The sequence below is a fragment of the Ursus maritimus genome, unplaced genomic scaffold (assembly GCF_017311325.1).
Source record: "Ursus maritimus isolate PB19 unplaced genomic scaffold, ASM1731132v1 scaffold_4, whole genome shotgun sequence".
Classification (NCBI taxonomy): domain Eukaryota; kingdom Metazoa; phylum Chordata; class Mammalia; order Carnivora; family Ursidae; genus Ursus; species Ursus maritimus.
In genome coordinates this window covers 3,631,474-3,701,411 of record NW_024426552.1, presented here as the reverse complement: position 1 = coordinate 3,701,411, position 69,938 = coordinate 3,631,474, and the positions used below count along the sequence as shown (strand labels likewise).

Genomic DNA, 69,938 nt, shown 5'->3' with positions numbered 1-69,938 from the left:
AGCCCAATTTTGTGTGTCACCTCTGAACATGCCAACTTGGATCGTTCCTCCAACAGACATTTCTGTGGCTTTTGCGCACACTTGAGGCCAACGAGGAGGCCTGCTTTGCATTTACATAAAGCTGCTCAGTGTCCATGGTGCATGTGAGCCTAGGTCTGGCTCAGAGCCCCTGATGCCTCCCTGGTCTCCAAAAGAGTCTCCCAGCATCAAAGGAGAAAACAATGGTGCATACTAGGTATGCCAGGGCCAGGGTTTGCCATGGGGGGGGGCACAGCGTAGGGGCTTTTCGTGGCATAAAGACCATTATGAAGCCCAAGAGGAGGGAGCAGGGGCATAAAAGTGTCCTTGTTTCATCACAAGCCCCGGGGGAGCCTGCTGGCTGTGTCTGTCCTCTGCTTTCTGAGGCTGCGGGGAGGGAGAGGCAGAGCCTGCCTGGGGGTCCTTCCACCGCCAGAGGGCTGGGCTTGCCCGGATCTGCCTCTCCTTCCCAGGAGACACCCCATGACCCCACGACCACCTGGCTTGCCGCCCAAGCCGAGCACACGGCCACGGCACACGTGCGTTTCTCACTGGCCTTCTGGTTTCAGAGCTGGGCTTTCAGGCCCTAAGCAGGAACACCAAATTTGGGGAACAGCACGTACCCCAAGCCACATAAATAAGAAGTAGCAAAACTCAAAATTCTTACATTCGGCTGAAGTTTTCCCAGCAGAGCAGCTCTTCTCTCTGTTCGGGAACATCTGTGTAAACGGAAGAGAGAATCCCGCTGATCACCTTGGGGTGCCCTTGGCCTACACTTTGCACGTGAATTTAAACGGGGCCCTGGTTTTGTGCACAGTTAAATGGTTTCTCCTTCTGTTCACCTTAAGGCACCTGCTGTGACCTCTGCACTCGGGAGCCACTCCCAACGCGCAGCAGGGCCGGGCGAGCTGGGTGGGATGCTGAGGCCCTGCTGGTGGGTGTCGGAGCTCTGGGCCTGGTTCTTGAGACCCCCAGACCGGTCTCCCGGGAAGGAGGCTGCAGAAGGCCCTTGCTGGCCCCTATGCAGGTGCACGGTTTTCCTCCTGCCTTCCCTGCCTGGGGCCCTGGCCCAGCAGCAGATCCTAGCCCAGCCGTGGGGCAGAGTGGGAGTTTCTAGAAATAGTGCTTGCCCATTTCTGCAGGACAGGTTACCAATACAACCTCCCCTCCTGGGGGGCCTTTAAGGTGCCCTCTCCTGGTGGACGAATCCATTAGGCCTGAGGGAGAGGTGAGTCAGGGGAATGTGGGGTTAAGGTTGAGAGACCTATATTCACAGGTTCTTGGAGACCCCAGACTGCAGCCCGATCGTTAACAGTGCCGTGGGTCTCGGTTTTTCTGGAAGTATTTCGATGGTCATGGTAGCTCTTCTGTTCTTATAGTTTTACATTATTTTTGAACAATTCTGTCATCGTGTACCGCAGGGATCTCTTTTCTGTGACGTTTGGGATACAGGCTGCCTGAGTTTAATCATATATATCTCATTTTTAAGTTCTCGGCCAATTAAAAATGATGGAAAGGATCCTATCATCCAAACTGCTAATACAATGGACCACCAAAGCCACACGGTGGGCTTTCCATTTTTGGAGTCTCACGATCCTTGTAGAAGGGGGTGAGAGGTAAGTTTCTCGACAGAACATGTATGTTTAAAAAGTTACTCTCTGTAACCAACCCTTTTCCCCTCGTTTGTATCTTCCTTTGCGGACAGGCTGGTGAGAGAGCGGAGTCTGGCGCAAACTGTTCCTTTTATTAGCCGAAGAGCTACTTAGCGTCAGCCCTTGGTCATTCCAAAGCAAGAGTCAATGCAAGTAACGTTTTTAATCAGCACGCAAACGTGTGCACACATCTGTGTATCTAATCCGTGATTGTATAATCCCTGGTTTTTATAACACTGTATGGATGACTTTACAGTGATCTTGCCTTGTTACTTAGGGAATAATGTCGCTTATATTCTGCGAGAGGTTTGCACTCTTGTAGGGAAACACAACATACATATATATATATATATATATATATATATATATATATATTTAAAAATAACATCAGCTCTCCCAGGCACCTGTGCCATCGGCTGTCCGCTCCGTTGGAGCAGAGACCCAAGCAGACCCTAGAATGTGAGCTTTCTAACTGTACCCTACAGGCCGTGGTCCTGTTGTGCATATTTCTGTAAAGTTCTCTCCTTAGAAGATTTGTACGTGCATTTTTTGCAGACTTGACCTTTGTTTTCTGAAATTAGATGCCACTTATGAAAATGTGACATATATCAAATAAAGCATTGTTATTTTCAAATTTCTACTTCTCTCTCCTTGCTTTCCATGACACCAGCTCTCACACCAGCCAGAAGAACTTGGCCTGGGGTGTGGGGGAGACTCACTTTTGTTTTTTTGTTTTTCTTTAAGATTTTATTTATTTATTTATTTGAGAGAGAGAGAGATGAGAGGGGTGGAAGGGGAGGGAGAGAGAGAGTCTCAGGCAGGCTTTGAGTTGAGCGCAGAGCCCGATGCAGGACTCGATCCAACGACCCTGAGATCACGACCTGAGTTGAAACCAGGAGCTGGATGCTTAACCGACTGAGCCACCCAGGCCCCCTTGGGCCTCCGTCTTAATGGAGCAGTTCCTGGGTCAGCGTTATAACAGATTTGTATTAAGCTGGGAAGAAGAGAGTGACAGGGGTGTCATGCCAGTCCCCCACTTGCTCTGTGGGAGCACAGGGTCCAGGGCACTTTCATGCACCATCGCATTTAAACGTCCTCCTGGGGCGGGGCCAGAGAGCCCAGTCAGCCCCATTTCACAGGTGAGGAAGGAAGGCTCTGAGGCATTAGACCACTTGCCCGAGGCAGTGGCTAAGGCTTAATTCAGAGGGTGATGGTCTAGCAGGGGAGCAGGGCTCTTGGCCCCTTTGTCACCCTCCTGCTGTGGGAAGAAGACTCTCTGGGACCCAGAGTGAAGGAGGAGGGTCTGTCTGGTCATAGGAAGTGCCTGGGGGATTCCATGCCCCATGACCCGAGGAAGCTTCTCCCAGGTACTTTGCCGAGGGGCAGGATGATGGGCGAGCATCCCCAGGAGTCAGCTCTGGGGTCCCCGTATAGTTCAGCACTGGGGTTCAGGGGGGTCTGGGTGCAGGTGTCACTCTGGGACATCACCTGGGCAAGACTGTGGCGGGGAGGACCAGGTTACTTTCGTAAGTGTGGAGGAAGGTGTGCATGCAGGACACACAGAGAGAAAAGCCAGGCCCCGTCGACCCAGCACTTCCTGTCCCTTCTTCCTGCCCAAGCTTCTCTGTCCCCAGACGCTGTGCTGTGCTCCCAAACCACTCACCTTCCCCCATCAAAATCCCCATGCCTTCCACACTTTTTCCAAAATTATTTTCATTAGAATCTTGAAGTCACAAAAATTCTCCATGTTCGTTTTAACAACCAATACACAAGTGAACAATCTTGCCCGCAGCCCATCCCAAGCGCACCCTGTGAGGTTCCCAGAGTTGACACCAGATAGCAGTTTATCCACTCTCCCCTTGTCACACCCAGAGAGATGGACACGGCACCCCCAGCCCTCCACCCCTCGCTTTCCTTCCCTCACACGGCGTCACGGATAGCGCTCCACACCAGGGGGTACGGCGCTCCCTAGTCTTGCTTCAACAGCTGTGTGCACACCATCGTGGGAATGTTCCAGAATCCCTGCAGCCGTTTGCCTTCTGATGGACACTGTGGTGGTTTCTACAATAACCACCAGGCTTTAACAAATCTGAAAATTTGTAGGTATCCTGACGACCTACAATTTGAATCACAGAAGCTCTTCTGAAACGCAAGTGGAAGGAAATCCAGCAGGTACAACAGGTGTGTAGAGAAGGAGGTGGGGACCTGCAGCCCCGGCGCATGCCCCCGCACTTCCACGGTGCCCTGAGGGTCCCACGTGGCCAACGCTCTCTCTCTAGCCCTCTGGCCTGCTACACCTGGACATGGTGACTCAGGGGCTGCAGGTGTGTGGGGGGATGGGAATGGGGGGGCCTCAGTGATGTGGTCAGGAAAGATTAGCCCAAGAAGGTCCTACCCCACCCAAGGGTGCTAATCTTTGCTGAGAACGTGGCCATGGCCTTGGCAGTGAAAGTAAGTGCTCTTGTTGGCAACCTCATTCTATAGAGTGACAAGGACGTAAGTCATAGGGGGTCAAACCCTGTGGCAGGGAACCTTCTTGGTGGATCAGCTGACGTCACCCCAGCTGCTTCCTTCCATCCGCTCTTCCTGCTGTGCGAGCCGCTAGCTGCGTGGTCTGTGCTCAGTGTTGCCTTCTTGGGAGATGCTGATCTGGCCACAAGCAGCAGTGCCGGCAGCCTGGCCTGTGGGCACCGTGACCTCGGCACTTGACTCGTTTCTCCTGATTCTCTCATCCGGTTGTCATCTTTGAGAACAGGTGGCCGAAGGAAAAGGGATCTCTGCACATCCCCAGAGAATACCCCTGGGTAGAGAACTAAGACGGAAGCCAGGGGTCATGTGGGTGTCCGACGGCTCCCTCTAGCGGGCACTGGGGCCGTGCAGTGCCAGCCACGGAGCCCCCCACCCCTCCTGGGGGACAACGCACCGGGGAGGAAGGTTTGTAGGATGGAGGAGAAGGGGGGCACCGGGACCCCCAAACCAAGGAGAGAAAGGCTGCAGCGTTCAGGCCAATAGGGGCAAAGGCAGCTGCCCCGTGAGAAGTGGCTAATGATCCTTGCGGCCCGAGCTGTGGAAGCTGGAGGTGGGTCCACCTGGAAGGGGACAAGGCCCCCCCAGGGGCCATCTGGCAGGACCAATGGCATTGAGGACAAGACGAGCCGGCCCAGACTGTGGTCCTTGGTAAAGTCTTGGGAGTAAATTCAATTCTTGGAGCAGAAAGTCAGACATTGTCTAAGTCAGTAAATCAACAAAGAGAGAGACAATCACATTTGGGTTTGTATTTACACATATGGAGAGAGAGAGCGCTTATCCAACATGAAATGTGCTTTGCTAAAGTGTACGACTCGCTGCTTTCCGATGTCCTCACAGAATTCCGCACCTGCTACCACTCTCCGGTTCCAGAAGATTTTCGTCGCCCCCAAAAGAAGCCCGTAACCGCTACCCTACTTCCTGTCCCCAGGGATGTGCCTGTTCTGGCCGTGTCGTGTGCGTACAACCATGCACATGGCCTTCACTTAGAAACCACGGTAGCTTTCAAAAGCAACACACAGCATACGAGAAGGATCGCCCCAGCTCAGAAAGGTTGAGACACCCCCCCTCCAAAACGTTACGGGCCACCAAGGTGTGCTGGCTCTGAGCTCCCAGGTTTTCCTGAGACTGTGTCTTGCTGTCACAGCCACTTAACACCCTCTGATGTAGCCACGGTCGTTGGCCACGGTTTGCCGACGAGGTTTGGAGGATGTCTAACTCTTTCCAGAACATGACAGCTCCTCTTTAACCCTGAAGACTAGAGGTCTGAGAGGGAGAAAGAATGTCCAGCCTCTGCCGCCCAGGACCCTGAAGGGCCTCAGAGCAAACACGCAGTGAGGGAGAAGTTTCCGGGACAAGTGCTGCGCTGCGGGCCAACCCAGAGTCCATCCAAGAGAATCTGGTGGAACCAGAGAGAACTCCGCTGCCCCCCAAACCCAGTTGCTGCCCCTTGGACCCAGCACGGCGCCCAGGCCAGGCTGGTCTTGCCCCGAAGGGATTCCTCCAAGGGGCACTTTGGTTGGCTGGAGACCTCACCGGGACTGGGCCGTGGTCTGAGGCTGCGCCCACCCCCTTCGTTCCTTCAGTTTCTCCGCTCCGAAGTGCCAACCCTGCAGCCATCCTGAGACTCCCCACTATACCTGATATCTCCCCCCGCCCCCGACTGTCCCCACCGGGTCTGTTGCCAGCTCGACCCTGTGGCTGAGTTTGAAGCAAAACCTTCCTCTTTATGCCACTGAGAGTTTAAGGACTCTTAGAACAGAGTGAGGAATCCCAGTGACCGGCCAGCGTCTTCTGGGACAAGACAGAGCCACGCAGCCGACGCAGAAGGAGTCACTGCCAAACAAGAAATGCTGAAGCCACACTCTTAACGCCCAGCAGTACCGAGGGTCGGGGAAAGGCACGCACACGTGACAGGAAGTAATAATCAGGTTGATGGCCACAGCGCGAGTGTAAGGGGTGGAAAGCCTAGCATTTCTCTCCCCTTTACGCCAGCAGCAAGGGGGTTCGGCTTCTCCCAGGCAAGTCAAAGTTTTCGTTCTGTGGGTTCTGGAAGGTTCTACATACGTACACCATGTCCAAGTCGGTGAGGAAGGTATTCGATTTCAAAATGACCCCTGGGTCCTATGGAACCCAATTCATTACGTGAATTCACCGTGAGCCACTGATGGGTGCATACTTCAGAGGTGCTCTGACCAGCAGGTGGAGGCATAATGGGTGCCCTTTGGGGCCCCCCGGGGTCAGCTGAGTGGCCAGGGTGCCCGATGGTGCCATGAGGGGCATCATGCGGCCCGTGGCCCCACAAAAGCAGCCCGCATATCCCAGCATTGAACCTCAGCAAGGCTGTGGCCTTGGGTAAATTTCTCTCAACGTCATCGTTTGCAAAGTAAGAATAAATATGTGATTTCTCACTGCACTTTGGGTAAAAGGGAAAAAGAGTCTCCAGCCCACATCCTAGCACTTCCCAGCCCCCAATTTTAACATTGGTAAACGCTCTTTGGGTGCTCTATGAACATTGGCTGTCCCCAGCCAAGAACATTGTTGAAACATCCCCGTCCCCCTGGGAGACACCCCCACTCTGGCCGGTCCCGCAGAACTCAGGGTAAGAACTGGGCTCTGGGGGACTTTGGGCCCCTGGCAAGCAAGTCATTAGAAGTAATCGCTCAAACTTAGTTCGTGCATTTCAGCGTCACGTTTTTAAAGCTGGCAGATCACCGTGGGACTTTACATGAGGCTGAGACCCAGGACCAAGGTAATGTCCTCCCCCGTGTCTGATGCGGCTGGGAACATGACGCAGAGCAGAATGGCCCACATGTGGCAGGGGCCGTCACCCGACCTCGCTCTTCCAGGAGGGCTCCGAGCCCTGGGAGGCCTCCTTCTGGTGCGTCCTCACAAGCCAGCCTCACTGGCTGCAAATTCCCTACCAAAGTACTGCCTGGCTCTTGTCTGTTTCCTCCTCTGAAAAACATAACTCCGTGGGCTCGTGTGGGAGCACTCGGAGAGCTAGCAAATCTCAAGTGCTCACTCGGCGTCTCACCGGCCAGGTGCTCCATCAGTCCTGGCTTCCAGCTCTACCAACCTCTCTGGGCATCAGCCGCCGTGACGCGTGGCTGGAGGCACCACCATGAGACGGTCACACCTGCGGCAAAACCAAAAGGCCCCCCAACACCTCACCCCTGCTGGCAGAACCCACCCCGCCCCGCCCCTGCCGCAGACGCAGCACACTCTGGGGAACTGCATCCCTCTCCAGGTCCCTACTCCTGCCCCGGCGTCCTTCACACAGATCCCGGGGAATGAGAGGCAGCTGCAGACTTTGGGCAGACGCACAAAATGTGTAACGGACACATAATTCACCCTCACTTAAAAATTCCTTGTACAAAACAGCCACTTGATTTTTCTCTATTGCTGAACTTAAACCCCCCACCCAGGCACCTGCAGGTAAATTCAGTCCAGGGTCTGCTGCCCAGGGAGCTGGGGGCTCACGGGGGTCCTGGCTTCCACCAGGGGGCAGGTCCTGCTTGGCCCACCCTGGGGGGAATTCTCAGTGAGTCCCAGGGGGCTGGGGTGGGTGGGGGGGACTTCTGCAAGCCTCCGCCAGACAGCTGTTCATCTTGTCCCTCAGCTTCCCCTGGGCTAGTGCACACCCAGGTGGGGTCCTAGGACATTTGGGGTGCCCTCTCAGACCGTTCTGTCTCCTGCAGGTTCAGTGGAGCTCCTCTAACTCTCTCCGGTGGGACGCAAAGCAGCCAAGCAGCCGTTGCTCCTTACTGACCTGAGGGCCCTGGAGCCGCCTGCCTCTCTCCCCCCTTCCCCCACAGGCTACCCCACCCGGTGCCCTGGCCATGAACCGAGAAGGACCCCCTCCTCTACTCTGAGAGCTTGGAGCTGCTGGGACTGGGGGAGTGTCTGCAGACCCTGGAACCAGACTGGGGGCTCCCGACCCCCTCTCTGCTGTGTGACCTTGGGCTCTTGACCTCATGCTCTGTGCCTCTATTCGCTCACTTGTAGCCCATACCTCGCAGGGCTGCTGTGGGGCTCCGCGAAGTAAAGTCCGTGAGACAGGACAGCCCTGCAGCAAGGAGCCTTCCTTAGAGGAGCCCAAGTCGCTCTTTTATCATGTGTAGGGGGCAGGGCACCCAGTGCTCCCCCGAGACCCTCCCCCTTCCAGTCCAGGTCTCTCCCCCACACAGAGCACCTCTCTGGCGGTGGGAGGTGGAAGGCATAGGCCACACCTGAGGTTCGGCTCAACCATAGGAAAAGGAGAATGAGGAAGAACTTCGAAATGTTGGCAAAGATGAGTTTTCCCTTAATTGATGGAGACTGGAGGTCAGTTTGTGATGGCAGGAGTGAGGGAGTGTGACTCACCCCTGCGGGGATCCTGGTCCTTGACACACAGGTCAGGTTGGCACCAGGATTTCCTGGAATTGGTAGGTACGTCAGTGGTATTAGTGGGGAGAGAGGGAGGACGGGGGAGGAGGGAGGGACTAGGTGGTGAGCAAGGGAGGGACCACGGTGCTTTAGGGCTTTCACCAGCTCTATCCTGGCCCTGGAGGGACGCAGACCCAGCTACAGACCCAACCTTCCCAGGTCGAGTGCTGGGGCAGGTGTGAGCCAAGGTCTTGGTATCCCTGCTTCTGCGGCCTGGTGAGCCTCCCTCATCTGACCTGGGGAGGAGGGGGCAGGGGATTTCGGGGGTGGTCCTAGGGGAGCCAGAGAACACATCTGCCAGCCTTTGGGACTTTTTAGATTCAAAAGGCATGATTCAGATTTAAGATTGAAAGGAGGGGAACAAACAGAGGCCAGGGAGACAGGGGTCTCCTGGGGCTGCCCCGCTCATGGGGGGGGCGGGGGCTGGGCAAGAAGAGGCAGGAGGCCTCGGTGGGAGGTGGGAGATGAGGCTCATCCCAGCAGAATCCAGCTCTTCCTATCAAGGATTTCACAAGACCCATTTCGATCTCCTGAAAGGAAGTTACACTTACTAATTTTATACTTAATAACATGCCTACACACAGAGTAAAATAAACGTGCATAATGCCCCATAAAATAGGAGGAGCAAAGGGAGCGCGAGGGTGGATGGAGCGACACCGTGCGTTTCCGTGTGTGCCCTGCATGATGGCCTGGGGGGAGGTGTCGCAGGCGTGGTGGCTTCCCCTGCACAAACCCCTGCCCCTCCCGTGAGTGCGTGGCCTAGGAAGGCAGGGAGCCCCAGCCGACTACTCACAAGCCACGTGGGGCCCCGTCCCTAGCGACGACGTGTTTGAAACGACCCATTGGCCGAAGCTCCAAGCTCAGCGAAGCCTTCGCTCGATTCTCATCAGATTGCATTCCTGGGAAACCCTGGCATCTCCAGACTTTGCAAAAACCCAGACGGCAACTTCATGTCAGGATTTAGACAGAAGTAGGTTCAGGTTTGTGTCTGCCCTGGGCATCCAGCAGGAAGTCCATGGACACCCTGGCGCACCACAGACCCCTGCCGTGTCTGGCTTCGTGTCCACTCGATGCCAGTAGCCCCCCCCCCCATTTGTATGATGCTCAGAAACGTGCCACCAATTTCCAAATACCCCCGACGGCTGCGCAGGCCCCACTGAGAACCACTGGTCAAGACCATGCGTCTCTGGGCCCCCACCTCCCCACCAAGCCTTCAGCCCGTGTCTTGGTGATGCCCTCCTGCCCCAGACCTCAGGAACACACATGCTGTCAAGTGGGGTTGGTGGACTTGGGGCGACAAGGGACACCACTCAGTGGGGAACCTTGGTAAGACGGCGTTAGGAAGGATCAACTATAGGACTTGGGCGTGTGTTATGTGACTTGGGGACGTTCAAGGAAATGGGGCTTGGCTCAGGATTGGGAGCTGGCAGGAGGCAGAGGTGGCCGAGAGATTGGGTATCCTCATAAATCTTATCTAGAAGGGGGAGGAATGAAGCCAGGCAGCGGCTGGGAGGGGTCGGAAGCTGCGGTACACATGCTCGCCAGCAGAGAGGGCTGGTGGTCCCTGGAGTTTGGACCAGGTCAGCCGGCTGGCGCCTCAGCCGGTGCCCTGGCTGGGGCATGGGGGTGTCTCCTGCCACCAGGGTCAGCGGTCTGGCCAGCGGCAGGCGCTCTGTGAACTCATTTGAGAGCATACCACAGCCCCCCCATGGGCTCAAGACAGGGCTAGGCTGAGGCACGAAACTGAAGGGGGTGCCCTAAATCCGAGCGATATAGATAAATGGCATTTTATGCAGTATTTTTCTAAGGTGGCCTGGCAGGGTCTCCGGATGTCTGTAGTCTTTTGGGCCCAGAGGCTTTGCCGGGACGCGTGAGCCACAGGTTTACCTGGCTGCTTTGGTTTGACACAGGCTGGAGAGGATTGGCAATCTTGAGCCCTGGGTCAGCCTCTGCACTTCGGACTTGGAGATCCCGTCCTCCCCGACAACCCGCTTTGCTTCGTTGTTGCGTGTCTGCCCCACACAGATGGAGGTGCCCAGCTTGCCTGCCTGGCTGGCCCGAGCCGGGGCCTGGCCCCACCCTGCAGACCAAGGCTTGCCGGGCCTCTGTGGTTTTTGGAAGCTCCCCAGATGACTGTAACATCTGTATCCATTCCTTGAAGCATCCGTGAGGCTATTGGCTTTGGGGGGGCGGTGCTAGCATTCACGCTGCCCGGGACAGCCTCCCCCCCCTCCCCGACCATGGAGCAGACAGTCAAGCATGACTTGCATGAAGATCCCTGTGCCCCCTGCAGGAACAACAGAGAGAGGTTTGGGGGAGAACTTTGAGCCCCAAGATGAGACAATTAAGCCCCCCAGGTTGATTCTCCTGAGCAAGGTGGGGGGGTCCCTGGAAGGAGGCCCCTGTGCTGTGGGTGAAGGTTGTTTCCATGTCTGAGTCTGACCTGGGGTCTCCCCGAGTTACCCGGGAAGACACTCCCAAGACTGGAGCGTGCAGCAATGGGCTAGAAGACATGGCCGCAGGTGGTGGGGGCAGGGGGCAGGACGGCCCCCGTGGTGGTGTCTGTGGCTCGGATCCAGCCCGCGAGTGAGGCGGCGGGTGGCGACAGCAGTGTCTGTGAGGGGTGACGGCTGCTGGGCGGCGCTCCTGAGCTGCATCCAGGGAGGGCGGGGTGCGGAGCCTGGGGACCCTCGTGCCTCCATGGGGCCAGGGGCTGTCCCTGTCCCCGGCCAGGCCTGAGCCCTCTCCTCACTCCGCAGTTGCGCGACCACGCCTGGAAGCTGCAGGTCCCCGAGGGCCCGTTTGGTCACCGGGTGGCAAGCCTCCTCTGAGGGCCTGGCAGCCGCAGGCAGAGGATACAGCAGCTCTTTGGTACCCCCCCCCGCCCCCGCCCGAGCGCCCCCTGGGACGGCTGGCCTGGGGGCAGTGATTCCTCAGCTGTCGGTCAAGAGGCCGGGGCATTTTCCCGGAGTCCAAGCCCGGGCCACCCAGGGCCGTGGGAACTCGCGCTGAGAGCCACTGGGGGTGAGGTGGCCCCGCAGAGGTGGGGCTCTGTTTGCTCAGCTCACCCCTGGAGTGGGTCAGCGGGGAGCCACGGAGAACAGATCCGGACTCAGGACCCTCCAAGAGGAAAGACAGGGAGGTGTCCCCTCGCTGGGGGAGGGTGTGGCGAGCGCACTGCAGCCGGCAGCTGGAGGACGGCTGCCACCCGCACCCAGGTGTGAGGACTTGCTCGGGGGGGGATAACGCGTCAGTGGGGGTCTTGCTCTCCCGGGACCTCAGGGCTTTAGATTCAGAAGCCTGGGCGTCTTGCCGTGGCCCCCTCACAGCAGACCCCATTGCACGGGACTTTCAAAGTCTTTTTCCTTATCTTTCCTTATCTGCAAGGCAAGGGTAATGATATCTCACTTCCCGGGACATTGTCAGCTCTGGGGACCTGGCCCCAAGTGCAGGTCCCAAAACAAGGAGTTCTGATGGGAGCCGGGGTCTCTTTCTCAGTAAGAGGGTGACTCAGACCAAGACACCCCACTTCTGTGGGCTGCACTACCTTCTGAAGGCCCTTCGGAAGGAAGGAGCACGCGGGGAATCGCATCTCTGGCCGAGGGAGCGCAGCCGGCAGAACAGCCCATGGGACCCCGTCCCGAGCGGGGGTGCGCGCTAAGCTTCCCACCTGGGGGCCCCGCGTAGCAGCGGTGGGGAGATACATGTCCCAGAAAGTCAGGGACGGAGGGAACAACCCTGTATCTAGGGGTCGTTAGGACGTCCTGAGAACCTGGGATGGAATCCTCATGGTGAGACTAGCTCATTTCTTCACAAAGCTGCATCCGTTTTCAGAAGAAACAGGTGAGAGAAGGCCTCCAACGAGTCACAGGAGTTACACTTCACTTGCAGATAAATACAGAAAAGTGCCAGTTGGTGAGACGGTTTTATTGGTTTGCTCTCTCCATGAAGGAAGACGGTAATCATCTTCTTTTTTCTGCACCTTACATCTGAAATGTCTTGTCTGAGTTTGCCCGAGGTGGTGGCCCTGAGAAGGCTGCAGGGCCCCCCGCCATGGCAGGTGCGGTCTGAGGCCGGTGACAGCCTCACGCAAACCATGCGGCTACTTAGGGGTCATCTTTCCGGTCGGAGGGGCCTGGGAGGCTCTGGGCCAGAGGCACTCGCACCCCCTCCCGCCACCCCCGTCTGGGAGAGGCCGAGAAAGGAGAGCCCCTTGGCAGAAATAAAACACAAGAGCATCGAGTCTCAGGAACGAGGAACGGCTGAGTACAGCATCTTTATTGGTAAAGACATCAGGCCCCAGGCGCTAGCTGGCAGCAGGGCTTGCCGGGAGCCGGTGGGAGAAGAGCGGGGACATGCGGCAGCTGGCAGAGGACACAGGCAGGTGCCCTGAGTGCAGAAGGTTGTATCCCGGGGTGTCCAGGGCCAGTGGACGTTGCTTCAGAATCTGCATTCTGGAAACAAAGCACAAGCATGCATCCCCATGACCAGCCTCGGCCTCACCCGCCACGTGCCGGGCTTCTGAAGGTGAAGACAGTCTCCAAGGTCAGCGCCTTGTGCTGCTTTCTCCCCAAGTCACTGGGAAAGTGTTGAGTGTCCGACCTCGTGGAGAATAGCCATATGTGCCACCAGAACCTAGGGCTTCTGGCAGGTGATAGAAAGGATGGGCCTGGGCAGGGCCACTGTCAGCACCCAAAGGAGAAGATGTAACACCCCCATCTCTCCCCCCTGAGGGGCCCCCAAAGAATGGGGACAGCCAGCAAAGAGGCAATGGACAACTCCCTCCTAGTCCCAAAGCCTTATCTGAGCCTCTGCTTGGATTTGCCAAGAAGGGACAGGAGGCCTGGGGCCGTGGGCGGGGCCCCATCATCGGCATCAGCTGGAAGGCGGCCCCACTCCCTCATTACTGGGGACAAAGGGCGCGTGCCGATTCCAGGAAGGTGCCTTGTGTAGGCGCCTGTGTCCTTCTTAGAAGATGAGCTGGCATTGGGACTGCCAGGTGGCTTCCAGCAGACGTCACGCCCCAAATGTGGGACGGGACTGACGGAGCCAGGGCTGCACACCCCACCCCTGCCCCCACCCCGTGTGTGCAGACACCTGCTTGCGGCTGACTCGGGGTTCCCCGGAGTGGCTGTCCTGACCCCACTGCACTGAGGAGGAAGGGAAGGGGGGCACTTTGGGTGGAGGCAGAGTGGGGGAAGATGGGGGGGTGCAGAGAGACACCGAGGCTCCGTGCCCAGAGCCACCACTGTCTACACCACCAGGAGCGCATCACAAACGACAGTGCTGTTTGCTGAATGTAGCTTCAGACATTGGCCCCGCTTCGCACACCGGTGCGTTTTCTGCTCCTCTCCAGGGTAGTTTTAAACTAGCTCCCTGTACAAAGCACCTTGACTTTGAACACCTTTTCGAAACAACGGCTTTTAGAGTCGGCACAAACCGCTCGGCAGAAGGACAGCAGGGGACAGCCCCTGGGCACGGCTCCTCTGACTGAGGCCTCCGCCTATGGACAGCCACGGCGTCGGGTGTCCTGCCCGGACGTGTGTGGCCTCCGGGGACCCAGGAAGGATGCCGGGCAGGCGGGGCGGCTCACCTGTATCCTGCAGAGGCTTGAAGCACCAGATCACCCCAGGGATGCTGGAGTCGAAGCAGCATCCCCGATTGTTGCACTGCTCGGAGGTGATTTCGGGGTAGCCACAGTCCACCCTGTCCTTGGGCGACACCTCGCACAGGTTCGTCGCTGTCCCAAACGACACCCGGTCAGCGCCGAGCCCGCCTGGCCCCGGGTTGGTTTGCTGACTTCCGTTTGCCAGCGGGCCCCCCGCTTCTGAGTTCGAAGCATATGACCCCACCCGTACCCCAACACCTGCTCGAGGAGGACGCTCTTCCCGCGGAAGGTTTACTTGCCCTGTCGGAGCTCTGGCCTCCGCCAGGGTGCCCCTCGCACTGTGTGTCCCCAGTGCCCTGTTGGGGGTCCACGCACCATGGTTCCCTCCCGCTGGCAGGAACCCGTGGCCATCTGGGGGCCCCCAAACCCAGAAACAAGGTTCCCCGTCACTGTTTTATCTACAAGAACTGTCCCCCTAAAAAAATGAATAGTATAAAGGAGATGCACACTCAAAATAGAAAACCACAATGCATGCTGTTTTCCCTTCCTTTTCCATGTCTTCCTGTCTCCCGATTGCTTGGTGTGTCCCATCTTCCTGGCACATCCTTGCGTCCTCAACAATTGTTTTTGAAGCAAGACTATGTTGTCTCAAGTTCTGCAATGTTTGCCTTGTCACCTAATGGGATTTTCCCTAGGAAAACAGAAACCACAGGAAATCCCCCAAATCCTCTCTATCCCTGCCACTGGGTGAGTCCTCATTCCAGTGGTTTCCGAGTTTCACTAGGGCTGGGAACCCAGAGACCCTGTGGTGTGGGGGGCACTTCCTGGGCAGCAGGAGGAGCAAAGCCGTCCAGGTGACCCTGGCGGGCACGCAGGCTGGGAACCACTGCCTTTGGCACCTGATAAGAGCCACACCCTAATTTCTTCAAACTTGGGTGGATGGGACAGCCACACCCCCCACCTGCAGGTGCAAGGCCAGGGCTGAGTGGAAATTGTTGGTGTGTACTGAAAATGTTCTGGAAGAAACTGTGCTCATTGGTCTTTCTGTTGGTAAATGTGTCCACACAGTGCGTCAAGACCTAGCTGGTAATTCAGAAATCTGCAGCCAAGAAGGCAATGGGGTAGTAGGGTTGGCAGGGGCTGCCGGCCAGGCCAGGAAGACCTGGGTGCTAACCTGGGTCCAGCACCGACTGGGAGGGTTGCCTGTGGTCAGTTACTAACTTTCTGAGCCTCTGTTTCCTTGTCTGTAAAATGGAAACAGTAAGACCCAGTTTGTAGGGTCCGGTAAATGGCAGTTACTAATTCACGTGGGGGTCTGGTCACCTTCCCCAAGCCCCCAAGCTGTCCCCCCGAGCCTGGATCTGGTGTCCCTTCCCACTCTGCCACCAGCACCCTCCTTCCTGCGGCGTGGAGAGGAAGTCAGAGGAAGTACTCACACAGGCCCTGGTACGCCGCTGTCCAGCTGGAGGACCCCAGCACCAGGACCACCACCAGCAGCCAGAGCGCTCTGGCCTCCATGGTCACGGGCGGGCGGGCTCCGGGGACCCGTCTGCTCAGAGATGTGCCGCGTCAGCCAAGAAGACGCATTTATACCGCTGTGTTTGTTCAGGTACTCTGGCTTCTGTTTGTTCGGGGACAGCCCTCCCCTCTGGCTCTGGCCGCACCTGCTTTTCCCTGCACAGGACTGGGAAGCCCCCAGCGGCTCGTCTTCCTGAGGGGGACAGGGCGGTCTGACCCCACCAGCGCAGAGCAAGCCAGCTGAGAGGCCAGACTCCAGTCTCCAGATTAACACTCCTCTCCGGAGAGCAGGGCTGTCAGTCCCAGGCTAGCCTGGCCTCGGGGACAGCATGAAGGCTCAGCGTGGGGCTGGACGGCAGCCAGAAACCCAGCCAGGAACAGCCCAGAAGGTTCCCTGCTCAGTGACCACAGCACCCAGAGTCCCGGACCGGCCTTGGGGACTTGAAAAGATGGGTCACACCCCACTGCCTGTGAGTCAGGCACGCTGTGCACACGGATCTCATTCCTCCCTCATAACTCTTAAGATCCTGTCCTTTCTGTCTCTATTGTTGACAGTAAGATTGATTTTCATCATTAAGTACACTTCCATAAATGTATTCAATAAACTTATTCAATATTTTAATAAAATTTAGGTTAATAAATTGTAATATTTTGATAAAAATAGAATACATGCAATAGATTTTGAAAATTAGACAATCCAAAAAAAAAAAAGCCCTCCTGTCCAGAGGTATCTGTGTTTAACACTTTCTTAGGTATTTTTCCAGAAATGTTCTCTCTGGATCCAAGCATGTGTTTACCACAAATGAGAGCTTACTAGACGTCTTTGCTCAGCTTGCCTTTTTTTTTTTAATGAAGGATAGATCCTGGAAATTACTTTATAACAACTTATCAAGAACAAGATGGGACTAATTGCACCCACCTTGCAGAGGAACGCACTAAGGCTCACAAGACAAGGTGCCTGTGTGGGGCTCCGTCTCGTGGGCCTGGCAGAGCAGGGACCCAGGAAGCTGTGTAGGAGATGGAAGCAGGTGCACCTGTTGGTCCCCTCGGCCCCCGGTGGGGGTGTGGGGTGGGAGGAGGACCTGAACTACCCCGGAGTTTGTGCCCAGAGCTGCCCTCCACGCAGGGACTGATGGGGCCTGGCCGTGCACGTGCTGGCATCAAGCATGGAGTCCCGCCTTGCGACAGCCCAGGCCTAGCCCCTCCTACTCAGCAAGCCCCTGAAGAACCGACCCCAGGCGACCCCCACAATCTGCTCTGCGCGCCCCCCACCCCCAAGATAACTGCAGACTGCAGAGAGCAATGTCTGTGTTGTTTTCAGGGCTGTTTTGCTCCCAGAAGGAGAGCACGCGTCCAAGCTAACAGATGGCACAAATTTTATTATGAAAAGATCATCCTAGAGAAAATCCCTGGGAGCCTTTTCTGGACACCCTCCGCCTTCCCACTCCCCACAACATCCCACAACAGGCCCGGCCTGGGTGTGGAGCTGAGCCAGGTTCCAGGAAAGCACAAACACCCCAGAATAGGGCTCAGAAGGAACAGCTATTTGAAGGCTCTTGGAGCACCTGGTTTCCATCTGGCCGCACTTGTAATCCCCGGGGGAACTGGAAACCTACGGATACTGTCCCCTGCCCGCCCAGCCTGGGCCGGTCATTCAGATTGCTGAGTCGTCCCGGGCAGCTGGCGCCCAGAACCACCACCACGGAGGAAAACCACTGGGCCTTTTGCTTCGATTTACCTCAGCTGATGTCAACGGAGTCTGGGGCTTGCACTGAGGTGACAAATCCCTGCCCTTGAAGAGCCTCCTGTGGGCAGACAGGGTCATGTTGGGATTCTGATGGGAAGCTGAGAGGTTTGGCCCCGAGTCACTTTACCGTCTGTGCCTCAGTTTCCCCACCTGTCCCAGAGCGCCTCACTCACAGGGCTGCACGAGTGGGTAGCACAGAGCTGAGCCAGGCACCTGCCGGGTGTGGCATAGTAGCCGAGGCCACAGCGGGTCCAGGCTCAGGGACCCCTGGGTCTGATAGGGCGGCCTGGGGCCGAACTGGGCTGCTGGGCAGAGACCGCACAGGCTTCTGGAGGACAGCGGGCTCGAGCTGGCCCATGGGGACTAGAGCAGTGGGTAAATGTTTGTGGGGGGAATGTCCTGTGTGTTCCTCATCTCTGTTCTGGTGAACCCTCCCGCTCGGGGCAGAGGTTGGGGACCAAAGAGCCCACCCCGCCTCCCGGAGCTCATGGGCCTGTAGGCTTCCCCAGCCTTCCTGCTCCTCTTGGGGGACGTTCATCTTCCAGGAGTGAATGAAAAGCAGGGCAGAAGCTGCAGGCCCGGACTGGTCGCCAGCCCCACCCTGACCAGGCGCTGCCCTGGGCAACCCTGAATCTAGGGTCAGCCTGGCTCCTGCTGGGGGCTCTCTCCTTCTTCGGCCTCTGAAATCTTACCTCTGCCACAGTCTCCCTGGCCATGTGTCTGGACTGTCCCGGGTTCCCTCCCCTATGAATCCCTCCTGCCCTGGGCTGCGTGTGCTGATGTCCCAGGGAAGGTGAGGTGCTCCCGGACGGGTCCCAGCAGCGGGGGTTCTGGCCCCGGGTGCTGGGGCTGCAGCCTCCCACCCGCAAGGTGCACGGCCATGGGCACATACACGGCACAAGCGGGGACTGAGTGTGCGTCGAAGGCAAGGTGCTCCACCTGCTAATTTTGGACCCTAAGGACGCCAGGCAGAGCCCCCAACCTCAGAGCCCGCGGGCCCGTGAGGGAGAGTAAGTCTTGCCACGTGGACTGCGATGCAATGTGGTAAGAACTGGTGGAACGCTGCCCGGCGGGCTCCTCGCTGGCAGGGCAGTCTGAACTGGGTCTTGAGGAGTGAATAGGAGTTCACAGATGGGTGCGGGTCAGAGGGGGTCTCAGGCGGGCACTGCTAACTCGCCCAAGCACCAGAGTCAGCGTGGCCTACGCAGGCTTACACATCCCGTGCTGCCCCTCAGCTCACTGGGATTGTCACTCTGGGTCAAGCCAGCAGAGAGCCCGACGGAGGGAAAGATGGGTTACACCGGGGTTAGCCCTGGACTCACACACCCTGGGGAGCCTCCTATTGACCGGCTGTCACACCGTCGAGCAGCTGCCCTGGGTGAGGCACCGCCCTCTGTGTTCTGCACGGAATCTCCTCCTGCTCCCCGGAGAGGGGCTTCCAGACCCTTCCTGGAGGTTTACACTGAGGACAATCGTAGGGTTGGGGGGCAGAACTGTGCAAATGAGTCTCCCACCCACTCTGGAGGAGGACAGGTAGAGGACAGAGGGTGAGTCAGAACAGAGGCCAGGAGCCCTAGGAGTCCCCTCATGGAGCCTGTGCCTCCTGCCTCCGGCACCGGGCCGGGGTCTGTCCTACGATACAGAGGGGCATGCGACAGTCTCTGGGTGTCTGGAGGAACCAACGTCTAGCCCAAAGTCTCCTGCTGGTGGTTTCGGTGATAGTAGCCCTAACCCCAGAGCTCCTTGGGGTGCGGTAACAACCAGGAAAGTTTCCTGGGAATAAGTTAGCTGATGACCAGGACACCAAAGGAAGAGAGATAAGTCAGGAATCAACAGAGCTAATAGCCAGGGAGCAGATGGGCCTGGGGGTACCAGGCCCCTCATGGACAGCCCCACCTTTCAGACCCGGATGGGCCTTTCCTGAGCAGCTGGACCAGCTCCAACAGGAAGCCCAGGCTCTGGCAGTTGCACTGACATGAAACACGGAGATGCCCCCGACCTGCACCTGTTGCTTGCCAGCGCTTGGCCCAGCACCGAGCCGTGTCCCAGGAGGACAGCCAGGGAAGGCGGAAGATGGCCCTCAGCCAGCCGAGCTGAACAGCCGGTGTGCTCTTCCCTGTGAATCAAGCCGTTGTCACCAAGTGACTTCCCAAGTGTGCTGGAATGGATCGTGTCCTCCCCAAATTCAGATCCTTCCTGGAACGTCCGAGCATGGCTTATTTGGAATGGGGCGGTGGCAAGCGTAATTATTGAAATGAAGATGAGGTCGGACTGGAACAGGGTGGCCCTTAATCCAATATGACTGGCATCCCTATAAGGACAGAAACACAGACACTTGGGGAGACAACACGTGACAATGGAGGCCCGGGCTGGGGTGACGCAGCGAAGCCCCGAGGAGTGCTAAGGGCTACTTGCGGCCGTCAGGGGTGGAAGAGGCTAAGGGACCCTCCCCCAGAGCCCTGGGAGGGAGCGCAGCCTACGCCACCTTAATTTCAGACTTCTGGCCCCCAGACTGCAAGGAAAGAGATCTCTCTGCGGGAACCACCTAGTTCAATGGCCTTTGCTCCTCGAGGCACATCTAGCTCTGAGATCTACCTTCACTGGCATTTTCTCACAAGGGGGAGGAAAGCACACAGTCAGAGACCTGGAGAGCTTATGTCCCGGGGACCTTCCCCTTTCCCACCCTGACTGGGCTTCCCGGGAGCTCTGCCTGGTGCTTGGTGCCCCTGCACCCAGGACCCTGTCCATCCTGCCAACCACAGCCCTGTGCTTCCACACCCGTCCTGGGCCTGCCTTTGCCCTCCCTGTGCACCGTCGATCTCTGGTCTCTACAAATCGCTGGCCATATGTAATCAATCACCACTGTTTGTAGAGCCCGCTCCTGCCCTCCCATACCTCACCCAAATAATCCTCAAGGAGTCCTTTGTTCTAATTTCCTTGTCTCTGGGGAGGCTAAGACAACACAGGCTGGTGGGCAACTGTGAGACTCCCATATCCTGGTCGAAGCTGGGCCAGGCTCCACCCCCCCAGGCCAGGGGAGGCCCCTTAGGGAGGTGACTGTGTCATGAGTTGTCCAAACTGGGACACTTTTCAGAGCCTACAGGGAGGGCACGAACAATGATTATACCAGTCAGAGAAGAAGTGTGAACGGGGATCATCCCGGCCCAATGGGATGAAGTCCACCTGCCAAGCGGGCATCCCGCCGGCCCCCCACTGGGTAGCGGTCATTTTCGAGTCCGTGTGACTTTGATGGAGCACAGACACTCTTCAAAGCTCTGGAACCACACAAGCCATGCGATCAAACGTGAGTGCGTCATGCTCCGTCACGTTCTGACATACGTGTTGTGAGCTGATGGGAAACGCGTGTGTGGGTGTGAGTGTGTGTGTCTGGCCCGCCGGGTGCTCAGTCTGCTCTGGCAGAGGCCATGGACTGGGTAGCTCGCGAGCAGGGTTTATTTCTCACAGCTCTGGAGTCTGGAAGTCGAGGATCGTGGTGCCCGCGCGGTCACCTTCCGTGAGGGCTCTCTTCTTGCTCACAGATATTTCCACCTCCCCTGGTGGAAGATCAGAGGGGCAAAGGGGAACATCAGACAAAACTTCCCGGACATGTGGGGACAGTATCACAAGGTCTAATAGAAATAAAATAGAAAAACAACAACAACAACAGCTAAACAAGAAAAAAATTAACCATCCTGGATCTTTGAGAAGATGAAACAACAATCAGTACATTTCTAACGAGACCCACCAAGAAAACAATGAGAGCAGACACGTATTACCAACATGAGAAATGAAAGATGGGTATCGCTTTAGTCCTACAGACATTAAAAGGAAAATCAGGTAATATGCGGAATAATATCAATTAATTTTTATACCAACAAATTTGATGACTCAGATAAAATGGACAAATCCCTTGAAAAACACAATTTACCAAATGGACATAAGAATAAATAGAAAATCTAAACAGCCCGATTTCTATGGAAAATTTTGCGTTTACTGTCAAAAACTTTCCCACAACTAAGTTTCAGGTTTAGGTAGGTGGTTTCACTATTTCATTCTGTCAAAGAGCTCCCATCTCACACAAACTAAGAAAAAAGATGAGGAAGGACTGCTTCCCAGATCCCTTTATGGGACCAGCATAAATCTAATTCCAAAACCTGGCAAATATGTTATGAACTATGAAAGACCATCATGAACATAGATTCAGAAAAACTTAAGAAAATACTGGCAAACGGAATCCAACAACATATAAGAACAGTAACACGTCATGGAGGGCAAGGGTTTATCCAACGATAACGAGGTAGGTTTAACATCAGATAACCAACCAATGCAATTCACCACACTAATAGAAAAAATGAAAATAAAAAACGTGATCATTTCAATAAACGTGTAACAAGTGTTTAACGAAATCATATACTCACACATGGTGCAGACCGTCAGACAATAGGAATAGAGAGGGACCTTCAGCAGCTGATAAATGCCGTTTACCAAAAGCACCCAGCGCCATTCTTCATGGTAAAATACGAGCATTCTCCCCGTAAGACTGGGGCCAAGGCAAGGATTCTTACCCTCGCTTCTATTTAACGTTTAAGGGTGGGTCTAATAGATGACATAAGGCAAGAGGGAAAAAAGGCATGAAGATCACAAAGAAGAAGTAAGACTGCCTTTATTCACGGGTGATAACTTTACACCCAATTGTTTGCTGCTAACATATGAAAACACAATTCATTTTTATATTAACGTTGTATCCTGTCATTTTGTGGTTTTAAAGATTTCTTGGGATTTCCTAAAATCGCACATATTGTGAAGGTATCGGTGATAGGTTGGACTCAATCAAAATCCAGGCTCCCTATTCAGCAAGACGTGACAGGCGACTAAAAGAGCCAAGCCACAAACTAGGAACAGATATTTGAAACCCGTGCAATTGACAAAGGATCTCTATCAGGGAGACATAAAGAATTTCTACACACCAATGAGAAAAAGACAAACACGGTTGTTAAAATACACACAGAGGTAATTTACGGTAAAGGTGGAAAGACGTCCAATGTCTCTCATGGTCGGGATGACATTGTACCCATGTCACAAAACACCGACAAGGGTATAGAGAAAAAGGAACTCTGCTTCAAAGTTGCCAAGTGTAATTAATGCATCTGCTTGGGCCAAGCATTCTGACTATACGTAGGGAACGGAAGTGCGTGTTGTTCTGATAGGAAGACACCAGGAATAAGATACATAATTGCTCATCAGTAGGGGATGCCCTCCGCATCAGAATGAACGCAACAGACCCATTTTTATCAGTAGGAATACATTTCAGAAGTTAAATGTAAAATATAAGATCAAAAGCCGGTATATTATAATACCGTTTCTGATTATTTGAAAACAACAAGCACCAGGTACCATTTGTGGGTATGCATGGGATAATGTACACTGACTTCAGAATGCCTGTTTACTCCAGGAAGCGAGGGATAAGTATGCATAAAGGTGGTGCTTTGATTGTTTTATCTCTTTTTATAAAATGAGAGGTATCAGGGCAAATAGAGCAAAAGTCCAGCATGAATAAATCTGGGTAGTGTGTATATAGGGGAACACTACCTTACATACGGTTTATCTGAGGAAAAGGATTTGAAATCCAGGTAACATAAGGTGGTTTGGGAAGCAAGGGGAGAAAGCGCTGGGAGTGACCAAGCCTGGGAGAAGCCAGCTCTGAGGCTCGGGATCTGAACACTGGGTCCTGGGTTGGAGGAGCCATTTTAATGTTCCATCCGGGATGCCTGGTCAATATCAAAGGGGCTTATCTGGTCCAGGAGGAGGGAGGGACCACTCTGGAATCCCATCCAGCATCCATCTTAACAGTGAATAAAGTCTCCAGTCATTTCAAGTTTTCTGATTTTGATTCCTAGGTCCCTGGGCTTCTTCAGTGCAATCTCAGCTCTCTCTCCATATTAGCAGGTTTGCCAAATCTGTTCGATATGGAGACCTGACTATGTTCCTGGGAGAGGAGGAAGAGAGTGCTTGCGTATGACTTGGTATCCCGGCGGGCAAGTGCCAAGCGATCTGGGTTCATACTATTCCTCTCTGAACCCAAGTGTGCTATTGGGGTGTTCTCTGACGTGCATCCTCTCAGCCTTCACCTCAAAGTCCGTCAGAGAGAATAAACTACAGATTATGATTCTGACTTTCTAGAAATGAGCACTAATCCATCCGAGGAGAAAAAAAATGGCCCATTAGATTTTTCACTAAAAGGTACATAAGAATGATCAGAGTTGAAAGTATCTTACATCCATAAAATGCAACCTTATGTCATACCTGGTCTTTTCCACCACATCCCAGACAAGGTTTAGCTCAGCTGCGGTAGTTTTTAGGGAATTCAAAAGAAATTGAAAGCAGATCCCATCCTTAAGAAATGCATCGTTTGTCAAAAGCGAAAAACCTATTGGACCATCAAAACTGCAAAGAGAACATGCAAGATGACCTGGGCCAGATTCTCCACATTCTTCCTTGCACCTGTCTATGTGGGGGAGGGAGAGTCCTCTGAGCGGGCGAGAAATTCCTCACCGCCAGCCATCTCTCCGGGGCTGCTGCTCACAGGGATTCTGGCTGGTTTGTGTTAAAGGTGCCACATGGGTATTTGTTGGATTTGAAGCAAGTATGTCTCTCACGTTGGCCCTTTCAGTACTCAGCATCACTCAATGTTTCGAAGAATGCTCTTGCCCTACTGTCACGTATGCACCCCATTAAGCATGTAATCCATCGGGGAACTGAAAGCAAAGTGTGAGATCACAAACAATGGCAACGTCCGCAGGCAAGAGCCAGCCTCGGTGGCCAATGCCTCCCTGTCGTTCCTAGTCACAAAGACGTCCACCGTCCACCGGGCCTCAAGACCCGTGATAGCCCTGTTTTGCATATGAAACATCAAGAAGCTAAATACTGTGGTTCATGAGCAGATTACTCACACATACGTAGCACTCTACGATATCTTGTTCTGAACATCTTGCGTTACCAAAGCGTTAATATTTGTTGAGCTCCTATAGGTGGATAAATTATTGAACAAAGGACAATCGGTCAATATTTACCAAACATTCTTTGTGTGCACAGGCTTCAGCCCAGGTACTGTGGGAGGTCATAAAGGGAGAAGATGATGTGGTCAACACTGATAAGAAAACTGCGGTCATGGAGAGGGCATCATAAAGTCAAAGTCAAAGATCCCATGGTGGGATCTGGCCACCTCCCTACCGCGGCAGCGAGTGCCCTCTGGTGGCTCGCACACTGAGAAGGATCCAGCAGGCGAATATGTTAATTTCAAAAATGAGGTCACAAACACACACGAAGGCTGAGGGAGGAAAGATATGTGGGCGTGGGGTATCGACGTTAGCGCGTCACTCTTCTAACAGAGGTGGTTTTGAAGGAATAGGAGACTCTGTACTGGGCTCTGCCAGGCAGCAGGGATGTCATCGAGCCGATGGGAGGTGTGTTGCGTGAACATGAAAAGATGCAGCAAGCAGGTGCCTCTCTCCAGGGCATCAGGACGGAGCAAGACACCCCCAGACGCGGAGCGTAAGCGGTGGAAGACACCCCAGGTAGCCAGGGGGCGGAAGAGTCCCCGGTACTTGGCTTCCAGGTGGCAAGAACCAAGCAGAGTGGTCACGGCCTGGGCCCTTCCCCATCTTTTATGTGGAGTGGGAAGGTTGAGAAACGATGACCCTGACGGTCTAGAGACAGAGACTGGGATTCGAGCTTCCACGGGTGTCCCCGGACACCTGCAGCACGGTTTCCGGCTGGATAACCACGGTGCCTTTCCAGGCGGTGTGAGTCAAGCAGTGACGCTCAGTGTGACCTGAGGTAGGACGCCGTCCTCTCCCCAGCAGCGGGGGCGTTGTCTACATGACGGGGGCCCATGCAGTGACCGCTTTATTGATGATCTGGGGGTGCAAACGATAGCCATCCCTCGTCCCTCACGACTCAGTTCCATGGGCCTTGGTCTAACTTGCTAACCAGACTCCTGAGTTGTACGCCCAGAGCTGCTGACCAGTCCTGGAGCAGATCCCTGGCTTCAGCTGACCTTCCCGCCCTTCTCCTGAGCTGGAAGCCACTTGCTGCTCAGCTCCCACCTGTGGGAGGACAGAGGTGCCTGCTTTTGGCTGCAGGATGGATCCGTGAAGGGACCTGGCCTGAGGCTCACGGGTGAGGAAGCTATAACACAGTGCTCCACCCCGAGGCCACATTATCCACTAGTTACCCAGCAAACGGCATCACTCCAGGCAAGCGCCCGGTGGCTACCGAGTGAATGGAAAGCGGAGGCTGAGAATTTGCTTATCATCACACTTTTATGGACCCCCCGGTAAAACAAACCGAGAGCGGGCAGACCGGAACGCCACGTGGTTTCATTTCCTTGACGAAGGATTTTTGGATCATGATTCAACACACTCAGTGCACCAGGGTCCATCTTGCAGAACAGGGCAGCACAACGCCGGAAAGTTCAGATCCTGGAGCCAATAAGCACTCGTGAGTCATTACGAGGGTCAAGAGTGGTAGGCGGTACAGAAGCGGACATCGAGCCACGCGTCCCAAACCTCCCGTCTGTGGACACTTCTGACGGAGAACAAAGTGTCAAGCCCTTTTGTAGGGATGACGAAGAATAGTTGGTAGTAACTTTGCAGGGTACAGGGTAAAATGCATCGATATGCGAATATTTCACTTCTGATAAGTGCTTCATTTAAAACACAATAGTTTATATTCTGGCCATTTTTTTTTCTTTTTAACATTGTTTTCACTTTCTGGAGAAATGTGGATGCTCCTGACAAGATTTTTAAGTCAATCCATCAGATAACTTCTCGTGCTGAAGATCCAAAGTTGGATTTTCACTGTAATTATTTGTATTATGATTCTCCTCATTCGCTTCCTATATTTCTTGACCAGTATTCCATTTGCTTTCTGCTTTTAACCAATAGTCGTCATGATTAAAAATTGTAATAATTGGAATTTATTGATAAATTATATTTATTAAAAATAAATTTATATTATATTAATTATATATAAATAATATAATATAATTATATATAATATATATTATTATATTATGATATAATATAAATATACAATAATATAAATAATAAATAATAAATATATATTTATATATAATATAGTCTACAATATGTATTATAGACTATATTATATTATAATACATTATAAAATAAAGTATATGTATTAAAAATAATAAAAAATAAATCTAAAATAAAAAATCTAAAAATATAGATCTAAAAAAAAATCTAAAAATATAGAACTTTAAAACACTAATGATCAGAAGGGATTTATCCAGCAGGACACTGAGCGAGTAGGGTGCCATCTTGATGGTCCCACAAAATAGAATTCAGGCCAAAGCACTCACTCATGACCAAGAAGGACACTAGATAAGCCGCAAGTCACAATGAGGATGTAACAGTTATAAACATGTTTGTACCAATAAAAGGCTAGGCAAAGGTGTTCTACTTTACAAACCAGAAAGAATGGGTCATGCAGGCAGAAATGGATAAAAACACAATCGATGAATGTTGGGGACACCATGCTGGGCCTAAGACAAGTCATGTGAACAGAAAACTAAGTAAGAAAATAGAGACACCAGCAGAGTAATCAGTAAGGTAGATCTTAGGGACACATGCACATGAGGCTTTCAGTCCTGACGACGTGACCTCGTAAGTGTCCACGGGAAAGGAGCACAAGACTTTGTCATATGCCTGCCTGCCAGGAAAGCATGATGTTCCACAGAGTGGAAGCCTTACAATCGCTCGGTGGTCAAAGACAACAAAACTAGGAAGTCAGGACAACATTTTTAAAAGGTTTTTGCACATGGATGTTTACATACTTTAAATATAAAGTAAACACTCGTGGCTAAAACATAAACTATGAACCAGAATTACAGAATTTTTAAAAAAATCATAATAAAAACACCGAATTTCTGAATGTATAAAGAATGTTTAAAATATCGATGGCAGTAAAATGTATAGCTTTAAACACAGATCAAGAATAAGTGGATTAAATTTCCGGCATAAGGAATCACATGAGCCCAAATAAAGCACTTGATGAAGGAGCTAAGGGGAAAAGTGTACAATTAAGCAACACATCAAAATGCCTGTTCTTCAAAAAAATAACCACACAAAACGGCTAAAATTTCAAACCACCAGCCAACCTAATTAAGGGAGAAAAAAGGAGGGGGGAAAACCCCAATATACGAAATAAGGATTGACGAAGGGGAAACACCTACTGAAACAAAGGAAACTGTACAACTTATACGAAGCCACTCTGCACAACTTTACGCAACTCTGTGCAATTTGGGAAATCTGGATGAGATGGAGAAGTCCCTAGGAAAAGCACGGTTCCCCAAAATTGCCCCAATAGAGACAGAAAGCTCAAACAACCTGCAGGAGAAATAGAGAACGTTACCCAGGCACACACCTGTGAGATTCTTCATGCCCAGAGACTCTCGCAGGGAAATTCTAACAAAGCTGCAAACAGCAAGTGGTCCCTTGGCTATAGAGATTGTTCCAGAGAATAAAAAACAAAGGAAAACGTCCAAATTCATACTGAAAAATTAACTTGAAAAGTGTCGTAAACCCAAAATGCTAAAGCTATAAACCTTCTAGAAGAATATAGAATAGAAAACCTCTGTGGCCTTGGATTAGGCAGATTTTTTTTTAGCGGGGGACACATAAAGTGTGAGTCATAGAGGTGGGCTTGAGCAAATGGAAACACACTTGCTCTTTGAAAGGTACTGCTAAGGAAAGGGAAGAGCAAGTCACGGACGGGGGCACGTGTTCGCACAACACCCGATAGCTGAAGAACTTGTTTGCAGAATAGATGAAGAGCCCCGACAGCTCAGGGTGAAGAGGACGAAGCCCCTGAGTAAAATGGTGTGAAGATTTGGGCAAAGGCTTTAGCAGAGAAGATGTAAGACAAAGACAAGCCCGCTTTGAAAAGACACAACACGTCACTAGCTGCTAGGGAAATATAAATGAAAATGAAAATGAAATATGATATCACATCCAGGAGCCTGGCTACAATGGAAAAACAAATGATACCAAGTATAGAAGTGGATACAGAACGCCTGAAATTCTCATACGTTGTTGCTGGGCAGGCAGAACGGGACAATTACTCTGGAGAAGGGTTTATTCGATTCTTACAAAGTAGCACTGACACTTCCCATGCTACCCAGCAATCTCACCTGCGGACTTTTACCCCGAGAAAAGGTATTTACCCAAAGTCCAGGGAGACCTGTACGTCATTATTCATCGCAGCTTGGTTCAGACTAAAGAACCGGGAACCTGCCAGGACTCCATCAGCTGGTGGGCGGTACCGGTGTCAGATGTCCCTGCTGGGGGACAGGGGAGAGGAGGGGAGCCCCCTTACACACACACAGAGCAGAGACCAGGATGCGATTTGGGAGTGTGGTGCTGAGTGAGAGAAGACAGGCCCAGGAGCACAGGCTGTTGGGTTATTTGTGTGAAATTCCAGAAGAGTCAAACTGTAGTGAAAGAAAGCGGATCACTGGTGTTTGGGGCTGGAGGCGGGAGGTGGGTATCGACCGTGAAAAGGCAGAGGGGATTCGACATCTTTGCTGTGGTAGCGTCTCCGTGAGTGTGCACATCTTTCAAAACTCAGCGAGTCAATTCACTTAAAACAGGCAATTTTTATTATATTGAATTATACCTCCATCGAGCTAATTAAAAAAAAAAAACACCTTTAAGGTTTAACTGTTAGCATTATCAGTGTTACTAGAGCAAAGACTGAGCTGATTAATGATGCTGTGACTGGGTCATCCCCCCACGTGCATATGTTGAAGCCCCCGTCCTCAGGTTGATGGTATTTGGAGATGGGGTTGGGGTGGGGGTGGGGTTACAGATGTAATTAAGCTTAAAGACCCTGATCTAATAGTGTTACAGGGTCACAGGGTTCTTGTCTCACGTAGTCGAAGAAGGAATCTCACGACACAGAAGGGTGACTTCTGTGATCAGTTTAGTCACAATAGTCATCGAGATGACTCTCTTGACGCTGGGAGGCCAAGTATAGCAGACACCACACATTCGCGGCCGGTTGACACCCGCCATGCCCAAGGAGGGGACGGCAGGGGCAGCGCTCTCCCAGGGTGGCCAGCAGAGGGCGCTGGAGGACTGCCGTGTGCGTGTCCTTGGCCGGAAGCTCTTCACATCCATTAGCCACCTGTCCCAAAGACGACAAGCAGAATGGTGGTCCTTCTTTCCTCGAAGCCACATTTCTGACTGTGCTGATGAAGCTTGAGCACTTACGAAGTTCTCTCTTTGGGTGACAGGAAATCATACGGAGTCGGCCACCCACGGGACCTTGTGGAAAGCTGGTCATCCTGCCCTGGAGCCGTGGTATCAGCCCATCTGTGTCTGAGCTTCCAGGGGAGCCTGGCTGGGCTGCAGCAGGGGTCACGCTCTTTCAGGTGCTGTGGACCAAGGCGGCTCCTCTGTCCCCAATCCATCTGGGTTCAGGGAAGTGCAGGAAACTCCCAGGAATGGCCTGGAAACCTCCCACAGCTGTTCACATGGACACAGACAAGCCTTGGGCAAGGGAATGCACACAGTAGGGGCTTTTCAGCAGGTCCCAGCATGGTCTTATCAGGACAAAAGAGCAGAGTCACTTCTGTCCAGACGCTCCAGAAGGAGCCCACTGGGTACCAGGCAGCTCACGAAGGTTAGTTTTACTTCCACTACAGCATGGCCAGGGATGGAATTAGTACCTATATTTTACAAACAGAAAGGCTGATGACCTGAGAGATAAGAGAACCCCCCGAGGTCACACCCCAGGGATATCAGCCCACAGGTGCCCTGGGACATGTCCTGTTTTTCCCTTGGCCAAGAGGCTTGTCCGAACATCTCTCTACCTGAACCACCAGGCAAGGACTGCATGACCGTGGGGAGCTGGGAGACCGAGACAGTGGGATTGAGGGGCAGAGCTGGCTTTCCCCCTTCGTCTGCTCTGGTCGGGGGTGACGCTGCCAGACCCTCTGCACCAGCCTCCCTGTTCGCCCACCAGCAGGGTCCCACTGGAGGAGACCAAACGGAGGGAAAGAGAAGCAGACACAGCAGAGGGGACCAAGGAATTACCTCATTGCAGGAGGAGAAAAGAGGAAGATTGGCTTTTTCTGATGGGGAGGGTTTGAATGTCACCAGGTGTTGCTCCCGGGACAACGAGGACCTTCAGGTGGCCCACCTCAAAGAGGAGGTCGGGGGGCAGCACCCTCCCAACCACGCTGGGGTACCACACAGTGACCTGTAACCCGCAGGTGTCAGAGTCTCTGACACGAAGTAGATCCGCCAAGCCCCCAGGGCCCATGGCAAAGGCCGTGCAGCTCTTCCAGAAGCTGCCTTCGGTTATCAGAGGGGCGACCCAGGATCGGCCCAGAACCCAGGGCACACTGCACTGGGGAGACTCCCGCCCAAGGAAGTGGGACTGGGGAGGGGGCATGAGAAGAGAACTCTGAGGAAGAATGCCCCATCCCGGCACCCAGAGATGCATGCCGAGGGCCCCCGCAGCCTGAGGACGGGGGCTGTGGACCAGAAAATACCCAAGGAGGGTACAAAACCAGCAGCTCACACCGAACCCAGCATGTATGATGGCCACAGCCACCAGTGCTGGGAGCAGAACCCAAACTCTCCGTCCAGGGGTGTTGGGACGGAAGAGTCATGCGTCCCTGGAGGTGCGTGCCAAAGACCGAAACAAGGGGCCAGACGTGGCTGTGGGCCTCGGGTGTGGCTGGGCCGTGCTCACTCGGAACCACACCACGAGCAACAGGGTGCTCTGTGGTGCATAACGTCACAGGCGTCCGTCTCCACCGGCCACCCGTCCTGCATCAGAGACCCCGAGTCCTCGATTCGCTGAGCTGACGAGTGTGCTGTAAGCCAGACAAAGATACAGCAGTGACTTGACTCAAAAGAAGCATCCCGAGAGCTCGCGTGGGCTGAGGTCCCCCCTTGAAGACGCACTTGTGAACATTCCTGCCTTTGGCTGCAGAGCCCGTGTCGCTGGTCCCTCCCCGCCCTGGAAGGGGAGGCCTTGGATTCCCAAGGTGTAAACCCCTTGATTTCCAAGGGGCCACTGGGTGACACCCTGGCTAAGCCAGCAGGCTCAGGCTGGAGGTGGCATTGGGGAGGAGGAAGAAGCCGCAAAAGACTGGCCCGTGTCCTCCCCCTGCACCCTCGCCCCTGACTGAGGAATGCCAGGACCCCTCCGCGGAGATGCAGGCCACAAGGTTTTGTACCCAAACCCTCCCGCAGGCTGGCCTGGTCTCGGTGGAGGTTATCAACCTCCTCTTTGGACCGGCTTTGACTGCGGCATGGTGCCGCAGCTGCTGGCGGGTGGAGGACGGGTAGCGTTGGAGCCAGCCCACCCTGCCCCACCCCTGCCAGGACGGATGGTGGTGCCCAGCACTCCTGCGAAAGCCGTGGTGTGGGATGCATTTGATAACAGCGAGGCAATTTTGTAACCAAAATCTGAAATGAGACGTTACTCCAAGAGGTTTTCAGGGCTAAGTCATTTGAGTTTTTATACGAATGATTGGGAATGGGAGTGACGGTGGGCCCTGAATTCCCTCTTGCTGCTGGGGTGGTTTGCACCTGCTGGACGAGTCGTCGAACCCCGCCCCCCACACTCACACTCTCACACCTGTATACACACAACTCCCTCTCTCCCTCTCTGTCTCTCCACGTCTGTGTCAATGAAGCCAAAAGGAAATATAGAAGCTTTTAAGGGTTTTCTTTATTTGAAGAAATGTATGTTGAACCAGTGAAAAGGATAAAAAGCAGATTAAGGAGAGCCAGGAACTCTGGAGACATGAGATGCGATGGTGAGTATTCTTCATCTCCAAACACCCAGGGAGCCTGGTGGGTTCTCGGAAGGGACTCTGCTTAGTAACTGCAATCTAGAAATGTGAAATGCCAGGGCTGGGTGACAGTGTCTGGGGGCTGAGGGAGCCCGCTCTCACAGGCCCTGGGGGCACCTGTCAGCAGGCCCTTGACCAGACTTCCTGCCCAAGGAGCTCCCTCCTCGCGTCCATTCTCCCCCCGTAACTGGCAATTACCCAGAGAGACCCTTAAGTCCCACAAAAATCACTCAGAAGTGTCCAAGTGAGGGCTGCACTCTTTGGCTCACCCTGATGTTCTGAAACAGGGAAAGAAAAGCGTTCGGCACGGGCAAGGGCACGTTGCCCATTTTGGGGGACGTGCCGGAGCTTTCCTTGGTGTTGATAACTCAGGGTCAGGAGATGCACTGCAGTGAAGGGGGAGGGGACGACTGGACCCCACCAGGGTGGCCCTGAGCAGGCCGCCGCGGGCAGAACTTGTTCCTCGTGCTCACGAGTGAGGGAAGAGCGAGGCCCACAGCAGAAGGCCCACGGGAGAAGGCCCACAGCGGAAGGCCCACAGGGGATGTCCCACGTCCACCCCAGCACCCAGTCCACGTGGCACTTAGTGGCACTGCCAACCCATGGCTGCATGACAGTCAGCTGGGCTGGGACCCAGGGGCGTGGCTGAGGTGACTTGCTCTCTGCAGCTGTCCCACAGGCCACCATTGGAAGGCTGGTGGCTTCCGGCTCATCCAAGAGCAGCTGTCACTGTGGGGAGCCACCCTCAGAGCCGAGTTTTCCTGAAACGGTCCCCACTGATCTCAGGGCCTGGCCCCGGCTCCCAGCCGCGTCCTGCGGGGACGTTACCTTCCACGGAGATTGGGAAGAAGCACCAGGGCACGTTGACGATCGTGTCGGAAAAGCAGCACTTGCGAGCCGCACACTCCTGGGGGCTGATGCCCGGGTACCCGCAGTTCTTGCGTGCCGACACATGCATGACACACTCCTCCAACTCTGGAAGGGGCAACACAGAGGCTCAGTGAGGGCAGCTCAGAGCCCACAATGCCTCTGCCCGTCCTCCCGCGGGGACGCTGCTGGGCTCCAGCCTCCGTGTGTGGTGAGGGGCTGCGGGACCATGACGCCCTGAGGACCGTCTGAGCATCTGCACGGATGCCACAGGTCAGATGTTCTAGGCCTTGGGAAACTCCATTGGCCTCCCCGGACCCGGTATTCCCATCTGTAAAATGGGGGAGTGCCGTACCCTGATGAGAACGGCGGTGGGCACCCGTTAAGCAGGTGAAGCATTTTGCCCGAGTCCTGAAAGCCAGCCACGCTTCCACAAGAGGGAGGGCCCTGCCTGGTAACCAGCTGTGTGTCTTGTGCCCTTCGGAGCCCAGGGGTCTGTGACGGCGGAGGGGGGCGGCTGCGGGTGCCAAGCTCCCCCCACACACAACTCTGCTCTGCACACACAACTTTCTTCTCTCCTCGTTCTCAGGAGAAAATCCTGGAAGTCTTAACTGACTCTCTTACCATTGGAGGCCTGTGAGCAGTTATGTGGATACTGGCCTATGAACTGCCTCCATAGCCCTTAAGGCTCCCTTGGAAGTCACAGCTCTGCAGTGGGGAGAGGCCCGGGAGCTGCTTTTCCTTCTCACCGTACAACTGGCGGGTTCTCACACGTGTCTGTGGGAGGGGCGAGTGGCTGACCCTTGGGGCTCCAGGTGTGGACAGCGGGCCAGGGGCCACCGTCTCTTCCCTGCTGGCTGGCTGGGGTGGGGGCGGGAAGAGGGCCACTCCCTGGCCGGTTACCTTGCTTTGGGAGGGGGCGGAAACACCAGGGGACGTTGGGGATTTTGGAGCTGAAGCAGCAGCCGCTGTCGAAGCATGTGTCGGGGGTGATGCCCGGGAAACCACAGTTTGTCCTGTTGTGTGCTGCGATCCGTGAGCACTGGCAGGCGGCTGGGGAGAGAGCCTTGGTCAACCTGTCGCCCCACGTGCCCCTGCCTGCTCTTGGGGGCACGTTCGGACCTTTCCCCAGGTCCTGTGGCCACACAGGGAAATCACAAAATCTCATCTCGCCCAGATTTGAACTATGCAACGTCCTGAGCAGCAAACAGGGCTCTGCAGAAATTATTAGTTAAGAGAAAGAAAGAAAGAAAGAAAGAAAAAGAAAGAAAGAAAGAAAGAAAGAAAGAAAGAAAGAAAGAAAGAAAGAAAGAAAGAAAGAAAGAGAATTCAGGAAAGACGGCAGACAGTGGACCTCGGAAAAGTCAAGATGAAAGGTGACCAAGGTGGGCTCCTAATGTCTTGGGGGCCTCCTTGCCCCAACCCCTCTCCCCAGCTGGCCCCCCAGCACCTGTGGTCACCCTGATCTTTTCCGGGAAGGAGGCCTTTCCTGGAGGTCACACACCTCTGGGGCCCCTCCTGAATGGCAGGGAAGGGTGCACAAATGCTATCAGCCCACATCACAGAGCTCAGGATGCCCTTTTAGCTCCTTCTGCTCTCAAGTGAACCCATCATTTGCCCTGCGGCTTTGAGGAAAAGAAACAAGAGCAGAGACCCACCAAGGGCAAGGGACTTGGGTACCCCCATTGCATTTGGGGTTTCTCCTGGCTCTCGGGGCCTGAATGCCCTGTTGCCCAGTCAAGGACACTGAGCTGCACAGGGCAACTTACGGGCGGTCACTTACAAGGTTTCTGGGCCCCCACCAGGACACAGAGCCCCAGGGTGAGGAGCACGGCCAGGAGCTGGATGCTTCGAGATGCCATGTCCATGCCGCACACCAGGACCGCCTGTGGAATGTGCACTGCCCGTTGTCATGAGCTGTTTTATAATGTCCTCTGTGTTTGCTCAGCAAATGCAAATAACTTCTCTCTGTCCCTTGTGGCACCAACTCGGGTCTTTTGTTGGGAAAATGAGCTGAGATAGGCCGCTGGGCAGGAGACAGAGCGGCCGTGCCTGCAGGCGAGGCTTCCGGCAGGGGCTCCCATGCCGCCCAGGGGCCAGGAGCCAGGTCACGCCAGGATGCCAACGTGGAAAAGCGGCCACGTCTGGCACGGGGCACCCCCAGGGTCACACCCAGGAAAGGATAAGCCAGGTATGTCTCCTGATAAAGTACGTGGTTATCACATGATTTTTTTTTAAATATTAGACCCAAGGTTACTGGGGAAAGTAACCAGCAGAGGCATAGAGAAGACCCCACCTCAAGGGCAGGGTGGATGCCTCTGGCAGCCCCTGGGCTTCTGTGTCTCCTTGTCTCTGTCTTGAGGAGGGGCTGCTCCCCGTGGATGTGAGGGTGGTGTGTAAAAATCACAAGCTCTGTTCAGCAACCCCTGAGATGCCTCTGTTTTTCTTCCATGGGAGCATTGCGTGCTTCCTAAACGTAAGCCCGCCTGTGTGCAGGGGTGCAATGTGTCGGGGAAGACTCCGTGGATGGGACGGAGGGAGAGGGGAGAGGTGGGACAGGGAAGCACCCCAAGGGACGAAGAGGGAAGATTGGGGCAGAGAGGAGGCCGTGACCCCCGCTGCCCGAGGCCTTGGAGGAGGGGCCCCATCTGTGAATCGAGGATGAGCAGCCAGGGACCCCGAGATGCACAGATTCCAAAACCCAGCGTTCTCGGGCTCCAGAAAGCTTCTGCCTGGCCCATTCCAGCCCCTCCAGCCCAGGTCCCAGACCCACTGGGCAGCCACTGGATTCCCTGAAACCTTGGAAAGTCAACTTTCCCCATCCCATGTCCCCACCACCCTTGGTCACCAGCAAGACACGAGGGTCCCGAGTGACCATTGTCTCCCCGCTCTGCTTCCTCTCCATGACCCGCTCCCACTTCCTCCCACTGTCCCCATCCTGGCCCTTCCAGGAGTCCTGCAGACCCTCCTCATTCATGGTGAGCCCCTGATCTCTCCCCCTGAGCCCGCAACACCAGCAGAAGCCTGTGCCTTCCTGGACACACTTCCGCTGTGCTCATCCCAGGAGAGGTGCTCAGGCCCCACCCAGGGCACTAGCTGTCCATACGGTGCTTTTGTACCAGTTAGAAAAAGGCTCACTTGCTTCAAGACAAGTCACGTGGAGCTGTGGGGAAATCGTAATAATAGATGCAACATCTCCAGTATTAGCGACACCCTGCCTGAACGCGGAGCTGTGCACCGCACGACCTCGGTGACTGCGCGGGGTGGCCGCGTGCCCGTCACAACGGCTCAGGCTGGAGGCCTGGGTGCTGGCCTTGTGTCCCAGTGTCTCCACGTGCATGCAAATCCATGCCCCTTGGAGATGCAGGCTGGGTCCTGGACAGCTTCCAACGCCCCTGCCCTCATGTCATCGCCTGACCTTCAGCCTATCACTTTTGTTAAGGATTTTAGCACTGAGTTCACTGTGTCCCTTGTCATGCCACAACTTAGCAACAATGCTGATGGCCTCTGCATTCCAGTGAACAGCTCACCCAAATCCATAGTCACTGGGAATATCCGTCCCTACTCCTTGTCTGCTATGTGTCTCCCACGGCCACACTTGGAACCCATCCTCTACTCAGAAAGAAGGCATGCTAATGTCCTTTCTGTTCAGGATGTCCTAAGCGCCTGACATTTTCTCTGTTATTCTCATCACACCTGTTCTTCAAATCCTAAGGCCCACCACTCCCTCAATCCCTCTCTTCCCCTCTGTGAGCACCATCATGCCCGTCCCTTCCCCCTCCCTCCTTCCCAGCCTGGTCCCCATGGTCCCCACTTTCTCTGCTCCCCCCTCCGTCCTGGTGCCCAGCAGTGCACCCACCTGCTTACTGTCTGCAGGCCCCACCGCAGCAGCTGAGCTCGCCGGACACACTCCTCCGACCGTGGCCACTGTCAATGCAGGAGCTCAGACGGGTCCTGGCAGTCACTGGCATTACAACTTTTCTTTGAAGCTATCCTTCTCCACCCCCCTCACTTCCATCCTGCGAACTTCGGGGGTGATATTGTCTATCAGTTCACAGAGAAAACAGAAATCCACAAATGGGAACTTCCTCAGATATCACCCGTGTGGACCTCTGCTTCTGACTGTGCTGGAGAAACTAGAACCAGACTGTCTCCTGGCACGAGGACCTGGAACTATGTGACAGAGCACATTTAGACGCTGAGCAACGGCGGAGGCAGGCTGAGAGGAGGAAGCAGCACGGGAGTCCCTCGGTCACCCTGCGCTCTGCCTGGAGATGCTGTCTGGACCACGGCCCAGGGAGGCGACCGCACCGAGCAGGCAGGCTCACCGGGCTGTGGGGACCAAGGCTAGAATTGGAAGCCACGGAGGCAGTGGATTTTCAGGGTAGGGTCCCAGAGAAGAGGGCGCTCCAGAAATATGAGTGGTGGGCTCTCTGGGGTTTTAGTCAAAGACTTAGCTGCCCATGAAGACAAGGGCAGGCAGAAAAAGCTGCTGGGAAAGAATGTGCACTTTGAAGGGGAGACAAGCAGTGGGGCAGCCATGGGACATGAATCATCGGAGCTCTGACAGCCTTGGGGAGAAGGCTTATTGGCCATGTTGGGCATTCAGTGGGGACACAGAAGGCCATGTCATGACTTAGTTGGCATAGGCGGCCACATCAAAATGCCACAGACAGTGTGCCTTAAGTAGTTCTAAAGGCTGGAAGTCCAAGATCAGGCTCCCCACACGGGGAGGTGGGGGGCTCTCCTCCTGGTCTGCAGACCACCTTCTCACTGTGTCCTCACCTGGTGGAGAGAGAGAGAGTAAGCTCTCTGGTGTCCCAGTAGGAGGACTCCATCCTCACGACCTCACCCAACCCTAATTACCTCCCAAAGGTCCCACCCCCGAATACAATCATATTGGGCGTTAGAACCTCAAGAGATGAATTTTAGGGGTACACAAACATTTAGTCCATATATGTCATAAACGTCGACTTGACCTGGTTCTAGAGGAAAGACATTCTGTGCCTATTCCAGCAGAACTTTAAAACAAGTCAGGTTCACCTGGCAAGTAAATTAACTGCCTAACAGAACAAAACTTGGTGTTTTATTAAGGGAGACAATGAAATCCAGACACACGACATTGCATCCATGATGTTCAACACAAAATCAGACATCACCAGATGTGAGCAGAAGATGGAAAACATGACCCATAGTCATTAGAAAGACCAGTGAACAGAAACATCCAGGAGCTGCATTAAAATGTTCAAACATTTAAGGAAACATAAAAATATAATGATGGAACACATTTAAAAATCTGAACAGAGAATAGAAACTAGAAAAGAACCAAGCGGAAATTCCGGACATGAACACACTGAATTCCCAACATGAAATCCACTGTATGGGCTTTAGATTAGATACTGTGGAAGAAACAGCTGGTTTATCTGAAGCCAGCACAGTGTAAATTCTCCAGACTGAAGCAGAGAGAGAAAGGGGGCTGAAAACAATGAACAGAACATGAGGGCCCTGAAGACAGCGTCGAAGGGTCTAACAGCATGTAACTGGTGTGTCAGCAGGAGAGGAGAGAATAAGTATTTGAAGAAATAATGGACAATTCGGGGAGGAAACTTGATGAAAGACATAAACCCATGTATCTTAGAAGCTCAGTAAACTCCAAGCAAGATAGATACAAAGAAAACTCTGTCAAGGCGAAGCACGAGCACATTGTTGAAAATGAGGGATTGGAAGAATTCTTACAGCCCCTGAAGTTCCCTGCGACCACTGCAACGCGGCTGACTTCTCTCCAAAATGGTGCCCGCCGGAAGGAACAGAATGACCATTTTAAGTGCGAAAAGAAAAGAAACCAACCACTCTAAAGTCAGAATTTTATACTCAGTGAGAGTACCCCTCAATGATAAAGGCAAATGCTCTTTTAAAACATGGAATTTATTTTTCAGAGCAGTTTTGGGTTCACAGCAAAATTGAGCAGAAGGCACAGAGATTTCAAAATACTTTTTTTTTTTTTAGACAAACAAAAGTCAAGAGAGTTGGCCACTTGCAAACCTGTCATCTAAGGAATTTTCAAGGACGTTCTTCTGGCTGAAGGCATGAGTCCCCCAGGGGCTGCAGCCACTTCCCCACCTGGCGGGATTCATTCAGCGTGGCGCCTGCGTGGCCTCTGAGCACACGTGCGTGTGCTGCCCAGTCTGGTGCGTGAGGCTTCCCCCTTGGTTTGCAACAACTGCCTCCCATCTAGTCTCTCAGCCACAGTTGGGGGGCCCAACAGACCAAAGTTTGGTACCTTAATTATCTTTAAAAAGTGGAAATCTATATATGTTACTCCTCTGCCACCCCACACTCCCCCCAACCTGTAGGGTAAAGACCACGTATAGCTTCCTGAGTACGAAAAGCAAGACTCTGTAGGAACTGGACCCCCCCCCCCGCACCCTCTTGTGCTGCTGGGCCCCTAAGAGTGTAAGCAACTTGGTCTTTTCTAGACACACCCTGACCATTCAGCCTGCCCGCCCTTCAGCTCCTAACTCAGGAGCCACCTCTTCTAAGAAGAATTCACTTTCACCAGAGTAAGGACAGGCACCCTTCACCCCCCCCACCCCCCCACACACCCTTGTTCCCCTAGTTCACAACAACTGCACGCGGAGTGGAATTCTATGTTTCTGGTTCCTTTATCGATTGTACTAACAAAACAGCTAACACGTGTTGCAGGCTGACTTTGTGCCAGGCGATCCTCTAAGGATTTCACATGCTCTATCTCATTGAATCCCGACAACAATCCCAAGTCAGGGCTAAGATTTCACCCCCATTTCATGGTCTGTATAAGTAAAAGGATTTGCCCAAGGAACACAGCAAGTACGTGTAGGGTGAGATCGAGACCTCAGCTCACTCATGTTGTATCGGGAACCTGACCTTATGTGCGTACGTGGCCACACTCAGTGAGGGGCGTGGACAAGTGGGTAACACCCCAGGAACTGAGGGGGGAACTTGCCTCTTAGTGTCGCCCCTTGCCCAAATTACCTTCTGTAATTCATGAAACAGTATCTAAATATGGATATATGCAAATAAACCAGGCAAGCCTTCTCCTGTCTCCTGATTAGTGTCCTGTAAAAGCCGAAGCGGAATGGGGAATTTTAAATACTTTTCAAAGTCTCACATGCCTTCTAAAACCTGAGTTGTATAATATCTCATTTTTACACCATCATCAGGGAAAATGTATTTTTATTTCCAACATTTATCATGCCAAATCCAGAAAGGCAGAAGTCCCCCACGGGTCTCCCCAGCATTGTAAGTTTCTGGTTTGTTTCCGCAGTTTGGTCACGCTGGTCGGTAAGGTGGGTAAATAACAGAATCTTGTAAAGCCCACAACTAAATTTATCTACATAATAAAGAATGTGGCCAAAGCTGGGAGAAGAAATAAGCAAATCGACCGACTGATGGGAATTTGGTTACTGAATCTGGGAGGGAATGCCATTGGAGATGTCTTGATAAGTTGTATTTGAGGGATCTAAACGGACAGGCATAAATTTAAGCACATTTTTCAGGGTGTTGTGTGATGAAATTCCTCCTTGAACTTCTCTGAGAGATTTTCATCAAGATTGAAATTACTTTAAGATGTCTCCTTGGTGTCTGAGTGGGTTTTGTTTTGTTTCGTTTCGTTTTGTTTGGCACCAGGCTGAGACAAGCCATGATCTGGCCAATCTTAAAACTAAAAAATGTTTGAACCATTCAGGTTACCACATGTCAAGGAAAAATAGTAGAATATAATAAAAGTTGGCAAACTATGATCCAGAGGCTCATTGCCTGTTTTTTAAATAAAACTTTATTAGAAGACAGCCATGTCCATTCATTTACATATTGTTTTGGCTACTTTCAAGTGACAATGAAGAGCTGGGTCCTTGTGACAGAAACTACCCCCATAAGACCTGGTCCTTTACAAAACACCCTGCATACCCCTGTATTATAGTCTTAAACCTCTCTAACAGTGAATTTAAAAAATAAAGGTGGAGAAAAATACTTGTATTTTATTTTATTTATGAAGGAAATGTTATGGAAACATGCCTCCATGTTTTCTTTCCTCTCCAGTAATCGGTCTTGAAAACCATACATTTGGTACACTGGTTGTTGGGAGACAACTCTCGAGTCTCCCATTTGTGCGTGTGAACGAGGCATTAGCTATCCATATGGTAGAGGACCTAAATTAAGGTTCAGGGATAAGTGCTGCCTTGACATCTGGTGGAATCGGAGAGCTTCGAGTGGCCTAACTGCAAATTCCCCTCCCCGCTCTGCTCCCACAGATATGGCCCCCGAGCCAAACAGCCCTGCTTATCAGGGGACCAGGCACAGTTCCTGCTCACCCCTAAGCAGAGGGTTCCACTCCCCCAGAATTATTCAAACAAGCCAACCACATTCTCCTGTGGGAACCTCCTGAGGGCACCCCACCCTCTTGTTCCTACAAAGCTTCCTACCACAACCCTAGTGGTTCCTTCAGTTCCCAGGGTACGACCCGTGTGGCCCTGCATGGTGTGACGTCTTCCCCTCCGGGCTGGGCGTATATGTGACTCATCAACTGCTCTTGATCTCAGCTATCCAGTGTTTGTGTAGCAAACAACCTTGGAGCAGAGATAGGGTGTCGCCCCCCAGAGCAAAGCCAGCCGAGCTTCCCGCCCCTTCAAAGATTTGAGCCCCTGAAGAGGTCAGGACTCCTCTGCTGTCCTGCAGCCCTCTGTGTGTGCCGGCGTCCATCTGGACCCACCCATGTCACCCCAGGGAGACTTGGGGGCAAAGGGAACCAATACAAAGATGCTGATGCCCGTGCCACTGGCTACACCGCAAGTACTAAAGCCCTTTGTCTCTGAACCGGGAGTTTCCTACCCTCTGCCAGCGTCAGGGGTCGATCGGCTTGCAAGGAAGGTAAACCCTTCCAAGTTCTCCACACTGACCCGAGTCCTTCTAACATTTGCCTTTAGAATGCACGTTCCAGCCACTCTGGAAAACAGTGTGGAGGTCCCTTAAAAAGTTAAAAATTGAGCTACCCTATGACCCAGCCATTGCACTACTGGGTGTTTACCCCAAAGATACAGACGTAGGGAAGAGAAGGGCCATATGCACCCCAATGTTCATAGCAGCAATGTCCACAATAGCTAAATCGTGGAAGGAGCCGAGATGCCCTTCAACAGATGACTGGATTAAGAAGCTGTGGTCCATATATACAATGGGATATTACTCAGCCATCAGAAAGAACGAGTTCTCAACATTTGCTGCAACATGGACGGGACTGGAGGAGATTATGCTAAGTGAAATAAGTCAAGCAGAGAAAGACAATTATCATACAGTTTCACTCATTTATGGAACATAAGAAATAGCAGGAAGATCGGTAGGAAAAGGAAGGGAAGAACGAAGGGGGTAAACAGAAAGGGGAATGAACCATGAGAGATTATGGACTCTGGGAAACAAACTGAGGGCTTCAGAGGGGAGGGGGCTGGGGGATTGGGATAGGCTGGTGATGGGTATTAAGGAGGGCACGTGGTGCACTGGGTGTTGTATGCAAATAGTGAATCATGGAGCATTGCATCGGAGACTGGGGATGTACTGTACGGTGACTAATATAACAAAATAAAAATTATTAAAAAAATAAATAAATTAAAGTCATCCATTAACTTTAACAAAAAAAAAAAAAGAAAGAAAGCACGTTCCCAATGTATTAGTTCACTCAATCTCCTCACTCCACCTATGTATGCAGCTGTGTGAGTTTTTGCCTGATTAAATCTGCTACCCCCAAAATGTCCAGCTCAGGGCAATGTTAAGAACTGAGAAGAACAATTAAGAAATACCTTTAAAAATAATACTATTTCTGGGGTGTCTCAGTCAGGTAGGTGTCAGACTATTGATTTCGGCTCAGGTCATGATCTTCGGGTTGTGGGATCGAGCCCTGAATCAGGCTCCCTGCTCAGCAGGAAGTCTGCTTGAGATTCTCTCTCTCCTTCTCCCTCCCCCCCCCCCGAGCACTCTCTCTCCCCTCTCTCTCTCTAAATAAATATATAAAATCTATATTTTTAAAAAAGATTTTATATATTTATTTGACACAGAGAGGGAGCGAGCATAAGCAGGGGGAGTGGCAAGCAGAGGGAGAGGGAAAAGCAGACTCCCCGCTGAGCAGGGGGAGCGATGTGGGATTCAGATCCCAGGATCCTGGGATCATGACCTGAGCCGAAGGCAGTCGCTTAACCAACTGAGCCACCCAGGCGCCCTAAATAAAATCTTTAAAAAAGAAAATAGTATTTCTCTTTCTGATGCTGACTATAATCTTCCATCTGCTTAGACCCTTAAAAAGGTGAATGTGCCCTAGGAGCTTTTGATACCTTCCAGTAAGTTCCACGCTGGATTTGCCAAGTGTGTCTCTCTCTTATTAGCTGATGTTTCCTATCAGGGTCTCAGGCATTGAACATTTCCACTGACCACCCCTCCCCACACTCACAAAGAAAGGTGAGGGAGTTTTCTTAAACTAACAATAACCTTCCCAGTGACCCTACAAATATGATCTTAAACCACAACTTGGCTTCAAGAACTGGTTCCTGGTCTGATCCTTAGATCAACATTTTCTGAACAGAATCCTATTGTTGTGTGGAAATTATCCAGAAGCAATGGTAGCCTCCAAGTACACGACCAGCCACGGAACAGAAAGGCTCGTGGATCAGAGCCACAGAGTATGGTAAATCAATGTATACCATGGGTGAAAATCAAGAGGCAGGAGAAGTGGCAGGTTAATGCTTTGCGTGGGGTGCAGGTGGGTGGAAGGACCACATACCTGGGTCCTGGGTCACGTCCTGTCCTGCTCTCGGCCTTCCACCCACACATGGTAACCAGGACCAGCACCTGCACTTGAGCACGGGGCTAGGACATGGATGGCGCCGGGGCCACCATGCTCGAGCTTTACTGGAGAGACTCAGGGTAAGCACTGCCAGCCCAGCTGTAGCCCACAGTGACCCCCAGGGCAGCCGTGACATTAGTCTGTGTTTCTGGGGCTGACACATAGGCCTGATTTGGGCCATGACAGGGGTCACTGATGGGTTCCTGATTTAGAGATGTCATTCAGCCCGCACACGCACGCTCTGCTTCTGATGGCTTGGCCTTTCCATCCCTGCCTGTCTGTAGTAACATTTCTGTTCATTCCTCCCCTTTATCACGTAGCACACCCTACAGGTCCCCAGCTCTCTACATTGAAAACATCTGAGGAGTGCCACCCGCCTCTCACAGGCCACAAGTTTCCTACCCTCTGTACTTGACACATTTTCAGTTTCGCATATCACATTTGTTTTCCTACCATTATCAAAAAATGGACCAGTCTCAGATATGGAAGATGATCGTGACACCTGCCCTTTGGTGATCTGCATCCATCAGGACTCCTTGGTAGCAAGGAACAGGTGCCAGCTGTCGGGCTGAACCGGGTTCCCACCAAATTCATATGTTGAAGTCCTGACCTCCAGTAGTCAGAACGTGACTTGATTTAGAGATAAGATCTTTCAAAAGGTGATGAAGGTAAAATGAGGCCAATGAGGCCAATGTCCTAATAAGGGAGATGCCAGGACACAGACACGTATGGCAGGACGCCCATGGGAGGACATGGGGAGAAAACTGCACGCACACCATGGACAGGAGCCGAGGGCAGAACCAGCCCTGCCGACACATCGATGTTAGACATCCAGCCTCGAGCTGGGATGCAATAAATGTCTGTGGCTGGAGCCACACAGGGTGTGGTCCTTCGCTGCTGTGGCGCTGGCTGACGAACACACCCACTCACGCTGAAGGAGAAAACAGGGAGGGGGCTAGTCTCTGGACCCCCAGGGCCGCAGCCCCACCAGCCTCAGGGTCAGCAGGTGCTCCGACGCTGCCCTGGGCCATCTCTGTCATCCTTCTCACCACTCCTCTCCTGGAAGCTCCTCGGTCACACATTCTGAGATTCCGAGTCTGTCCCAGGGCCAATGAAGATGCAACTGTCTCCCACGCCGGCCGTCTACCTAGGACCCACCCCCCCCCCCCCCGGAACATGGAGCTCCCCCCATGAGGGATGTCTGAACTTTTGTCTGAAGTTCTTTAAGGACCTGGAAAGTTCTAGAAGGTCCCCTGAGTTGCTGCTTTCCAGGCTGGTAGGAGACAGGCAGGGTGGCATGGACGGCTTTGCCAGGTATTAAATTAAAATCAGCTTCTTGCCTAGTAAAACCAAGACAACTTTAAGCAGACACATCACTCCATTGCATTGCTCTGAGGTGGGAAGCCTGTTTCTAAAAACAAAATAGAAAATACATAAAACTTTCCACTGCCAAGCAATGTATTCAAATACAGCAATTATCAGGATGGCCTCCTCTCTTCTGAGGGAATGGTGTGAGCTGTGGAGGGCTTGCCCCCAAATGACCACCCTCAGCCCAATTTCCCCAGGGCCCTTTAAGATCCGTATGTGGTGTGTGTGTGTGTGTGTGTGTGTGTGTGTGTGTGTGTGTGCATGTGAGAGACACGTCCTTCCTCGTGCCTTATCATTAGAACTGTTCTCACGAAGTCGCTTTATTGTCACAGCTGCCTGCTTCCCATTACCCCCTCAAGGTTCCTCAAGGACTCAAGGGGCCCCAGGCAGCTGCCAACTGGCCAGCGTGGACTCTTGCTGCTGGGAGAGGGGGCCTGGCGGGGGGCCAGGAAAGGGGCCTGGAAGGTGGCTGGAAGGGGTCCAGGAGGGTGGCTGGGAGGGGGCCTGGCAGGGACCAGAAGAGGGGCCTGGAAGGTGGCCTAGAGGGGCCAGGAGGGGCCTGGGACAGGGCCAGGAGGGGCCCAGAGGGGGCCTGGAGGGTGGTGGTCTAGAAGGGGTCAAGAGGGTAGCTTGGAGGGTAGTCAGGAGGAGGCCAGGAGGGGCCAAGAGGGTCCTAGAGGGGGCCAGGAGGGGGCCAGGAAGAGCCAGAAGGGGCCTGGAGGGTGGTGGTCTGGAAGGGGTCAAGAGGGTAGCCTGGAGGGTAGCTGGGAGGGGGCTAAGAGAGTGCCTGGAAGGGGCCTGGGAGGAGGCCAGGAAGGGACCAGGAGGGACCGGGAGGGTCCCGGAGGGGGCCTGGAGGGGGCTGGGAGAGGTCCAGAGGGGGCCGGGCGGGTGGTGGCCTGGAAGGGGCCAGGAGGGGCCAGGAGGGGCCTGGAGGGGGCTGGAAGGGTGTCCAGGGGTTCACCCCCCAAGCTGTGGTGACCTCTGTGTTCCCAGCGCTGAAGGCACAACCCCTCACATTGTCGCTGGGTTTCTCTGTCCTGCCGGCACCCTCCTGTCTCTCCTTGAACCAGAGGAGGAAGCCACACGTCCCCAGGGGCCCCTGCCCCCAGCTCCAGCCTCTGCACCCACTCGTGCAGCCTCAGTCTTCAGCCCTCGGGCTCCGCAGCCCATGCAGCAAAGCTTCAGGGAGCTGAGGCCACTCAGGGATGGAGGACCAAGGGACGGTAGGACAGATGCCAGAAACCCGCCCTGAGCATTCCTCGAGGCACTTCGGGTCCTGGAGCTATTGTGGCGCCCCACCCATCGGCTCTGTCAGGCCCCCCAGCACTGGCTGCCCGACTGTTCTCTCTCCCTCCCCTCAGCTGCAGCCCGCTGGTGGATTCTTGGGGAGGTTGCAATTTTCCACAAGGACCAAGTGGCATAGACCACTCCCTGTGCCCCACCCCCAGGCAGGGACAGGACTCTGTGTCCCCACCAGCCCGAGGCAGGGCCGTCCCAGCAGGAATCCCCAGGCCCTCTCTAGGTCTGCCGTCCTGATGGGGGAGCCAAGATCGTGCACCCGCCCAACCTGGGCGGTCCACGGTGGATAGCAGACCCAGATTCCTCTCCGTGTCACAGGCTGGGAGGGGGGGCTGAAGCCACTAGCCAGCGGTCGGCCCCCTCCCTCCCTCGATAGGGACCCACCTAGTCAGTCACCTTGTCACCTCATGCAGTCGCCGGGAGGAAGGCCCATCCCTGCGGGGCACCCCCAGCCACAGGAGCACTTCAAGTCACAGAGCCCCTCCCCTGTCTGGGTGTCATGGAAAGTGTCACTGACGTCACACAGCTTGGGGCGAGGGGGAGGGGTGGTAAAGGGAGACATCTCATGATCAAGCTCTCTGCTGCGTCAGCCCCACTAGAGACCTTGTCTATTCAGTGCCTTAGGGCCCGGGTGACACAGGAAGGAACAAAATGGGGGGGTTGCTCTGGTGTCCCAATGGCCTCCCAGCTTTCTCTCCGTGCATCCTTGAAATTATCAGCAGGCCCGTGATTTATGAGGGCGGTGGGGCCAGTCGGGCTGGTAAACATTCTCGGCCCCGTCCTCGTCAGTTATGGGGGGATGAAGTTAAGGATGAAATATCATTTGGAAGCGAGTTGGTTTTGACAACAAAGACACGCCTTTGACTCTCCCTGTAACACCTCCCTCTGTGGCTTCTCTCTGCTGCCATAGAGCCCGAAGTTCCAGCCGAGAGAGAGAGCCTGAGCCACACAGATGGCTCAGGGAGAAGTTGCCAGGCGCAGAGGAGGGAACAAATGAATTGCCCTCATGCCTTTAACAGCTCAAGGGCCCAGCCTGGAAGACTCAGCCAAAGCAGTTTCACGTTGGGTGAGAGTTTGCCCCCACCCGTAGTAGCTGGGCCCTGGTAATGTGTCACCAAGGACCAGAAAACCCAGCTAGCAGGGCTTTAACCCATTGGGACATTTGGGTTGACTCAACATGAAGTCTCAAAGTGGGTGAGTCAAATCAGTAGCTCAGGGGTGTCAGGGATCTAGTTCTATGGCTTTTCCTCATTAGCACAGAATGGCTGCTCGAAGCACCACATCACACTCTCACACCACACAACATCCAGAGGCAGGCTGCAGGGGCTGGCCAGGGCAGCAAGAGGGAGCTCTTCCTCCAAGGAGGGAAAGTCATTCCCCAGAGCCTCCAAGTAGATATCCTCCCACCTCATGATTCAGAACGAAGTCCCAGAGACTCCTCCAGCTGAAAGAGTGTCCCCCACTTTTTATAGGGTGGAAGTCAGGTAAGAAAGAAGGTGGGGACTGAGCAGCAGGTACAAAAAACACAGGCCCGGTGCTCCCTGTCAGCGGGGAGAGCCCACCCGCCTGGTGCTGGGGACCAGACCAGCTGCACTCCCCCGCCCACTCAAGCTGCACTCGACAATCTGACTGCCTTGTGTGCTGACACCAAGTGCTGGCACACATGCCGTGAGCACCTCATTCCCTCCTCTGACCCTTGTGCCTCCCCAGGGTGGGGTGAGCCCACGTAGGACCCACGATGAGAGGCCACATGTGCAAATGGTGTATCTCCCTATCCAAGAAAGGACCATCATTTGCAATTTTTAAAAAGAACTGAGAGCAAGGGTAACATTCATCTCTTTTAATTGTTATGCCAATTTTGAGTCCGCGGGCGTGTGCCGTCTGTCCGCGCAGCGAGCCGAGGCGCCGATGCGGAGGTCCCGAGTGCCTGCTGGTGACGTGGCTGGTCTCCCGGCCGCCGGGCGAGGCCATTCCAGCTCCTGGCGCCGCTCCTCCACAGCCCGTCTAGAAGGAGCACTCCTCTGAAGGGTGCGGTGTGAGAAGGAGACACAGGCAGTGAAAACCCCATGCTTTGTTCACTTGTGAGTAATGAGAGCTCTGACTTAGAAGCACCAAGGGCAAAAGTCCTTAGAAAACACGGCAGCCTTCCTGTTCCAGTCTCTCCCTCCCCTCCCACCAACCAGGGGTAAAGTGCCCCCAGGATTCTTCACCGGCTCCCAGTTAGTGATGTGAAGAAACACAGGCACGAATCGGGCTCCTTGCCCAGTGGTCTCTCCGCCTGGTCTCTGTGTCCCCAACCAACATCAGCCTGATGCAGGCCGGGCCCTCTCCCCACGCTCGTCCGTGGCCCCGGGTGTGGGTACAGACACAGCTGGCCGTGCAGACTAGGGCCCTGCGCTCCCGTGAGGTTTTCTCCCTAACCCTACACCTTCCGACCCCACAGAGCCGATATGGCCTTACCATCGGGAGGGTTTTCCACAGCCGCAGGGTGGAAGCACCACGGGACTCCACTAACAGTGTTGTCAAAACAGCAGCCTCTCTCTTTGCACTGGGAGGGCGTGATGCCCGGAGTGCCGCAGTTTGCTCTGTGGTGGGGGGCCACCACACACGTGTCTGGAAGTGCAGGAGGCAAGAGCGAAAGTCAGTCGTCGGCTGACGCCCATCTTCCTTCTCCAGTTGAACCAGCAGCCAGCTGGTGCCACGGCTGGTGCCACGGATGGGGACTTGGGGCTCAGGGTGCAAGAGGGACAGGCCGGCCTCATCTCCCGATATGAAAACCCTTCAGCTCAGGGCAAATGCAAGGTGCCGGGCTTTGTAAACTCTGCACGTACCTGTGTAATTTATCCATGCGTTTGTTCACTTCGCTTTACTCATCAATAAATTTCTATTGAACACCATTTGTGTGTGCTAGACCAGAAATTAGCACAGCAAAGAAGACAGAGAAGGTCGCTCGAGGACCGAGCTCATGTTGGGCCCCGTGTCAGGTGATGGAGAAGTCGTCGTTAAGAAGCCAACAATGTAATGGAGGAGAAGAGCCAGCGAATGTACAGAGCAGTACCGCGAGGCCATCCCAGGGTGCTGACGGCAAGCACAGGAGGGAGAAGGACGAGGCTGAACAAAGCAAGGAGGGCTTCCTGTGGGAGGAGGTTGACCAGGTGGGGATGATGCAATGCGTGTACCCTGCCGGGGAAGCAGGTGCTCAAAGGCAGTCAAGAGAAAACAAGGTGTATCTCAGGAGGTGTAGGTCCCTTTGCAGGAAAGACGCAGAGGCTGGGGTGGAGTGGATGCCTTCAGCCACTCAGCGGCTTTAACCCGGGGGGACGATGGAAGCCAGGATGGTGGAGAACACGCAGGGAGACACGCTGGGGAGGTGGGGCTCCTGTGTGGTCTACGCACGAGAACTGAAGGGGCTGAGCCCTGTTAACCCAACCAAGCATTGAGAAGGCGAGCCCCGCGGGAGCTGCACTCCGCGGGCTTCTGTGTTCTCCTCCATGGATCACCCCAAGCTTTCTCTGAAGAAGGGGTCTGTGGCTTCGCGGGAAAGATCTGGGCCATCTCCCTCCACCGGCTGAGTGGCCTCTGCAGGACGTCAGCCTCCCTGCATCTGGCTCCCCACCAGAGAGGGAAGGTGGCGTCTCCCACCCCCGGGGTGGCTGTGAAGTCAGGAGGAGCTGTGTGTGTGTGGGTTCACATGCATGCGTGTGTGCACGTGTGTGTGTGCTCGTGCACGCTCAGACACGGCTCTGTGTCCTGCCCGCCTGCCGGAGGGGGAAGCGGTGGCCGGGGTAGGGTGGGGGGCTCGCCGGCACATGGCCCCCCCCAGTGGGCGCTCCTAGGCAGGACTTCCAGGTTTCCGATCTGTCAGCCCATTAACCAGCGCAGGACGGACCGAGACGGAAATGGTCTCTGCCGGGGCTGTGCTTGCAATCCGAGTCTCCGGACTCCTCTGTGACAGGACGGCTGACCGCAGAGAAGGGGGAGCCTCGGGCCAAAGGGCCGAGCGGGGTCAGCAGGCCGGCAGGGGGAGAGGGAGCCACAGCCGGGTCTGGGGTGGCCTCGTGGCCACACTCCCGGCATCCTCCACGGCAGAGCAGCGGCTTCTCCAGGCCCGAAGCCCGTGTGTCCTTTCTGGCCTTAGCCTGTCCCTGCCTTGGGGACTTTCCAAGTGGACACCTGGTGCCTTTGTCGTCCCCCTCCCCACGTCCCATTCTTCATTGGGTCCTCGGAAGGCACCCCGAGGTGCACGGAACCATGGTTTTCTCTCCCTCTCCTCAAACCTCTGTGGAAATCCTGGTTTTGAAAACCTGGGAAATTTTATCTAATGAGAACAAATAACACTCACTGAGCACGGAGTAGCTCGCGAAGTGCTCTCTGAAAGTGTCGTCACACCCCCGAGCCCCCGAGGCTGTCTCCCCACTCCCCGGTCCAGGGGCTGAGACAGCGGCTCAAGGGAGCAGCGGGCTTTGTCGCTTGTGGCGCCCACGGAACATGCACGCAGGGACCGTGGAGCCCGTGGGGGTCCTTGGGAGAAGCCTGTCCACGGAATGGGCCCTTGGGCATCTGGGTGGCTTTGGCCAGAGTCCAGCTTGGACATCTGGGGAGTTGCTCTCCCACTGCACCTCCGAGACCACCCCTTGAGATCCGGTGCTCAGGGCCATCGGTGCGGACACAGTGAGCCGCGACCACGGCGCCCACTTGCTCACAGCTGTGCTCAGAGCTTCCGTGGCCGTGGCCCTGCTGCTGCTGTTCACCAGCCTTCACCCTCCCAAATCCTCCCAGGGCCCAGCACGGTGCTCGGCTCAAACTACCTGGACCGTGGCTCGGGCACCACCACGGGGGCTGACCTGGGCCTGGCGCCCTCCATGACGTGGGAAGGGGGGCTGCTTACCGAGCTCGCCCTGGGCCAGGGAGCTGAGGGTCAGCACGCAGACCAACACCAGGACGCAGACCACCCTGGGCTCCATGCCGGCCGTGACCTTCTTCTCTGCTCAGGGGAGACCACGAGTCGGGGATGGGACCCTGAGCAGGCCCTGCGCTTTATGGGCGGCCTCTATTTGCCTAAAGACTGTTGGGTAACATTTGCCTAAGGAGGGGCCCCCAGGCCTCACTCCAGGTAATCGCACTGATTAAAACGGGTTGGCTGATATGCGCAAGCGCCCAGGTGCGTAATCATCCTGAATGAGGACTCGAGATTCAGAAAGGCCCTCCTGTCCCTTGGGCATGACCCGATCGCTAACCGCAGAGGGGGCACTCCTGCAGATGTCAACATTACACTCACAGAAGGGTGACTCATGTGAGAGCTGGCCCCAAAAGGCACAGTTGTGTCAACAGTGGCTCCTGGGGTCGCCCTCCATGGCAGTCCAACTGGGGGCAGGGGAAGGAGCTGACGGGGCCCACCCACCAGGCCATCGTCTCAACGTCCACAGGCCAGCGACCTTCAACTATTTCGAGAACCCAGGTCTGGGGGGAGGGCCGTGGCTGCACAAGAGGGGCAGGAAAGGAACCGGCCTGTGCCCCCACCCCCTCGGCCCCAGGGCCCTCAGACTGCAAACTTCATCTCTTCCAGGAGTTCCGTCTGTTGGGCGTTCCCATGGCCACGTCGTAGGTCAGCAAATGTGCCTCACGGAGGAAACGTGGCTCTAGAGGGGTTTTCCCTCCAGTTGACACTGACATTGAAAAGTCAAGCATGGAGGCGCCCGGGGGGCTCTGTCAGTTAAACATCTGACCCTTGGTTTCAGCTCAGGTCGTGATCTCGGGGTTGTGGGATCTAGCCCTGCATCGGGCTCTGCACTCAACAGGGAGCCTGCTTGGGATTCTCTCTCTCCCTCTGCTCCTCCCCATCCCACCCCCCAAAAAAAGGAAAAAAGAAAAGAACACATGAGAGTGTCCAAATCCTACCTAGAGGACCTCTGTATTTCAACTTATTTACCTAAATCGATTTTTCTGTTTTTCTCTTTCCTTCGACAGCAGAGTCCTTTCAAAAACGGAGCTGTGCGTATAAGAGCAGCCGTCGGAACTGAACGAGCAGAGGTGCTCGGCCCTCCGGAGACCCCTCTCCCTGTCTCAGCCCCCCAGTAAGGCCCCCTCGACCTTGTGCTTCAAGGGCAAGCTTGGGCCGGCGCTGCCCTGGCCCCACCGAGTCTAGTTCTTCTGTTCTCGGAGCCCTTGCTGTCCCCAGCTGCTGTGTGCAGCATTCACTGGCCCCAGGAGAGCCAAGGTGGGTGAGGGCAATGGGCCTGGTCTGCTCTGTGCCTCCGGTGGCCCTGCACCTACAATCGTTCTTATTCAGTAAACATCGGTTGAGGAATGAATGAGTCAAGGAATGAATGAATGAGCAACAGGGAAAGATGAGGCTCTGACGAGAATTCGCCTTGGAGAGGTGCTTACTTTTCTAAGTGACCTGGTGAATCAGTCCTGGAAGCCCCTCTGGGAGGGGAGCCCCATTCAGAACTAGGGGTGCCACATTCTTCGTGCCCCCCACCCTGAGCCCAGCTCCTTCCCCAAGGCTGCCCTGCGGGGTGTCCAGGAGAGGCGTAAGGTGCAGGACCCTGGGGGTGGGCGGGGGGCAGGGCACAGAGTCCTCCGTGGGGGTGGGTTCAGTTTGCCACAGCCAGTGGGGGGCCGGGTCTGCAGTGATGTTCATGATCATGGAAAACCACCCCCAATTTCTCAGAGAGAAACAGGAGCTCTCAGACATGGAAATGCAAAATGCACAAGAGTTTGGAAGAGAAGTGTGTGACTGTCAATGGAGTTGATGCTACGTAGACTTGTAATCCAGCAATTCCACTGCTTCTAGGCTGGTGCGTCCCCCAGATAAGTCCCCACACTTAGGCAGGAGGAAATAAAGACAAGGATGATCTTTGCAGCATTGCCTGTAATAGCTTTAATTTTAAAAAGAAGGAAGAAAAGAAGAAATGGAGAAGCTAAAAAAAAAAAAAGGAAGAAAGAGAAGTTAAGGAAGGAAAGAAAGGAGGGAGGAAGGAAGAACAGAGAGAGGGAGGGAGGAAGTAGTGTGTATGAAGAAGGGAAAGGGGGAAAGAGTGTAAGGCACATATGTGCATCACATCCCTGCAGAAGGGAAATGAATGAATGAATGAAAATGAATGACTGTTGGCAGCGAAGCTGACCGGGAGCATGGGAAGGGCGCTCACAGTCTGATGTCCCGTCTACCGCAGGTTTCCAGGGTGTGGAGCCGGGAGCGCGGTGAGAGCTGTGCCCGTGAGCTAAGGGTGCCCGGTGACACGGGGGGAGGGGGCTGCTGACTGCGTGTAGTGGGTGCGTCTGGAAAGCGGGAACAGCGACATGGGATCAGGGAGGGCACAGAGGGCCACCAATGTGGGCATCACATTCTATTTCACGGAAGGAAATCCGAAGGAAGTGTGGTGGGAAGGCCGGCACCTATTAATTTAGGGAGGGAGACACGGATCCCCGGGTGTCTGCCCTGTCGTTCTGTGGGTGTTTGCAGTGACCTCCTGCTCCGCAGGGACGGCTGGGTGGAGGGCGGGTGCAGCTCTGTCCCCCACGCTGGGGGCCAGGGGTGCTGTGGCTGTCGGGGTGTGGTGGCTGTGACACTCAGGTGTAAGTCCAGGACTCCTGGCGGGAGTAACCGAGGTCACGGGATGACCTTACACACCATTTGGTTGGTTGGTTGGTTTTATTTTTGAGTAGTCTTCACGCCCAGCATGGAGCCCAACACGGGACTTGAACTCACGACCCTGAGATCAAGACTGGAGCTGAGATGGAGTCCAGTGCTTAACGGACGGAACCACCCAGGTGCCCCTGGTTTGTTTTAAATGACAGTTTAGTGAGACAGAAAATGTGCTGGGTTGAGCGCCAGCTCGCTAACAAGTCACGTGGTGCAAGATTCTGGAAAATGGAGTGCCTGACCCCAAGATGGCCCCGACCTCACGTGATGCTCGCCACTCGGGTCCCACAGCCACGGTGTGACCCCTTGTTGGGGCCCCTCTCCCCAGTGTCATGCTGTGTCTCTGGCTTGGCCTGACAGATCTCCCGCCCCAGGGCCACGCTCCTCAGTGCAGGGGTGAGTGTGTGATGCAGGGGCTGGTCTCCCCCATGTGCCACCATCTCTGTGCCCTGTGAGCAGAGTCACGTAGGCCCCATCCACCGCCTCCCGCTCTCTGGCTTCTGGGGGCTGTGAGCAGTACTTGGGAGGAGGTGAACTCGGGGTTTTATCTCCTGGGTCCCTCCCTGCGGGGTCACCTTGCACGGCCGTATCCCTGTGTCCAGGCCTCGGCACACGGCGGTCTTGTCCAGGCCCCGGTGCAGACCCCCCCCTCCAAGCTCCTCCAGCCTGAGGGGTGCACTGCCCCCACAGGGAGGCCAACAGTCTCTCCATTTCACCCTCCTGGAGTTACCCAGATTGAGAGGGACAGGCCTGCTTCCCGCCAGGCCTCTGAGTGACACAAAAATTGCTACCATGGTGACCCTGTCACCTCACGCACTGTGGAAATGAGCCCCTGAGGTTGGCCCCTTGAGCACATCTGCTGGTTGGGAATCAGGCACTGGTGGCCATGGCCGGGGGTGGTGTCACAGCTTCTCAGCTTAACAGGGAGGTGACATGAAGTGAGGTCATGTGATCAAGATTTTGGGGTCAGCCCCACATGGCATGGAAAAGCAGAGGACAGGGGTACAGAGGCTGGCCCCCGAGAATGGGCGGGTGGGAAGGCCACCTGGGCCCAGCTCCCAGAGCTGCAGGGCAGGGCGGGGTGGCTGGGGTGGCTGGGGCCGACGGGACCTCCCTGGCCGGGCAGCCGCAGCTGACCTTTGGCCACTCCAGCTCCCTTACACCAGGATTCTGGCAGTCGTGAACAAAGAGGCAAACGCTGAGACACGCGGCTGGGACATTTTGGCCAGAAACATGGGGCTGGTGACTTTTCACCCCGAACCAGCCCTGGACCTTCTCCAGCAGCAGAGGTGCCCCCCAAGCCTCTGTGGGAGGGGTCAGGTCTCCTACCCACGAAGCTTCCACAGACCACTGACCGTGGCACGGCTCACAGAGCGCAGGCACAGGGTGCCACTCTCCTCGGGGCCACTCCTGATGTGGGGTCAGGTTAGACCCCTCCCGGCCCAGGGCCTGCTGGAAGACAGCTTACATCCCAGAGGAGCCTGGGAGTGTCGAGACCGGAGGCAGGCAGTGTTAGCCCTGCAGAATGAAGGGTCCAGCTCAGAGGACTGATGTCATCACACCCACCCAGCATGCGGGACAGGTGCATCTGCACAAGCACACGGAGGCTGTGACCGTCTTGCAGGTGGGATGGAGCCCTGTGCTTGGCGGTGGCCAACAGCTCATGCAGTGGACATGAGGAGCGTTCCAACACATGGCAGCCTCGATAGCAAGGCGGTCGGTTCCCTCATAGACTTCATGGAGTCAAAATACATTCTAGAAAGTTCCGGTGCTTCACGTGCACAGAGGGCATGGGAGGCCTGGTGCTGCAGCAGGGGATGGGGTCTCAGACTCATGGAGGCTCCAGGGCCAGAGTGGCTCTATCATGCGCACCCTTCTCAGCCACATTGGGAGTGCCCGGAGCGTGCTCCCGTCACCCGGGGGTTCAGAATGCCTCGGCGAGGGACTGCCAGCATCCTTCACAAGCGCCACGGCTCCTCCAGCCTCAACAGGAATGGAGGCCAGGTCCCGTTGAGGAAGGGCCTTACATCAGGGCCACAAATGCCTGTGATGAGCCTACCACGAGCCTCCCCAGAAAGATCTGAGCCATTGACCGGTGCTATGGGTTCAACTGTGTCACCCCCAAAAGGCGTTGAAGTCTTGACCTCCCGTAGCCGTGGATGGGACCTTATTTGGAAAAAAGATCTTTGCAGATGGCCTGCTTAAGGTGAGGTCACTATTGTGGACCCTCATCCAGCATGACTGGCGTCCCATAAAAGGGAACATTTGGACACAGGCCCAGAAGGAAGATGATGTCACTACACGGGGAGAACGCCATCTATAAGCCACGGAACGCCCGCGGCTCCAGGAGCCAGGAGAAGGGCCCGGGACTGATTCACTCTCAGCAGCAACTAACCCCAATGACACCTTGATTTCGGACCTCTCACCTCCATACTGGGCAGCAGTAAATTTCGGTCGTAAATGCAGTGCGTGGTACTTAGTACAGCGGTCCTGGGAAGCTAGCACACCCAGGGGACTGTGTACCGGGCAAGGCAAGTGTTCAGACGCTCTGACGGCCATTAAATCGTTGCTCTGAACCGACACTAATCCTGAGACTCAAACCCCACGTGGGCCACCAAAGAGGGAGCCTGTGGGTTTCAGGTGCGAGATGGAGCCTTGGCCCAAGTCTATCTCACTCTGGGTCCTGTGGGGACCTCCCCCGGCCCAGCCCGTGAAGCAGGAATAGACACGTTTGTAGCTACAGCACCTCTGTCCTTGGGGTGAGGGATAATATGGCAGAAGTCCCTCCCCAAGACTGAGCCCAAACCAGCATGACAGGGGAAGAGGGAACTGCCGAAGCCAGCGCCACCCTTGAGGACTTGGAAGACCTGGGCACGGCTGTGGCAGACCCCTGCTGACTTGGCCTCCCCGGCCAGCGCTAAAATCATGGACGATGACAATGGCAAGGCCAGCAGCTTTCTTTGTAAAGGGCCAGAGAGTGAACACATTGGGCCTCGTGAGCCACCTTTGGTCTCTGCCACATAGATCTTCTTTGTTTTATTGTTGCAACCCTTAAAAAGTACAGCGCCCGTTCTCAGCAGGTGCACACAAGTCTGGGCACACGGACAGTCATCTGCCGAGCCCTGTGTATACAGTTCCGTAAGTCCAACCACAGCAGAGTTCTAGGTGTGATGCGGTTCCTGGAGCACATTCCCTGGCCCCCGGCTTGCAGCCCTTGGTCTGGAAAGTCTCTGCTCTTCCCCCATTCCCTCCAGCAAAGAGCATCAGCGGGATTTGGAGATCAGACGGCACAGGCTGCAGTGGACCTCCATGGGGCGGAGGGTTTAGGGTCCCGCCAGCTCTCTGCTCTGCCAGAGCACTCCAGAGAGACCTCGGACATTGCTCAACCTCCCGCTGGCCCATTACACCCATGAAATGAGGTTATGCTGATTGGATTTAAAAAACAGGATGCGAGATGCCTTAGGAAAGCGCACATGTGTCTGAGAGTTCCGGACCCCCACCTGCTGGTGAGGTGCTTGGAGGCACGACGCTGGGACATACTCTTTCTAAAGGGGTGAGACACATTTCTGCGCCTTGTACTGCCCCCCCCCCCGTAAATACTGGTGGGCTGTTAGTAACACAGGCTAGACTTGATCTTACTATTCTGACCCGTTAGACAGGCTGCCAGTTCGCAGTTTCGAGAGGCGTTCACAGCCGCAAATGCGTCGCAGGCGTGGGTCCAGGCTATGAGGCCAGACGCCCTGGCTCGCGTGCCCGGAAGGCTGGAGAAGGACGTGGCGTCTGTGCATCCTGCATAGGTCTCTGGAGGTCCTAGTAAGAGAAACAGCACAGATCTGGGTGAGTTCTGCATTCCCACCCCACAGATGACCCCATAACTCAGGGGTTGAAAACAGCACACACTTACTCTCTCAGTGTCTGCGGGTCAGATATTCAGGTCTAGCTGAGACCTCTGGCTCAGGGCCTCACAGGCTGCGCTTTGGGTGTCGGCCACGAAGGAATCAATGTGAGCACCTGACTTTTCCTTCCCTGCCCACAGACAGCCGGTCCACAGCTGTGATGGTGGGACCCGGACCTTGATGGTGGCGGCTGACAGCCCTTCTGAGTTCCCATCCTGCCTACAGCAGAGGTCGGTGCCAACCGGCGTCCTGGAGACACGTTGATTCCACGGGATTCCTTCCGTTACGAAGGGACAGAGTCACACGGTCCGGGGCTGGACGTGCCTTCCCCCCAAGCCTGCAGCCACTGGCCGCACCCACTTGTGAATTCACAGAATGCATCATTCAGTGCATGGGATATGTCACAGTGCGTTCTAGGGCAAGGCTACGTAACCCTGTGCAGGGACCTCCCCTCTCTTCCCACGGGCCCGGAGCAGGGGCTTGGCAGACTGCAGTCCCTGCTGAGCCTCCCGTGGCTGGCCTGCGCCTCGGCGAGCCCTAAACCAGAGCAGTGGTGGTCCCTCCTCAACCAAAGTGCCCACGTCCAGACACCAAGCAATAGAAGCTGGAGAGGCTTCTCTCACCATGAAAGGCTGTACCTCCTGGAAGAAATTTTGCTTCCCAGCCCCATGACCATGGCCTCCGTGGGCGGGAGTGCCGTTGCCCATGACGGGCTGGCTTCCACTCGGAAACAGGCTCCTGGGCCCACCGGACTGGCAGTGAGGGGTTGCCCTTTGGCCTCTTCCTGCCCCGAAAACAGCAGGCAGAGGAGGAAGAGAGATGGAGGGGACTGGTCCTGACCACCCAGGGACACGGGGCTCCTGCCACACAGCGGGGGCTGGAGGACGGTGCTTGCAGCCCAAGGGAGGAGGCACAGGGCCTTGTTAGGACTTCTTCACCCCGGGCTGTCTCCAGGCAAAACGGAAGCACCCCACTACGTGCAAGCGCACTTGCGGACCTGGACTCGCGTCCTATAGATGTCAGGATTTGGGTCACCCGAGCCGGTGAGCGACCACGTCCACGTGAACTGAGAGCGGGTAACAGTGGAAGAGGAAGTGGAAAGGAAGCTAGGACGACCGACCTCGACCTCCTGACCAGCAATCAAAGCACCGCGGAGCAGCTACCCCTTACGTAAACTAAAGAAAATGTCAGTAAATACGTAACCGATTTCCGGGAGGTGCAGGTATTCCTAAGCCTTGTTACAAGAAGAGAAATCGTCTACGTGTGTGTAACTCTGTAGGTTGAGAACACATTTCGCTATGGAAAATAGTTTAAACTTTGGATATAAAAATATTTTTAAAATACCAAGTTTATAGCATATAGGGTGAACAAAGTTTAAGAACATCACGACAGAAACATCCCACACGAGTTGACTCTAAAACTCTGGAGCTCCACTAGACAAAGGAGCAGAGACACAAACACAAAATTCTTAGAAGGCAACAGGTGAGTGCCTAAGCATGACAGGAAACGGGAGAAAAATAATTAGCAATCAAAGAAATAATTTAAAATGACCATAGTATTTTAATTCCTAGGAGGCCATGGTTGGGGCTGGATACTGGCGTTCGGAGCCCCGATCCCCGGACGGGGGTGCTGTGCCCTGGCCTCGTCTCTGGGAGCAGGATGGTGGCTGCCCGTGCGGGGCCAGCTGGAAGGGAGGACGGTGTGCAGAGCCTCCCCATTCTCACCGTTTCTGTTCCCTCCACGAGCAAGTCTGCATCTCACTGGCATCCACTGCATGGGCCCCTGGGATTTGGGGGGTGGGATGAGGCTTCAGTGGGCAGGAATGTGTGGCTTCGCTCTGTGGGGCTGTTGAAATCTGCGAGATAACAGACACCTCACGCCTGCTCCAGATCTGTGTTTGACTTCAGGGACGGCGTGAGGAAGCTGGTCTCGGGGCAAACACGTCGGGGCGTGGCCCCAGGGGAACCCTCCAAGGTCAAACACCCACCCACCCCGCATGACTGGCTCACCCACTGAGGGGCCAGGGGATCTCTCCCCTTTCTTTCTGGATAGAGCAAAGTCATTGCAGTTTACTCATAAAAATACAGGATTTTCGATTATAGTCAGTGATGCTCATTATAGAAACATTTCAGGGGCGCCCGGGTGGCTCTGTCACTTAAGCATCTGACGCTTGGTTTGGGCTCAGGAAATGATCTTGGGGGCATGGGATGGAGCCCTGTGTCAGATTCCTTGCTCAGCTTGGAGTCTGCTTGAGATGCTCCCACTCCCTCTGCCCCCCTCCCCCTGCTTGTTCTCTCTCCCTCTCAAATTAATAAATACACCTTAAAAATAAAAACATTTCAATGACCAGGAAAGCAGAGTGCCAGGAAACGATGAGACGCACCATCTCACCACTCAGTGATACCCACTGCTGTTTCTCCTTTGGTCTTCCTCTTGCTGCTGAGTTGCTCAGAAGCCATTTCATCTTGTTCCTTTTGTTTAACACCACAACATGAAGAATCGCCGTGTTATTACAACTTCCATAAGATAAGCTAGGGATGGCTGCAGAAGGTTACATCACGCAGCACTAACCAAACTTTGTTAATGATTTTTACACTATGGGTAATCTGGGTTGTTGACAATTTTTCACGGTTACTAGAATTTCTTTCACGAACATCTTCATGCAAAATGATCTTTCTGTGCTTAGGATTGTTTCTTTGGGGCACCCCTAAAGCGGATTTACTAGGTCTGAGGGTGTGCTCTTTCTGAGATGCCTGATACAAAGTCCCACACGGACTTCCACAAAGGGGATGCCCCTTTCCCCTCACTCCGGACCTAGGTGTCCCTTCACCCAACCGCCAGCAGCACTGCACCTTCTGATTAAAAACCAAAGTCTGGCAATGTGACTGTCTTGCCCCGCTGGCACCCCCTGGCATAGCCCCGCTCCAGCTGCCACCATCTCGCTCTCAGAGACGAGGCCAGGGCTTAGCACCCTCTTTCCATGGAGCAGGGCTCCAAACGCCAATATTCAGCCCAACCACGGCCTCCTAAGAATTTAAAACTAGCAGTGAGTGATGGAGAGGATGACACCTAGTCCGTCGCTTCTGAGCCACCCCTGCCAGCCTCCCCGACTCAGTCAAGCTGCAGGTGACCCTCCCCCCTGCAGCTCAGCACTAATCAGGTCTGAACCGAGCACTGCTCCTCCCAGCAGATGAGTCTGGAGTTCATCTGCTGATCATTCTGCCAGGTTCCAAGGACCATGGGCTAAGTGGGCCCTGAGCACTCCCCCATTCATCTGCAGCTTGGTCCCTTTGGTGAATAGACCGGGCCAGCCCCTTCTGCGGTGCTGACTGCACCCCTTCCTTCCTCCTGCAGGCCGCCATCCACCATGTCCCCCCCACCCAGCATGCCCCTACCAGCCCCCGATGGAGCCCTGCGACACAGCCCTCTGATCAGCTTCAGTCCACGCCTACCCCAGACTGAGGTGTACGGGCTCCTTTTTTATTTCACGCGTGAGGATTTTCTATCTGGCCTGGACTGATGGTGAACAGTCCCCGCTCCTGCCGAGCAGGGAACAAGGGGCATCACATGCGAATTACTGGGTGAATTCACTCATGTGAATCACATGTGATTACATGTGAATGGGGAGCTTCCCAAGGACGGCGGTTCTGGTCCCTGCTCTGCCCTGAGGCCGCTGCCCTATGCTATTTAAAAGTCCCAGAGAGGAAGGCAGGGTGGAGAAGAGGCCAGAATGTCCCATCGTTCAGAGACAAGTCACGACTGACTAACAGGGAGACTCGTTTACTGGACAATCACCCTGGAGTTGGTCTGAAGATCCTTAGTCAACTTTATTTCCATCTTATCCCTTCAATGTATGTCTTCCCTTGGTTATTTGCTTCTTTGAAGTATGGTTACCGAGGGCCGGGCCCTATAACGCAGGCAGATCTGATCCCATGGTCACGGTTGAATTATGATGCACAAAGATTGTGGTTCTTGGACCAAGTCCTAGCTCATTGGTTGTGTCCTTATCTGGGCCTCGTGTCCCTGCTGGCCTGGACTTCGCAGGGCACGGAGGCCCTGACCACAGTCTGGCACCTGTCGGAGGGCTTGTGGGATAGGCCACCCCTCTGAGCTAGTCATCAGTGTTCCAACTTCTGTGAGCCCCTCACACCTGCTGGAACAAAACCGAAAACGTTTTACCACTTTTATTACATTACAGTTGTTACTGGAAGTTTATGCAAAACCAAACCACAGAAGTGATCCCCCAGCAAGGATCCTGTTTCCTCTTCCTGACAACACTGAGATCTAGCCCAGGCAGGTTGCAAGGGAGGGCTCTGGGGCGTCGGGGTGGGATGGAGAGAATACCCAAGCCCCCTGGCCGGGCAGCGGTGCGGGAGGCTGGAGCCGGCCCACACGCACTGTTTGTGCCCCACGAGTGCACTGCGGCAGGCACGGGGGCGCCTCACGGAAGCACGCTGACATCACGTGCCAGTCACACTCCCAAACGCAGCCACATAAAGAGCGAGCCGGCTCGGGCCACTGGGCAGCCTTCTGCCTGGTGTCACCAGCAGTGTCAACATGAGTGACCCCTTTTTACAAATATAAATGGGAAGCCATTCAAGGGTCTCCCCATATTTTTGTCTCTTCCTCACATTCTTGGATGTTTTCTTCAACAGCAGAGAAAGGTGGTGGCCGAGTTATCGGGCTCAGGGTCACACGCAGCCCAGGTCCCTCGTGTGACACTCACCCCTGGCACTGAAAGCAGGGGACAGCTTCATGTCCACGCACTCGTCTGTGAAGTTGTGTTTTCAAATCCCTGCTTCAAAAAAGTGACGTCATGGTTCTTAAGTGTTCCAATGGAAAGTTTAGACGGTTGCCCTGCAGGTCCACCCTTCACCTTCTTCATGTTTCCACGTAAGGACATAATGAAAAGAGATTTCAAAAACATGTCAACGAGGGAAGTCGGTTTCTGAGACCCGTGGACCTGGCCCTTCCTTCCAAAGTCGGCACTGAGGACCGCGTGATGAGGAAGCTGACAGTGGTTCCGAATAAAAAATGTGCTGGTTGTATTCTCCAAATTTTTATGCAATTATGTAGATTCGAAACTTTATTTGGCATTTTAAGATTTTGAAATTATTAGTTCTTCCCAAGAAGCAGCCTGAATAGACAAAACCAAAACCACTAGAGCTGAAAGGAGGAATGGATTATCATTGGGGACCACGAGACCCCCTCCCAGCAGCTGATAGAACTACGTCTCAGGGAATCGGCAGGGTGGGGGATTGGAGCCACACCCCAGCAACAGGACTAGCTGGTACTTGCAGGACATGCCACCCAACAGTATCAGGGCACACACGTTTTTGAAGGGTCCGTGTACATTCACCAAGATAGACCATACACTGGCCCATAAAATAAATCCAAACAAATCTAAAAGAATTTTTTTTTTTTAATCACGGAAGGTATGTTCTCTGACCATAATGGAATCAAATGAGAAATCAACAGCAGACAAGAAAATCTCTAAACACATAGAAGTTAAATCACACGCTGCTAAATAATCCACAGGTCAACAAGGAAGTTTCAAAAGAAATTTAAAAGTACATAGAACTAAACGAAAATGAACGCACGGCACACTGAAATGTGCGGGACTCGGCTAAGGCAGAGCTTAGGGGGAGATCTGCTGCATTAACTTACACTAGAAATGAGGAAAGTTCTCAAATAAAAAACTTGAGTTCCGGGGCGCCTGGGTGGCACAGCGGTTGGGCGTCTGCCTTCGGCTCGGGGCGTGATCCCGGCGTTATGGGATCGAGCCCCACATCAGGCTCCTCTGCTATGAGCCTGCTTCTTCCATTCCCGCTCCCCCTGCTTGTGTTCCCTCTCTCGCTGGCTGTCCCTATCTCTGTCAAATAAATAAATACAATCTTACGGGGCGCCTGGATGGCTCAGTCATTAAGCGTCTGCCTTCGGCTCAGGGCGTGATCCTGGTGTTCTGGGATCGAGCCCCACGTCAGGCTTCTCCGCTGGGAGCCTGCTTCTTCCTCTCCCACTCCCCCTGCTTGTGTTCCCTCTCTCGCTGGCTGTCTCTCTCTGTCAAATAAATAAATAGAATCTTTAATAAATAAATAAATAAATAAATAAATAAATAAATAAATAAAATCTTAAAAAAAAAAACAACTTGGGTTCCTACCTCAAACAATTGAAAAAATAAGAGCCAAATAAACCCAAAGCAATGAGAAGGAAGGATATAAGTGCAGAAATCAATGAAACTGAAAGTAGGAAAACAGAAAAAATCAATGAAACAAAAAAGTTAGTTCTTTGAGAAAAATCAATGAAACTGAAAAACTTACAGCAAAAGTGACAATTAAAAGCAGGACGGCACAAGTAACCTCAGAAATGAAACAGATATAACTACAGACCCTACAAACATCTAAAGGATAATAAGGGAAAACCATGGGAAACTTTATGTTCATAAGTGTGAATACTTAGAGGAATGAACTAATTCCTAAAAACCACCAACTACTAAATTCAACTAACATGGAACAGACAATTGGAATATTCCTACAAATATCAGAGAACTTGAATTCACAATTTAAAATTTCTAAGAAAAAAAAAGATATTTCCACTTAGTTTTAAAAGAAGAATTAATGCCAATTTACACAATCTCTTCCAGAAAATGAGAGGACAAACATTTCTCAGCTCATTTTATGAGGCCAGTATTACCCTGATACCAAAGGCAAAGACAACACACACACACACACACACACACACACACACACTACAGACCAATATCTCTCATGAACTTAGATGCAAAATTCCTGAGTGAAATAGTAACAAACCTAAGTCAACAATATAAAAAAAAGAATTATGCACCGTGATCAAATAGGGTGTATTCCAGCTATGCGAGGCTGGTTCAACATTGGAAAGCAATCAGTGTAATCCATACTATCGACAAGCTACAGAAGAAAAATCATATGATTCTATCAACTGATGTGGAAAAAAATATATGACAAAGTCCAATAGCCATTCATGACAAAAACTCTTAGCAAGTTAGTAATTAATGGGGAATTACCTCAACTTGAAAAAAAAAATAAAGCATCTACAAAACACCTACAGCAGACGTTGTACTTAAAGACCTGCTTTCCCCCTAAGACTGGGAACAGACAAAAGCGTCTGCTCTCACCACTCTTATTCAACACAGTCCTGGACATTCTAGTGACTGAAACGGGGAAGAAAAAGAAATAAATTGCATACAAATGAGAAGGGAAGAAATGAAACTGTTGTCAGACGGCATGATCCCCTAGGTATAAAACCCCAAGGAATCCACACACAAACTCAACTCTTAGAAATGACAAAAGACTTCAGCAAAGCCACAGGATACAAGATCAGCCACAAAAATCAGTTATATTTCTACATACTATCAGTAAACATGCAGAAACTGAAATTAAAAATGCGACACCATTTACGATCACTCAAAAATGGGCTACTTCAGTATAGGATCTGTGTGCTGGATGAAAGAAATCAAAGCTCTAATAAATAGACATACTAGGTTCATGGATTGGAAGACTCAACATAGTAAGGATGTCAATTCTCCCCAAATGATCTATAGGTTTATGCAATCCCTATCAAAATCCCAGCAAAATGTTTTGTAGTAATAGATAAGCTTATTTTAAAATTTGTAGGGAATGAATAGACATTTTTCCAAAGAAGAGGTACAGATGGCCAACAGGTACATGAAAAGATGTTCAACATCACTCATCATCAGGGAAATGCAAATCAAAACCATGATGCGATACCACATGATCAGTCAGAATGTCTAAAATTAGCAACACAGGAAACAACAGGTGTCAGCAAAGATGTGGAAAAAGGAGAACCCTCTTCACTGTTGGTGGGAATGCAAATTGGCACAACCAATCTGGAAAACAGTATGGACGTTCCTCAAAAAGTTAAAAATAGAACTACCCTACCACCTAGGAATTGCACTACCAGGTATTTACCCAAACTATACTAAAATACGTATTTGAAGGGGTACGTGCACCCCAATGTTTATAACAGCATTATCAACAATAGCCAAACTATGGAAAGAGCCCAAATGTCCATCGACTGATGAATGGATAAAGAAGATGCAATACACATACACATACACACACACACACACACACACACACACACACACACACTGGAATATTACTCAGTCATCAAAAACAATGAAATCTTGCCATTTGTCATGACATGGATGGAGCTATAGTATATTATGCTAAGAGAAATAAGTCAGTTAGAGAAAGACAAATACCACATGATTTCACTTATATGTGGAATTTAAGAAACAAAACAGATGAATGTATGAGGGGGAGGAGAAAAAGAGAGAAACAAACCATAAGAGACTGTTAATGATAGAGAACAAACTGAGGGCTGATGGACGGAGGTGGGTGGGGGATGGGCTAGATGAATGACAGGTATTAAGAAGGGCATGTGTGATGAGTACTGGGTGCTAGGTATAAGTGATTAATCACTATATTCTACTCCTGAAACCAATATTACACTATATGTTAACTAACTAGAATTTGAATAAAAATTTGAAAAACAAAAACAATGACAACGAAACAAAATAAATACAATTTGTATGGAAAGGCGCAAGTCCTAGTTTAGTTAAAATAATCTTGAAAAAGAACAATAAAGTGAGAGGCAACACTCTACCTAATAAGTCTTACTATGTAGCTAAGAGATCAAGGCAGTGTGGTGTTGTCAGCGGGACAGACACAGAGACCAACAGGACAGAGACCCCAGAAATAGACCCACGTGAATATGCCCAAATGATTTTTGCAAAGGCGTAAAAGCAATTCAACAGAGAAAAGCCAGCCTTTTCAGTAAGCTGTGCTGGAGAAATTGGATGTCCACAGAGGGGGAAGATGAACCTACACCCAGACCACACAACTTAACTCAAAATCCATCCTAGGATTAAATGTAAAACATAAAACTATAACTCCCTCAGGAAAAAAAACATAAAGATCTTCGAGACCTAGAACTAGACTAGGAGTTCTTCCACCTCGTGCAATGGATCCTACACATAAGAGAGAAACTGATCAACTGGACCTTACCAAAATTAACTTTTGCTGTGTGAATGCCCCAGTGGGAGCAAACATTTGCAAACTACATATCCAACAAAGGGCTTCTTTCCAAAATATATGAAGAACTCTCAAAAGTCAACCGAATGAAACAATCCGATTAGAAAATGGGCAAGACACACGAACAGGCGTTGCTCCAAGAGGAAATGCAGATGGCCGACGAGCACGGGAAAAGATGTGAACATCATTGGCCATTAGGGAAATGCAGATTAAAGCCAAGGAAATATCACTACTCACCTATCAGAACAGCTGGAATGAGAGGCTGTGACAGCTCCAGAGGCTGACCATGGCTGGGAAAACTGGAGTCCTCCCCCATTTCTGGTGCGTGTGTAAAATGGCAAGAAAGAGTCCCACGACTTCACTGTGTGTGCATGGACGGCCTCACCAGCAACCCGAGAGAAATACAGACCGTATGGTTCCGTGACACGATATCTGTGAAATGATTGTACTTTGATGGGAGAACAGATCGGTGCTTGCCTGGGCTTGGGACACGGGGAGGCTGGTGCATTCACGAGGGAGTGCGGTGTGGTTTTAGAAGGGTAACAGGGGATCCTTGCGGCCATGGAGTTCTCGGTATCTTCCCTATGGTGCTGGGCACACAAGTCCCACAGGCTCTACACAGATACACAGTAAGGTGCACACACATGCGTGTGCACACAGAGACAGACATATAGTATGACAGACATACTGCACACACACAGGTACACAGTGACACACACTGCATTCGCACACACACACATATATACACAGTTACACACACCATACCACCCACATATACACACTTAAATATACACCACATACACACAGACACACACCATACCACACCCACAGAAACATACAGAGACACACACCATGCAACACACACATACACTTACACATACCACACACATACACACACACAAACCACACATACACACCATACTATACACATGTACACAGTGACACACACCCCATACACAGATACAGACTTATACACAGTTACACACCACCCACATATACACACTTACATATACACCACACACACAGACACACACCATACCACACCCACAGAGACATACACCATACCACACACACATACACTTACACACATACCACACACACATATACATAGTTACACACACACAGAGATACACACAGACACACACACACACACAGGGTTCAAGTGAGACTGACCAAGTCTGGATTAGACCAGTGGACCGTACCGCTGTCCACACCCGGCTGGTGCTGCTGGACTGTGTTTTGCGAGCTGTCCTCATTAGGGAACATGGGCAGGTTCCCGGAGACCCCTCTCTGCACTGTTCCCCTGACCGCATGTGACTCCTTCACCATCTCACTAAAAACTTCAATTAAAAAAGTAGTCGTCCAGTAAGAATGTTTCTGAAATCATAGTTTTTGTGACCATATCAACCAAACAAAACTTCAAGAAGTCATTTTGAAGGTTATTTTCCTCAACCCCCCTCTCTGAGGCATTGGCAAGGGCTCCTCTCCTGGGGGTGTGGGAGGTGCCGGGAAGGATAAACCGAGTGCCCAGCCCTTCCCCCACCGGTGCACTGACGGGGGCCCACGCAGGGGCTCTGCCTGAGTCTAGGGGAGCGCTGGGGCCGTGGAAGTGCTCCCACTGTTGCACAGCCGCAGGCCTGAGTCCCGCAGGGGATGAGATGGCTTCAGGCTCTGCGATCTCGCTTAGGGGCCCAGATGTGCCCGCCCTGCGGCTCTGAGTCCCGGTGGGGTTCAGCAGGTGTGGCTGCCCAAAGCAGCTCTGGATCTGGTCTGGCAGCAAGGAGCCCTCTGGCAAGCCAGGAGGCGAGTGAGATGTGTCACCAAGGTCAGGCCAGGATCCAGATTCTGGAATTTTCCAGTGACTAGGAGGAGTAGGTGGGAGGGCTGCCTTCCCAGAGCCCCACCTGGTGACCAGGCCTGGGAAGTTTCCAGGTCTCTCTAGAAGAAGGTTCTCCAAGGGTGAGAGTGATAAACCAGTTGCCGTCTGGACCCGGGGATGGTACCCGGCTTCTGTCCCTTCCCTTCCTTGCTTTTCCTTCTGATGCCTCCAGGAAGTGGGCACGAAGTTTAAGTTCTGTGTTAGGGACCATTATTATCACACAAGTCATGGTGTGCCCCCGAGAACACCATGTGTGGGACGAGGAGCTCGGCAGGTGCCGTGGTGTGTGCATGGGGGCTCCGCGGACCTCAGCTCTTCCCCAGCCCCCCTTGTGGCTCCCACCTTACCAGGGAAAGCAGGGAGGGTAGAAACTTCCAGCGTGCACGAAAGATGAAAGAAGGGGGAAAGTTAAAAGGACCCTGATGGAGAAAACATGGCAGACTCCTCCCCAACTCCGAAACCCTGACGGCAGTGCTTGTGGATGAATTTAAAGACCAGCCTATCGTTTTCTCATTCTTTACGAAAATCCTCGATTTCCTAATTTCTCATCCTTTAGTGACATCACTTTGACCTTTTTTCTGTGACCGAGAGTTTGAGATGTAGTTTTTACGATTTTGATCCCTTGAAGGCAGCAC

General features: G+C 53.4%; 3 protein-coding genes across 3 annotated transcripts; all 3 read right to left on the bottom strand.

Moving 5' to 3' along the window:
• Window positions 1-12,997: 12,997 nt before the first annotated feature.
• TFF3 (trefoil factor 3) lies at window positions 12,998-15,765 on the bottom strand. The gene is made up of 3 exons (XM_008710200.2): window positions 15,669-15,765; window positions 14,218-14,364; window positions 12,998-13,078 (listed from the first exon to the last, which is right to left on the bottom strand). The coding sequence occupies exons 1-3, from the start codon at window positions 15,748-15,750 to the stop codon at window positions 13,065-13,067; spliced, it is 243 nt and encodes an 80-aa protein (XP_008708422.1). The 5' UTR covers window positions 15,751-15,765; the 3' UTR covers window positions 12,998-13,064.
• A 5,191-nt stretch (window positions 15,766-20,956) lies between these two features.
• Window positions 20,957-35,119, bottom strand: TFF2 (trefoil factor 2). Its single transcript, XM_008710249.1, has 6 exons — window positions 35,041-35,119; window positions 34,161-34,310; window positions 33,219-33,365; window positions 31,329-31,403; window positions 30,679-30,876; window positions 20,957-21,051 (listed from the first exon to the last, which is right to left on the bottom strand). Exons 1-6 carry the CDS (start codon window positions 35,117-35,119, stop codon window positions 20,957-20,959), a joined length of 744 nt encoding a protein of 247 aa, XP_008708471.1.
• A 2,774-nt stretch (window positions 35,120-37,893) lies between these two features.
• Window positions 37,894-51,752, bottom strand: TFF1 (trefoil factor 1). The gene is made up of 3 exons (XM_040621655.1): window positions 51,677-51,752; window positions 49,249-49,401; window positions 37,894-38,042 (listed from the first exon to the last, which is right to left on the bottom strand). Exons 1-3 carry the CDS (start codon window positions 51,750-51,752, stop codon window positions 37,894-37,896), a joined length of 378 nt encoding a protein of 125 aa, XP_040477589.1.
• Between the last annotated feature and the right edge of the window lie 18,186 nt (window positions 51,753-69,938).

Excerpts from the sequence above, each read along its gene's own strand:
- TFF3 (XM_008710200.2), bottom strand. The coding sequence starts at position 15,750 with ATGGAGGCCAGAGCGCTCTGGCTGCTGGTGGTGGTCCTGGTGCTGGGG. Across the intron at positions 14,365-15,668 it reads AGCGGCGTACCAGGGCCTGT|CGACGAACCTGTGCGAGGTG; the intron begins GTGAGTACTTCC and ends CGTTTGGGACAG.
- TFF2 (XM_008710249.1), bottom strand. The coding sequence starts at position 35,119 with ATGGCATCTCGAAGCATCCAGCTCCTGGCCGTGCTCCTCACCCTGGGG. Across the intron at positions 34,311-35,040 it reads GGTGGGGGCCCAGAAACCTT|CCGCCTGCCAGTGCTCACGG; the intron begins GTAAGTGACCGC and ends CTCTCTCCCCAG. Across the intron at positions 31,404-33,218 it reads CTTCCCAATCTCCGTGGAAG|CACACTCGTCAGCTCAGCGA; the intron begins GTAACGTCCCCG and ends TCTGGCTTACAG.
- TFF1 (XM_040621655.1), bottom strand. The coding sequence starts at position 51,752 with ATGGAGCCCAGGGTGGTCTGCGTCCTGGTGTTGGTCTGCGTGCTGACC. Across the intron at positions 49,402-51,676 it reads CCTGGCCCAGGGCGAGCTCG|ACACGTGTGTGGTGGCCCCC; the intron begins GTAAGCAGCCCC and ends CTGCACTTCCAG. Across the intron at positions 38,043-49,248 it reads TGTGGAAAACCCTCCCGATG|GTGAGGACACAGTGAGAAGG; the intron begins GTAAGGCCATAT and ends TCTCTCCACCAG.